At 30.6% G+C, this 68,169-nt stretch overlaps 7 protein-coding genes across 16 annotated transcripts in view; 4 read left to right on the top strand and 3 right to left on the bottom strand.

Annotated features, from left to right (window-relative positions):
• The window catches only part of LOC126846636 (ribosomal RNA processing protein 1 homolog), a 5,256-nt gene extending 2,467 nt beyond the window's left edge, over window positions 1-2,789 (bottom strand). The window contains exons 1-4 of the mRNA XM_050586326.1: window positions 2,426-2,789; window positions 2,222-2,301; window positions 1,854-2,162; window positions 160-342 (exon numbers count right to left, since the gene is read on the bottom strand). Of these exons, the coding sequence (XP_050442283.1) occupies window positions 160-342; window positions 1,854-2,162; window positions 2,222-2,301; window positions 2,426-2,582 (729 nt within the window). The 5' untranslated portion in view covers window positions 2,583-2,789. The remainder of the gene's footprint in view (window positions 1-159; window positions 343-1,853; window positions 2,163-2,221; window positions 2,302-2,425) is intronic.
• An 864-nt stretch (window positions 2,790-3,653) lies between these two features.
• On the top strand, window positions 3,654-6,930 carry LOC126846637 (zinc finger protein ZFP2-like). Of its 2 annotated transcripts, none has more exons than XR_007686912.1 (5): window positions 3,654-3,990; window positions 4,058-4,321; window positions 4,967-5,097; window positions 5,166-5,245; window positions 5,308-5,344. XR_007686912.1 is itself a non-coding variant. In XM_050586327.1 (5 exons), exons 1-5 carry the CDS (start codon window positions 3,862-3,864, stop codon window positions 6,714-6,716), a joined length of 2,025 nt encoding a protein of 674 aa, XP_050442284.1. In that variant the 5' UTR covers window positions 3,660-3,861; the 3' UTR covers window positions 6,717-6,930. The 2 variants fall into 2 exon arrangements, 1 of the variants encoding a protein (XP_050442284.1); XM_050586327.1 differs by adding an exon at window positions 5,589-6,930 and having other exon boundaries at window positions 3,660-3,990; window positions 4,967-5,245; window positions 5,308-5,532.
• A 4,475-nt stretch (window positions 6,931-11,405) lies between these two features.
• Window positions 11,406-20,891, top strand: LOC126847152 (NFX1-type zinc finger-containing protein 1-like). Its single transcript, XM_050587247.1, has 15 exons — window positions 11,406-11,808; window positions 12,933-15,715; window positions 15,782-15,865; window positions 16,124-16,395; window positions 16,459-16,602; window positions 16,685-16,952; window positions 17,053-17,254; window positions 17,339-17,486; window positions 17,552-17,704; window positions 17,767-18,027; window positions 18,194-18,431; window positions 18,917-19,082; window positions 19,164-19,275; window positions 19,342-19,559; window positions 19,696-20,891. The coding sequence occupies exons 2-15, from the start codon at window positions 12,952-12,954 to the stop codon at window positions 20,774-20,776; spliced, it is 6,111 nt and encodes a 2,036-aa protein (XP_050443204.1). The 5' UTR covers window positions 11,406-11,808; window positions 12,933-12,951; the 3' UTR covers window positions 20,777-20,891.
• A 38-nt stretch (window positions 20,892-20,929) lies between these two features.
• On the bottom strand, window positions 20,930-23,028 carry LOC126847154 (uncharacterized). The gene is made up of 3 exons (XM_050587249.1): window positions 22,512-23,028; window positions 22,322-22,436; window positions 20,930-21,606 (listed from the first exon to the last, which is right to left on the bottom strand). Exons 1-3 carry the CDS (start codon window positions 22,862-22,864, stop codon window positions 21,352-21,354), a joined length of 723 nt encoding a protein of 240 aa, XP_050443206.1. The 5' UTR covers window positions 22,865-23,028; the 3' UTR covers window positions 20,930-21,351.
• A 130-nt stretch (window positions 23,029-23,158) lies between these two features.
• LOC126847153 (RNA polymerase-associated protein Rtf1) lies at window positions 23,159-27,686 on the top strand. The gene is made up of 13 exons (XM_050587248.1): window positions 23,159-23,579; window positions 23,651-23,918; window positions 24,028-24,187; window positions 24,245-24,480; window positions 25,711-25,921; window positions 26,025-26,099; window positions 26,158-26,248; window positions 26,328-26,410; window positions 26,491-26,686; window positions 26,757-26,851; window positions 26,940-27,102; window positions 27,162-27,320; window positions 27,402-27,686. Exons 1-13 carry the CDS (start codon window positions 23,523-23,525, stop codon window positions 27,507-27,509), a joined length of 1,902 nt encoding a protein of 633 aa, XP_050443205.1. The 5' UTR covers window positions 23,159-23,522; the 3' UTR covers window positions 27,510-27,686.
• A 4,714-nt stretch (window positions 27,687-32,400) lies between these two features.
• LOC126846144 (acyl-CoA Delta-9 desaturase-like) lies at window positions 32,401-50,956 on the top strand. Of its 8 annotated transcripts, none has more exons than XM_050585346.1 (7): window positions 37,122-37,335; window positions 37,433-37,547; window positions 45,926-46,010; window positions 46,097-46,298; window positions 46,390-46,584; window positions 46,860-47,382; window positions 47,638-50,956. In XM_050585346.1, exons 4-7 carry the CDS (start codon window positions 46,103-46,105, stop codon window positions 47,996-47,998), a joined length of 1,275 nt encoding a protein of 424 aa, XP_050441303.1. In that variant the 5' UTR covers window positions 37,122-37,335; window positions 37,433-37,547; window positions 45,926-46,010; window positions 46,097-46,102; the 3' UTR covers window positions 47,999-50,956. The 8 variants fall into 8 exon arrangements, with proteins under 8 accessions (XP_050441302.1, XP_050441301.1, XP_050441307.1 ...); XM_050585349.1 differs by having other exon boundaries at window positions 46,084-46,298; XM_050585345.1 differs by lacking the exons at window positions 37,122-37,335; window positions 37,433-37,547 and adding an exon at window positions 32,401-32,798 and having other exon boundaries at window positions 46,077-46,298.
• Window positions 50,957-52,489: 1,533 nt separating this feature from the next.
• LOC126846149 (uncharacterized) lies at window positions 52,490-59,005 on the bottom strand. Of its 2 annotated transcripts, none has more exons than XM_050585356.1 (6): window positions 58,891-59,005; window positions 56,201-56,341; window positions 55,093-55,347; window positions 53,565-53,753; window positions 52,988-53,233; window positions 52,490-52,854 (listed from the first exon to the last, which is right to left on the bottom strand). In XM_050585356.1, the coding sequence occupies exons 2-6, from the start codon at window positions 56,289-56,291 to the stop codon at window positions 52,835-52,837; spliced, it is 801 nt and encodes a 266-aa protein (XP_050441313.1). In that variant the 5' UTR covers window positions 56,292-56,341; window positions 58,891-59,005; the 3' UTR covers window positions 52,490-52,834. The 2 variants fall into 2 exon arrangements, with proteins under 2 accessions (XP_050441313.1, XP_050441314.1); XM_050585357.1 differs by lacking the exon at window positions 58,891-59,005 and adding an exon at window positions 56,805-56,938.
• Between the last annotated feature and the right edge of the window lie 9,164 nt (window positions 59,006-68,169).

Raw genomic sequence — 68,169 nt, 5'->3', positions numbered from 1 at the left:
TTTTTTTAAAATTGAATTTTAACATAACATAATAATACAATTTATATGTTGGCTGTTTCACGGTGGTTAGACACAACCAAATTAAACTGAGACTATAAATAAATAGAATTCAAAAAATAATAATATTTTAGAAAATGTTTGTTAAACTAAATTACTCACTTTACGCCATGCTAGAAATTTAGCTTCTAAAATTTCTACATCCGGAGATTGGGATAGAAGATTTTTAAAAACATTTTCAGTGACTTCTCTTATTAGCCTAGAGTCATTTAGCTCAGATACATAATGTAAAAATGCATCTAAAATTATGACTAATGCTTCTGAAGGCACTACTCCTCTACTCACCTAAAACAATAATAAAATAGGTAAAATAACTTATATAAGTAATACATTTTGAATTTTGCACATCCATGCTAAATGTATATGATATTTAAAAGCTAAAAAATATTGTTATTTTACGTTAATCTAGTAATAGATCAAATTTGCATTAGGCATAGGTGTGAATTTTCAATATGAGTTTAGTAGGATTCAAGAAAACTCGATTAAGTATAAAAAAAAAGATATTAATTGAGAAACCCATTATAAGTTTAACTAAAATTAAAAAATAATTTGAAAATGTAACATTTTAAAGTTAAAAAAAACATAGCTGTATATATTATTATTAAAATTAGTTTGTCTTAACCTTAGGATTTTATTGGATTGCATGTTACTTAGGTATAAAAAATACCCAAATTTAATAGAGAATTTTTTAATTGGCTCGAGTGTCAAGAACCTGACGAAAGCATACACGTCACCAGTTAAAGTATTTGTTTGAATAAAACTTATTTATGGGATATAACTTGAGGGGCTTCAGCTCTTTTCTAATTGCACGATTAGAACATATATAGAAGTTATAACATATTAATTAAAATTCTCTTTATCTTCAATCACCCCATACCATAAAAATTGGGTGACCAACCAAATTCTTAACGCATCTCCATGTTTTTTTTTTTAAATCTACCTACCTACTTTTTTTCATTCTTGTACCATTAAAATATGCTATTGGGGGAGGAGGCTGTTTCTTACTTTATTTTCCAATAAATCAATTAATGTATGTACTTTTTTCTCGTTTTTACTCCTATTAACACAACTCTACAACTGCAGGCCTTAAATTTTTGTTGGGTTATATCATTCTCATTCAAGCTATTCCATTATTTAACACAACAAAAAAGACAATGACAATGACTCTTTGCAGTTTTTATTTTTTATTACTTCATTGGTATTACATCTATACTTTGTCCCACATAAGAAAGGCAGCATTTTGTGCATCTTGAATGAGGCGTCTAGCACTGCTGGGCTTATCAAACTCACTCTATGTGCCCGGTTATTAATGAATACTGACGGCGATATCTTCTGATTGTTGCCAACCGCTGTCCGTTGTGTTGCACATGGAAGGAGAATTAGGCAAAGTGCAATGTAGGGATGCGCAAGATAGACTAGATTTTGTCGTACCGTACTACCTTTCTTACGTAGGGCAAATTATAGAGCATAAGATACTAGAATATAAATCTATGGTAGGGCTTAAGCGATTTTTTTCAGTGTTTTTTATACTAAATAAAACAGTTTATTCAGATATTTTTTGAAAAAGAAGTATTTTACTTCTGACTTGCTGATATTTCCATTTTAAAAAGCATCTTTTGATTTTTTCGCATTTACTCAAAAATTAAAGGTGAATGGTAAAGTACTTAAACATCATCTATTTAGCAAAAACAACACACATTTTGAAGAAAAAATCTCTTAGGGCCCTTAACTTAAAATGTATCTTGTTTATAATTCTAGCTAGAAATAAAAGATGCCATCAAGCATAATAAACTTACCTTTGCAAGTTCTTCTAGAAATATTTCTTGAACATGACATCTCAAACTTAAGGTAAATGATTTAAGAGCATTATAAAAAATAACATTTAGCTTTTCCATATATTTTAAATCCCAATTGGAATTAACACAAGTCACAAACATTTGTCTTAAAAAACGTCTCACCAACATCATGAATTTATCGATTCGGTGTTGACTAATAGACATCCAATCGTCTTTGATAGTAAGAAAAAAGGCTTCTAAAAAGAGTGCTTTACCATGGGTGGATGTGCAGCTGTGAAAAAGATTACTTATCTTTTCGGTAGCAGCTTCCTAAGATGTTAAAAAAATATTTAATTTTGATAACTGATTCTATAATAGTTTTAAATTACCTGAGGTAATGGTTTATCCGACATCCACATAAAGTAGAATAAGCCTTTCCATAATCGTAAATAATCATTTAAATCAAATGCTGAAAAACAACAAAATACATTATCGGCACAATACAGAAATTAAGTACTCTCAGTGAAAAAAAAGGAAGAGGATTTCAATTGTATAATTGAGTATTTTTTAGTTAACTAACTAATAAATCATACCATCTTCGGAATCGCCCGAATGAAGTTGTATAAGCGATTTCAATTTTTTTAATCCTTCGTTTCTGGTTTTTGGATCATTGGACGCTACCAATTTAGTGAACTCGATTTCGCGTACCAATACATTCACTTTTTTATCGTCCTGTATTAATTCTGCCATGTTACACTTATACTAAAGATTTGGTACCTAAGTTGAAGAAGAAAATTAAAATAATTAAGTAAAAATCGAAAAAAGTTTTTCTAAAACAATATAAACACGTGGGTAACATAAACGAATTGATAATGAAAATGAGCCAACCACTAACGGCAGTTGGTTTACACTACAGACTACTACATAACACAATAGCCAATGGAATAACGAATAAAATAAACAACTGTTATTCAAACGGCCTTAGATATCACATACACAGACGCTATGCTATGTCCTATGCTAATGGATGCTTTGTTAGAGGAGGGGGTATAGAAAATATGTTATCAACAATCTTAATATAAACCGGGGACCGGTAACCATAGATAATAAAAGAATTCTTATCAGCTCTGCTTATGACCGGGAGAATTTATTACCGGAACCCCATCAGGGGTGATATGGGCATATCGCGACAGGCAGGCTGCTAACTGCGGTCTGCTAAAAAGTTGTTATCACCATAAACATTGATTATAAATAATAATAATATTATTAATCAATGTTGAAACTATAAATATAAGTTTAAGTTATAAGTTATAACCATAAGTCATTTATTTCAAAATAATGAAAACATCATTTTCAGCCATGGTCTTATATAAAATATTATGGTCCCGAACAATATCAAGTTCATTAAAAATGATTTTCACAACTTTATATTACGCGTTTGAAGATTTGTGTCTTAATTCAAAAACATCTTCTCTCGTTAAAAAACGTCCCATACCAATATTGTAAATTCGCTTTTTAGTAGCATCTAGGGTTAGTACAAAAACTAGAGAGTAGAAAAAATGAGTACAAATAAAATATGTGGGCATAACCTGATCAAAATAGTGATATCATATCAACTGCTATAGCCTATCAATATTCAATTATCATAAAAACAAATGAAAGATACCAAATAGCAATATAAATAATAATAATACCTGTAGCAATAATATGACAAAATAAATAATTTTAAATAATATAATTAATAGTACTTTATAAATCATATAATGTATGGCATAGGCCTTTCATTTAGTTTTGGATTTTCATATAAGATTTGTATATTTTGGTGTTTTAAACAAATAAAATAGAATTAATAGTATACGACTATGATTTATTCGGAAATTATAAAATATTTATGGTGACGCTAGTTAGCTCGTATTTAGTTTTTTGTAGTATAGCAATGTATTTTATTTCTATTATTACTGCGAATTGTGAAGTTAAAATAATCATTCATACATAAAATAAGAAAAATAGTTTATTTAGTTTTGTAGTAATGAATAAGTTTGATATAAATTTGAATGAACTATGTAGACTTTGTTTAGTTAAGACATCTGAACTCCGTCCTATTTTAAATGCTGATAATGATTTGTCAACCCGTATACAAGCTTGTGTTGGAATAGAAGTAAGAAGTCAATCAAACATTGAATTTTAGAATTGTAGTGTATATTTATACACTATTGATATTGTAGGTGCAGCATGATACAAGAATTGGTTGTATGTGCATTAATTGTTTAAATCATCTAGAAAATTGGGAAAATTTTAGAGATGTATGTATAGCTTCAAACAAACAAATTCAAGAATATTTCAACCATTCAGATGGGACGAAATTCAATTCTCTGAGTGATATATTAGTTAAATGTGGAGATGCATTACTAACAAGTTCACCAAATTATTGTGAAGATCAACATTTTGATAATGAATCGTTGAAATCAAATTCTTCTATTGAACTATTGGTATACTGATTTTTACTAAGAACGGACTAAAATTTGGATTTTTACAAAAAAAAATTAAAATAATTTAGTTATTTAAAAGTCTTATATATAAATAATTTATTTAAAAACAATTTTTAGATATGAATTCAATTTAATGATATATTCATTTTAAATTGTAATTAAATAAAACTAAACTATATCAATAAAATTTGAAAAAAATTAAACTATTTGAATTTCAAATACTTATTTTTTCAGTAGTGATTTTAAACACATTTTTTTTGTTTTATCATTCAGTTTGGACATTGTTTTATTAATATTGTACATTTATTAATTAAAAATAAAATATATCTTTGTTTGCAAATAAGGACTGATAATTATTATTCTACTACTTTTTTAAAATATCTTCAAATTAATACAAAAACCACCTTTGTCAGAGCTAGGGGTTATGCTACTGCACAACTCTAAGCCTAAAAATCTATTCTTGGCTTTTTGGATTTTGACTCGATAAAATAAAAATTTACTTCACTTTAACTTTATTCCACCTTAGTCGAATAAAAGTACATGGCTTTAAGCATGTTGTGTTAAAATCAAAATTAATATCTGAACTTTTAGAAGGGGTTTTTATATTAATGATTTTTTATTTATTTATTCATTGTTTGTTTTTAGATTCAAGAAAGTTATGCCAGGACAGATAAACATAATTTTGAAAAATTAGATGGTGTGAATACCAAAATAGCGAAAAAAAAGAAATACGAATGTGGAATATGTTTAACAATTTTCACCAATAAAGATTCACTGTACAAACATCTTATAAACGTTCATTTTAAAGATGGTAATAATACTAATATTCCACATTATTGTTTAGTATGCAGTAAAGGTTATTACAGTTACCAAAACTTTCAAGACCATTTGAAATCTAATCCAAAATGTCATACTCAGAGTCAGGTATTAAGTAATTACATTTTATAATTAGAAGTATGGTTATTAATTGTTCTAACCTGGCACAGAACGAAGTTAAAAGTCACATATTTGGTTGCGGTCTTTGTGCTTGTAAATTTAGCCAATCAAGGAGTCTCTATAGACACTTAAGAAGTCATGCGTTGAAAAATGATCTTATACCACATTTATGTTCATTTTGTCATACTGGATTTCTTGATGCGTTTGGACTTTCTTTGCATACTTCAGCTGAACATCAAGACATATCTGTTTCTATAACTAAGTTATCAAAACAAGTAAATATTTTTATTAACATCACTGTTTTTATTTTTAATATCAAATATTTTAATAGGAATGTTCAGATAGGCAGAAAAACACTCTTGTCAGCTACCGTGATGAATTATGTTTAAAAAGCATGGGCAATATTAATATTGAAAATGAATGCAAGGATAATGATAACTCCATAAATATCCAGAAAACAAGAAAAAAAATTAAGACACTCGAAGATAAAAGAGCGAAATATCGTGAACATTATCGACGTTTTCAATCAAAAACATACTCTTGCGAATTCTGTAATGTTGCATATTCACGTTTTTGTGATCTATCTAGTCATGATCGCACAACACATGATGATATGGCCAAAGAGTTTAGTTGTCCGACTTGTGGAAAGTTGTTTTTAACTGATAGTCGTTTAAAAATTCACCAGAATGCTTTCCATTCGGAAAAAATATTTAGCTGTGATATATGTAACGTTCGTTGTAAATCTAAACCCACTCTGCGTACTCATATGCGTAAGCATAGTGGAATGTTTACTTGTTCGTACTGTAATCTCACTACAGCTAGTAATGCTGCTCTAGTAACACATATCCGGGTACATACTGGTGAAAAACCATTTGTATGTGACATGTGTGGCAATTCTTATGCGTCTAAACTGGGTCTTACTTCACATAAACGAACTCATTTACATGAAAAATTATTTAAATGCAATATATGTGGTTATACTGGTTCAAGTCACAGCTCAATCTACATTCACAAGCAGACACATAATTCAAATAAGCCATATGTGTGTGATGTGTGTGGGAAAACTTTTAAAATTAAAGTTCGGTTAGTGGATCATCAAAAAATTCATTTTGGAATTAAAAATTACGTATGTGAAGTTTGTAACAAAGCGTTTCTAGCTCGATATCAACTTATACAACATTCACGTACTCATTCTGGTGAAAAACCATTCCAATGTCAACTGTGTTCCAAGGCATTTGCTAGAAAAGATGGACTATCTGAACACATGAGAACACACACTGGTGAAAAAAGATATACTTGTTCTGAATGCTTTAAGACGTTTTCGTTTTACAAAAGCATGAAAAATCATAAATGCATATCAAAGCAAAGTAATAATAAGGAACCGGTACAATTGTCACATCTAACTCTTCCAGCTGTTTCGATTGATATTTCTCCTTCTAACATTTTAAATGCAAATTAACCAACACTAAATACCAATGTCTAATAATTTACTATTAAAAACAATATGAAGTAAATTAATAAAACAAATATAGGTATATATAATCATTCTGTATTTATTAATTTTGTTATGTTAGAAAAGTATATTCGGCAGAGGCAAGTGAGTTTTTATGAGCTTATAATGAAGTTCAAAAAAAGTCATTTTAAACTATTTTTTTATATAATTGTCTCCAAATGTTTTATTTTCATAATATTAATGATTCTGTGTAGTCTAGATTTTATGCTTGATTATTAAGACTATAATTTTTCAATTTTTTCTATAGAAGTATTATATTAAATTTGTTAATTAATATATGTGCAATTAAAACTAATAAGGGTTTTAAATTATATTTGTTTTAGTTAATTTATAATTTACTTAATAATGAAATATAAATAGACCCAAGTATTTTTTATCGTGACAATGATAAAAAACTGAAGAAAGAGGACAAATGGAATAATTTTAGAAATATTTTTTATTAATTTAATTATTTTATAGAAGTTTTGTAATTGGTAATTCAATTACACTTTTTTTAAAAATTTTTATTGGTAATTGCCAAAATGTATTGTGAAAACTGAAATCAAGTTTTGTCAAATCATCAGTTAACATATTTTTATTAGGTAAAAAATATACAGAAACCGTCCAAGTCCTATAAACTTAAAATAGTTATGTCGCCTTCTCATAATAATCATAATAAAATATAAATTATAGGTATTTGTTTTTAATGTAATCAGTATTATTGTTTATATTATATTATTTTATACTTAGTTGCAACAAAGAATAAATGTGTCCTTTGATTTGTGATATCAGTTTTATCTTGAATCGTGGTCATTACACATTAAACATAGTAATTACTTACATCTACATAGTGTAATGTGTATACTGATCGTCTAAAAAATAACTTTATAATACAGTCTGCAGTGCTGCTGTGTTTATTGTTTTATTATTCTTAAGTTAAATTCAAAGTTGTAATATTTTAGTTTTATTTACTTCCTTTGGAGTCGTGGTTATATTTTTTACGATTGATATAAAAAGTGAACAATTGGATATGACAATTTAAGTAAGTTAATTTATTTGAATCAGGGTTGTCGTTATTCATAGATTACTGAAGTCAATACAATTTGAACATAATACGAAATATAATAATTTTAAGTTAAATGATAAATAGTATTATTTAAAATCTCAGATAATTTACAATGCGAGCATCTATCGTGAAGTGTGGCTACAGGGTATTAACTCTCAATTTTTACTATAATCTATATTACATATAGAATTTTCAAATAATTTTATAAAGTAATCGTATATGTAGTAGGTCATTTGCACTGGATGAAGTATAGTTCCGAAAGGATTAAGTGCACTGGGCATTGGTTTTGATTAACTTTAAAGAATCTTAGTTTAACTGATTGAAAGAGTAAGTTAGTGTAAATAGAGCGTATTGGATAATACCGTATACGACATATATAATAATAAGATAACGTTTAGGTTATCTTTGTTAAACAACTAACAAGTGACTAACCTAGTTTGACCTAAAGACTATATAGTATATTACACAAGGTGGATAAATCTACCTTAATAGTTAATTATACACAATTACCCAAGTATCTTTAAGAACTAAGTTTTGCCAAAACTCAAACATATACGTTAATAGGAGCTCGACTTAATTCTGGTGTTCAAAATGACTTCATAAAATATAAGTAGTAAACACTAAGCTGTAACACTTCGCACAAAATCAGGGTGGGCGTACAATCAATTACAGGCAGCTTATACCTATTTAGATATACTTGGTTTAAAGTCGATGACGGGCAGTAAGTTTTATTGACCTAACCAGGACCCATGGTGTTCATTGGCCTAGGCCTTAGGGGGGGCTATCAGGTGAAAGGACAATAAGAACACAGCAGTCTTTACCAAATTGACAGATGTGTTAATGTATAAGTCAATTTTTGGATACACATTTCCATAGACTTTGTACTATTAGACTAGAATCTAGACGAAACATGTATATCATTCTGTAAGGGACCGACGTAAGAGCGCTATTGCCGCACTACTTGATGTATGCACATTCGAATTAACACTTTACACAGTTTGATAAATAGTTATGTATACGTATATAATAATTAATATAGGTAAATATATAGGTCATATATTTATACTTCGATACGTGTAGTGTGTACACTGGTGTATACTAGTGATGGGAAATAAATCCGGATTTTCTTAAAATCCGGTTTTCGGTTTTCGAAGTTCAATGGAAAAAATCCGGATTTTACGAAGAATCCGGGTTTAATGACAAATCCGGATTTCAAAATTTGAACTTAAGAAACCGTAACCTGGGTTTAAATAAAAAGCCAAATTACCGATTTTAAAATGTATAAAGCCATTTTGTAATTACTAATTCAGCAGTACAAGATGACCAAATTGTTCAAATTAGTTGACTTTTAATCCTCTATGAAATGCTATTATCGGACCCCTTCAACTAAATTACCCTAAGTTATATGTTTCTAATGAACTTTAAGTTTCATATATGTAATCTAGCTTAAATACAAAGTAAGTATGCTGTATTACAGTTCACTATTTGTGATATATTGAAAACAATTACCTATTTAAAAATTGTAAGCTATAATTGAGTAGTTTTTACATGCTTTTCTTTAACTCGCTAACACGTACGTACGTCTGTACGTTTGTACAGATATTTTTCAAATCTTGCAAAATTAATTTAACCCACTTCCCGATGTCGTAGAAGGCTGAAACATGGCACAGACACTCATCTCGGATGACACTATAATATAGTGTTATCATATTGGGACTCGGGCATCCAGGTCGTCTTACACAGGGACATATGTGGGGGTCATTTCACTAAAATTTCATGTTTTTTTCAAATCTTCTAAAATTAATTTAACCCACTTCCTGATATCATATAGGCTGAAATTTAACCTAGACACTCATTTTGGATGACAATACAATGTTCCGTCAAAATATTGGGACCTAGACATCCAGGTCGCAAATGCCGGGGGGTCAAATATGGCGGCTATTTCACTAAAATTTAATTTTTTTTTCAAATCTTCTAAAATGAATTTAGTAATCTATTCACCAATTATTAAGTACCTTTAATAGGACTAAAAAGTAAAAAATAAAATAAATAAATAAATAAAACTTTGTTTTTAAAAACATGCTTTTCTAAAAAATAGTAAAAAGTGAACTAAAAAGTAAAAAATAATTTTATTACAAGAACAATTTACCAATCAACTGTAGCACATTTTATTTAAAATGTCAATTACTGTAAAAACAACCGAAAATTAACTACAATTTTATATAATGTAATTGGTTCTACTGTTTAACTATTTATATCAAAAAGTATTATTAGTATTATTATTATTTATTTAGATTTAAGACATATACAATTCCAGATTGACATTTTAATATTAAAATACTATTTATTTATAAACGGGTAACAAAACCCCTTTAGTATACGAATGAAATTCAATATAATAACGTATAACGAGAAACGACTCAATACGAATAGATAAAAAAATAAATAGGTGTATGTATAAAAAAAAAAATGAACAAATTAATAATAGTAATTGGTAGTACTAATAACAAACATTACAGTTGTAAAAATAAAATGTTAATAATTATGTTAAAAAAAATTACAGGACATAAAAAAATCAACAAAACCGATAATTTGGTTTCTTAATATTAGAGCTATAGGAATAACAAAATGTAAAAATATCACTATTATTATTATTATAAAATGGAACGTGGAACAAAATTATTTTTTATACACACCTGTGGTTAAAGGGGATACCTCGAAGCTCATACAAATTAACCAGTAAATTAACTATTGATGTGGTAAAAATTTATTAAAGCCTCTTTCATTCTTAATTATTGCCGATTCAAAACTCCTTAAACATAAACCACATCCAATTAGGTAACTAAAATTATAACATTTATATATATATATATATTGTTTTGTGTATTTTTCATATTATTACAACTTATTGCTCTAATCTATTATAAAAGTGTCATTGAGACTTGTAAATCGTGTTTATACATAATGTTCTTATAACTATAAAAACAGATACCTAATTTACCAATTCAATAATTAAATATTTTTTTGTACACTACATAAACGCGTTGTACATAATACTAAATAATTAACAAATATAATTTATTTATTATTGTAAAAAAATTGAAATCCAATCTACGAATTTATAATGAAAACTCCGAAATCCGGATTTATAACGAGAACTTCGAAATCCAGATTTATAACGAAAATTTCGAAATCCGAATTTCGAAGTTCGAATACTACAACTCCGGATTTCGAATTTCGAAGTTTAAAACTCCGGTTTTTTGAACTTCGCAAAATCCGGATTTTCCCATCACTAGTGTACACCACGCACGTATTTACAAATATACCGTTGGGCATGTCACACGAGATTCACGTGAAGAGAGTCGAGGGTAGGTACTGAGTTAAGATTTATGACTTATGAGTAGAGAGCTGCGATATGAGAAATCACAACACAGAATAACATTGCATGACCTTGGTAAATGCGTTTTTGATTTACTGCGCAAAACGTTTAAATAGAGAAATGTATAATGTACGGTATGTCATTATGTCAGCTGTTTTATAACATATAACAATACTCCGGCCGGCAGAGAAGATCACTATTTATTATGTATAATATATACTTACTTTATTTTCAACGTTGGTCAATAGAACTGTGTACTGTTTTGGTATTAAATGTTTATGGAATGTGAAGTGGTGTTCAAGTGAATTTTCCAGTTGCAGTTACAACGCATTTACAGATAATGGTTTATTCGTTGTATAATTTTGTTTATTTTGTAGTTTATTATTTATAGGCCATTAGGGCCGGATTTTATAATTGGAAAAAACTTATTATTTTTCGATTTAATTTGCTAATAGTTTTAATTAAGTTTGTGAATTGTGTATTAACGAAGTACTGTTCACAATTATATTATATAGTTTATATAGTGTTAATCATAATATTGAAACCGCACATTAGATTGGACAATTGAAAAATTATTTTATTTTTCATTTTGGTTTTATGAAAATTGAAATCAAGTAATTGTATTTAAATTTTAATATTTGTTATAATATTAGTAGTGTCATTGTAAAAGTAGTGTAAATCCAAATGTTTAAAATATTATACATATTTTGCTCAATGGAGTCACATTTAGTCATATCTTTCATTATAAAAATGAAGCAACTCCAATAAATGCAAAAATAAATAAAAGATAGAAAACACTGAATGAATACTAGATTTTTTTCCTGTACATTAATTTACAAAAAGCTTGTTATTTGAAAATTCAATTACAATGAGTTAAAAATTCACTTTTACAATGAACAACACACAATATACAGGTAGATGGTTAGAAAACATTTTTCATAGGTGTATATAATTTAACTAGAAATATTTTTTTTAAATAGTTTACAATTAATTGTTAAACTAAATAATGAATATAATTAAAGCAATTTTATGTAAAAAAAAAAAATAACTTCCTATTGGCTATAAAAAGTTTTAATAAATGTCCATAGGTATGCCTTAAAAAGTTTGCTTATGACTAATTTTCACTTAACTTAACTTTTATAACCAAGTTTTTGTTATTGTTGGTAATAATAGATGAAATCTATTTATATAATAGTTTCATCTATTCTGTGGTAATATAATAAAATTCTATGTGATCTGTATGTTGTTTCTTTTTAAAAAAAGAAATCCAAAATCTGATCATTCTATGAGGTGTAATGACTTTTCCTGTCAAGTCATTTTTACTACTAAAATGGCTATCTGTATAAAAAGTTTTAACTAATAAATAAATGTTGTGCTTAGACTAACGGCATATTAATCTGAAAGTAAGTTGATGTATTTAAAATGTTTGAAAACAAGTTTTTGTCAAATAATTCCTATATTTCGTTATTGTTAAGGGCCTTATAAGAACACTGGTTTTAATACTCTATCCATAAAATGTTTATACTCTAGCAGTCACATTAAGCCACCCATTACCACTAGTCTCCAATTATACATTATTAGCATTTTACCTCTACATAGTCAGTTTTGGCCATAAATATCTATAATATTAATGGCTAAGTTTGACTTCTTATAATTTTATATTATATTTAGTAAATTTATAATTTTATACTTTTATATAATAACAATATGTATATTAATAAATTTCTCTCTTTTTCAGAAATCACTGTTAGTTGGTCATGGAATCAAGACAATTTGTAAAATCCAGTGATGGAAAATCATATAAACGTAATGGTAACATTAAATCACAATATTACTCAAATAAAAAGCGCAGTAACCAGCCTAAACAATCGGGCACATATCATAACAGATCTTCTCAGAGCCACTCAACAGAAACGAATCCAACTAAAAACAGTACAGATAATGAAAAACCTAAAATAAAAAAAAGGTATTTTGGATTTAAACATCTCGAAGAACTCTCTGAAAAGGATCCATCTGAAATAGTAGTTGTGATGTGTAATAGTAGTAATGGATTTATGGATTTATTCCAATTAGATAAAGAACCAGATTGGCTCTTTTTGATAATGAAAGTCACTGCTAAAATTTGTTCTACCGAGTTTGAATACAACAAACAAGCTATGTTAATAAAAATAATAAGTTCAAACTTTATTGACCATTTGAAAGCATATATATTGACTACTCCTACCGATAAAAATCGTAACCGAATTAAAAATATTAATAATTTTTTTAGTAACTGTTTAACAGTATTTCAATCTATCACTAAACTATTTCCAAAAACAGCGGTTGAGCGTTTAAAAGATTTAGTTTTAAGTTCTAACATAGCTTTAAGTGGTATAAATAATTTCTGTCCAGATGTTAAAATAAATGAAATTATTTTAAGTGAAATGGCTGATCTTTTTAAGAAACTTTCAGAAATCAGGCTCACCAAAGAGGTTGAAAAAGAAGAAAAGTTAGTTTTTGAAAATATTGCTCAGTTTACGCTTCCTCCAGAAAATTTTCGTGAGTTAACTGTTTATCCTTCGCCAATTGACCTAGAAGATGAAAATCCATTTTTACGGCCTAATATCTTAAAAGGAGTGTACCAAGATGTAGAACATTATTTAGATGTTCAATTTCGTCTTTTACGTGAAGATTTTATTGGTCCTCTTCGAGAAGGTATACAATTTTATAAAGAAAATATAAGGGATAAGAAGTCCAATGAAACTAGAAAAAGAATTTATAATATACGCGTTTATCAGAATGTTGAGTTTGTAGATAATGGAAAATTTGTCCAAGATAAATCAGGATTTATACTGAACTTCAATAAAAACAAAAAATTGAGAGTTAATTGGGAAATGACTAAAAGGTTCATGTATGGATCATTATTGGTGTTTACATCTGATGACTTCAAGACATTTTTTTTAGGCACTGTTTTAGAACGTAAAAAAGAATTACTACAAGAAGGAAAATTAGTTGTTGAGTTGTTAGATGAAGGAAGACCAGAACACTTTGTAAATTTAACAATGGTGGAAAGTGAAGTGTTTTTTGAACCATATAGGGTTACTATGGAAGTTTTAAAGAAGATTACAAGTGATAATTTCCCTATGGAGCAGTATATTATTTCAGCTAATCAAATTATTGGTTATCCTCTTTACATTGATAGCCTGCCAATGAATTACTATAAAATTGGTAATTTACAGCAGTTTGATATTTTAGATAATAACCTTTGGCCTTCTATGGAACAACTAGGACTAGATGAAATGCAATATAACGCATTTAAAGCAGCATTGCAAAATGAATTTGTTGTTATACAGGGACCACCTGGCACAGGAAAGACGTTCATTGGACTGAAGATCATGAGAACGCTAATTGAAAATTTATACACTGAGTACACAACTTCTTATAAAAAATTACCGTTTAAACTCGGTAAACCAATACTAGTTGTTTGTTACACAAACCATGCGTTAGATCAGTTTATGGAAGGCATACTGGAATTCACTAAACATGTCGTACGGGTTGGTGGACAATCCAAATCGGAATTGATGCAACAGTATAGTTTAATTAATGTGACTAGAATGCATAGAAGAACACTAGATGTTTCTAAAGGGCTTCGAAGTTTAAATAATGAATTAAAAGGTGTTATGCATGATATAAATTATTATCGTAGTTGCAGTGAATGTTTATCCAGTTATGAAGGTATTTTAGACTTAACTTTGTTAAAAAATGGTATGCCGAAGATTTATCACAACTTTTTCCAGACATCTTTAGATCTTTTGTCTTGGCTTTTTAAAGACTTTACTTATTTTAATACAGATCCAATTTTATATTTAAAGGAAATTGTTCAAACTGACGCTGATTTATCAACTACTTGCAAAGTGTTACATATTAACAATTTAAGTGGTAATGTTGATGAATTAACTCAGGAGGATAATGAAGAAGATATGCAATATGAAGCTGATGATCCAGACTTAATAGTTTCAATGGTTCAAAAAAATATGGTTATTCATTCTCTCACCGTAAAACAAGTTGAAGAAGCTTGTCGATATTTTAAATCAATAGCTGAAGAACTGCAAACAGAAGTCAATAAAAATGTTTACAAAGGAACTAAGAAGGAAACTTTACAAGCCAAATTAGATGCCAAGAGAGAAATTTTAGATGCTAAATTAAAATTTGAAATTTTTGAACGTATACTAAACTATTTTACTGAAATGTTGAGTTTAGTTCATTGTAATATTCAGGTGCCAAAACTGATAAAAGATTTAAAAAAATTAAATATAGCAGATCGATGGTTATTATATTTTAGTTGGGTTGAAAATAGTAAAAGAATGTTTGGTCCAAAAATTATAGAATATGAGAAGTATTATTCATCATTACACAAACGGTATACTGAATTAAAAGAAATGGAGAACATAGAAATTTTAAATAAAATGCATGTTGTTGCAATGACAACCACGGGCGCAGCAAAACATAGAATACTGCTTGAAGGATTGCAATCACCAATTGGTAACAATTAATATAACAATATAATTTATTCCTGTTATATATTATTTGTAAATTCTTCCATTCTAGTTGTTATTGAAGAGGCAGCTGAAGTTCTAGAAGCCCATATAGTTGCATCTTTAACTCGTCACTGCGAACACTTGATTTTAATTGGTATATATTATTCTTTATAATAATTATTTTTAACATGTTAACGACTATGTGCACCACAGAGGTACACAGGCTGTTTCTCCACAGACCATGTGACCGTATGTGACTCACGAATGTATAATAAATACAAGCAGTAATACCCTGGTCCAGGGGTAAAGTTTCAAAATTGACCCCTTGTCGTTAACGTGTTAATATGATGATTAATGTTTTAGTAAAGCTGTTTTATGTTATTTGGTCAATAACTTTTTTTGTTTTATATAGGTGATCATAAACAATTACGTCCTAGTAATGCTGTCTACAAATTGGCAAAAAATTATAATTTTGATATTTCATTGTTTGAACGTATGGTTAATAACGGTGTACCATGCTATACACTTGGGGAACAACACAGAATGAGGCCTGAAATATCATCTTTGATCACACCATCAATTTATTCCAATTTAAGAAACCATATTTCAGTTTACAATAGAGATCATATTTTAGGAGTTACTAAAGATTTATTTTTCGTCAATCATAATGTTTTTGAAAAAGAAGTATGCGTAATTTTACTTTACCATTGTTAGAACTACTAATTCATAATTTAAAATTAATAATAGGTTGAAGAAATATCGAGTAAGAGTAATGAACACGAAGCTAACTTTCTAATTATGTTGGCAAGACACTTGATTTTGCAAGACTATAAAACTGATCAAGTGACTATTTTAACAACATATAGTGGTCAACTGTTTAAGCTTCGTGCAGTAAGTTTTGCTTTAATAATAATGTCGTGACATTTTATACTACATTACTACACAAAAAAATTGTTTTTCGTTTTTTTTACAGTTACAAAAGTTACATCCAATTTTAAATGGTGTAAAAATCAAAGTTGTTGATAATTATCAAGGAGAAGAGAGTGATATAATATTGCTCTCATTGGTGCGAAGTAATCAACAAGGCAATGTAGGATTTTTAAAAACTGAAAACAGGATATGCGTTGCTTTATCAAGAGCAAAGTATGGGTTGTATATAATTGGTAACATGCAGAATTTGCGCGATTCAGGCGAACTCTGGAAAAAAATTGAAAAAACTTTGGTCGATCAGGGTTCATATGGTATTTTTACATTTTTTATATTTTTTCTTAGCTGTTGTAATAACTTGTAAACAATAAACCAAAATAACTTGTAATAAATACATTTTTTTTTGCATATTAGGTAATGAGTTGACTTTGGAATGCTCTGTACACAGATATATGTATACAAAGGTGTCAAAAAGTGATGATTTTATGCCGATTATTGAAGGAGGTTGTACCAGGCTATGTATGACACTTTTGAAATGTGGTCATGAATGTTCGAGTATATGTCACCCATATGACAGAAAACATGAAATCATGAAATGTAAAGAACCATGTTCCAGGTGAAATAATTTATTAAGTGATGAACATGACGCTTGTTTTAAGTCCGTTTTAAAGGCAATTAATTGTAAACAATTTTTTCCTAGGAGCTGTGATTTAAACCACCCATGTAAGAAAAAATGTTATGAAGACTGTGGAGAATGTCTTGAATTGACTTTAAAAGAATTGCCATGTAGGCATAGAACATTACTTCCATGTTCCACTGATGTTGAAACACACAAGTGTCAAGAAAAAGTCAGTAAATTGGTTTATGGTTCTGTATTAAATTATTTATTGTATAAATGATTTTTAAATCACAGGTTTCAATCAAATTTGATGTTTGTGGTCACGAAATAAAAAAAAAATGTCATATAAAAGATCCAAAATGCACATTTCCATGTTACGACCGTTTGGAATGTGGACATTCATGTACACGTAAATGTCATAAAAATGACGATCCTAATCATGAACTAGTATGTTAATTCTTCCATTTTTATATAACACAAAAATAATGGTGATTATGTTTTATTTGCAGTATGACTGCCAGAAAAACTGTGAAAAAATGAATAAGAACTGTGAACAAAATCATAAATGTAAAATGTTATGTTATCAAGAGTGTTCCACCTGTACAATAAAGGTAAAAAAGATTTTACCATGTGGCCATGTTCAAAATGATATACCCTGCAGAGACGATGTCAATAAGGTACAGTGTTGTCAACCGTGTAAACGCAAGTTGAAATGTGATCATAAATGTAAATCAAAATGTTTTGAAGAATGCAGCCTATGCGAAGAAATTGTTAGTATCAAAAAGTTGTACTGTTATTACAAATAATTATAACCTGCCCAGTTCATTTTGGGTTTGTTTGCTCATAACGTTTTCATGTAAATGTAATAGGCGAACAGGGTCAAGATTAACTGGACGGTTCTTAATATATCATTAAAAATTTATGTTTGTTTGTTAGGTATCAAAAGTAATACCCGATTGTGGACATCAAGTAAGATTGAAATGTAAAACTGTTGCTGAGCGTTCACACTGCACTGAAAAATGTACTCGAAAACTACCATGTGGACATAATTGTCAAAGTCTGTGTAAAGAATATTGTAATCCTGATAATTGCAAATATATAGTACTTAATGGGTTCAAAAATCTTGCTTGCCATCACAACAAAGCTTGGGTTTTTTGCTGTGACAGAAATAAAGGTAATAATCATTTTAAATAGCTGCCTGTTAATGAAGAAATTATATCTTTATTTAAATAAAACTAGTACGTGAGGGAAAAATTTTAATTAATTTAAGTTTTTTTGTCAAGATTTTTCATTTTTAGTAATAATTTTGTCACTTTTACCTCGTGAATACAACTTTTGACAAAACCTATGATTTTTTTTTAAATTCGATTTATATTTATTATTACAAAATAAAATTATAAATACATTTTACTACATTCATTTCTTTCTCATATAGGGATATGAGGAAACGTTTTCGGATTAACATAATATGACTAATTTTATTTGTTCTTATTTGGCTTTTAAAATTTATCTTAGAGCGCAGGTTTTTTAAATTGTTAAAAAGTGATATTTCATTGATTTTGAAGATAGTGTCATTACTGTTAGTGATTATTAAGTGCACTCTTTTCATGTAAATAATTTTTAAAAAATCATATTGAAAAATGTGTTGTGTGTTTATAGAATTTAGTCCAGATAGCGAGTATCTTCTTGAAAAATGTCTAGAACCCTGTACAGAAATACTAAATTGCGATGATATTTGTACTGGCAATTGTGGCCAATGTAAACAAGGTCGTTTGCATATACCATGTAAAGCAAAATGTAACAAAGTAAACGTTTGTAATCATACGTATGTGCTCTTAATACATATTTCAACTTAATAATTATTTAATATATAAAAATTAAAAGAAACAATATTTCTACTTTTAAGATGTGACTATCCATGCAAAGTCATATGTCCACCGTGTAATAGGAGTTGTTCCTTTTCTTGCGTTCACTCAATATGCAAACGTTCCTGTGGTTTACCATGTGTTATTTGTGAGGTAAAATTCTATACAAATTTAATTTCATTTGGTTGTTTTATTTTGTAATAAATTAATTTTAATTAGGAACCTTGTAAATGGAAATGTGAACATTTACAATGTACAAAAAAATGTGGCGAAATATGCAATCGCCTACCTTGTTATTTTCCTTGTCAAGTCAAATTGAAGTGCGGACATGCATGTATTGGATTTTGTGGTGAACCTTGTCCTCCACTTTGCCGTATATGTGATGAAGAAAAAGTCACTGAAATAATATTTGGAAATGAAGATGATCCAGATGCAAGGTAATATTTTACATGCCACAATAAAACTTTATTTAAAGCAAAAATTAATAATTTATTAAATATTTATTTAACAAAATATTAAATATAATGAATAAGTCAAAGAAATTTGTAAGTATATGTAAATATTATGTTTCAGATTTATTTATTTAGAAGATTGTGAACATTCTATTGAATCAGATGCTTTGGAACAATGGATAAATCAAAGTGATGAAGAAATATCAATGAAACAGTGTCCACTATGTAAAACACCTATTTTGAAAACACAAAGATTTATGAATCAAATTAAGCAGATTTATCAAGATATTGCGAAAATTAAAAATAAACGTTTTGGTGATGATAAGGATAAAGAAATTGAAGAAAAAAAGAATGATCTCATTGAGTGTTTAAAATCAATAGATAATAAATTTGATTCTATGATAATTGGTGATAGTAACGGAAAAGTTAAAAAACTTTGGAACCAAGTGGTTAAACCTGTAGTTGGAAAAAAAGGAAAATTCAAATTTTTTCTATCTTTAAATGACATTGAATCTCTTAATTTTACTCTAAAATTATTTGATTCTTTATCTAAATATAAAGAACGTATAGAAAACTTAAATAACCAAGATTTAAAAACAAAAATCACTGATCATTTTATTTGGTTGCTAACTGTTTGTTTTAAAGATGCTCGACGTTTATCTACCCAACAAAAGTTAGATCTTAATTTGGAAATGGTTCGCACTGCAAGACTGATGAGCTTGAATGAGGTACTTGATAATCCCAAGTATAGGTCCTGTATCAACTTGCCAACGTCATTATCGAAAAAAATTCAAGCATTAGTCAATGATATAAAAATAAAAGTGACTTCTTGTAATAGATACAGTTATACAATTGACAAATCGGTGCAAGTATTATTTGATTACTTAGAGGAAAATATGAAAGGTTTAGCAGTTGTTTCAGATGAAGAAAGAAAAATGATACATGAAGCTATGGCACAAAGTTTTTATGGAGGAGCAAGAGCACAAGGGCATTGGATGAAATGCAGAAATGGGCATATTTATTGTATTACAGAGTGTGGAGGTGCTATGGAAAAATCCAAATGCCCTGTATGTGGTGTTGTAATTGGTGGCCAGAACCATCAGTATGTTGAAGGAACTACTGTAGCCTCCGAAATGGATGGTGCAAGACATTTAGCTTGGAGTCAAGGAAACAATATGGCAAATTATGAACATTTTTTCTAACTGATAAAATTCATTGTTCTTAATTAAAGTAAAGTTTTATATTTTTTTAAATTATTCTTGTTAATTAAATTGTTTATGAAACATTAAAAAAGTGACGTAAAAGTTTTTTTTTAAATCTATTAGTTATTTAATTTTGACAAACAGTTTTAGTGTACCTAACATGAATTTTAATATGCCTTGATGGCTGTCAGTTAATATTCAAGAGTATTAGGTTAGAAATCATAATAGGTTCATAAATAAAAACATATTAAACATTGAAAACATATTTTTAGGATCTAAAATTTAATGACCGAAATTATGGGCTTATTAAAAAAAAAAATTGAAGACATTTCTTAAAGCCGTGCACCATAAGTTATAACCTAATCATAGTACAAAAATAGAATTTTCTATATAATCATTGCTATTATCTGATTGACTTATTATCTATTTTAATTATACTTTAATTAAATACTTAAACATAAATATATTTCTTAAAACATATAAACCAACACAAAAAAAAGGATTAATTTTTTAACAAGTGACATATACAACATTTAACAGTAATTTATTTATTTCTTTAATAAAATATTAGAATTTTATACGGTTTTATTTTGTTCATATCGTAACTTAGTCCATATACCACAGCACATTTTTACAAGTCGCTCATCAACAACCAAGTGAGATTTAACAAACAAATATTGTTTTTTAATAATTCTCCTGGCAGTTTTAAATTGACCACGCTGCATAAGACTAATTGCAACATAAAGTTGACATCGAGCTGCAATTAATGGATCACCAATCTTTATTGCAATTTGTAACTGCTGCAAAGATATTTTCCCAGCCACAATTGCCTATAATAAAAATTATGAACATTGTTATAATAATGTTGGTAAATATTGTTATAAATATAAATTTTAAAATAATTATTTCATAAAAAATTTTTTTTTTTTTTTTTAAATATATGTTGGTAAATAATGATCACATATAAAGATACTAGAAAAAAAACCAAGATTATACAATAGAGAATAAAATAATAACATCTCAGTTTAAAAACCTATAGAAATGTTTAATTAAAATTAGGTTGTGTTACTATATAAGAGTTTACATTTAAGTGGTATAGCAGAACAAAATAAAAAAACAATTGCTATTATTTTGATTATTTAGATAATTCAGAGAGAAAATAAATTTAGCCACATACGTTGCTACTGTAAAAGTTAGGGTAGGCAGTATTGTCAAATATGTATCTAGGTATGGAACAAAGAAAAGTTCTTAAATGATTAACATGGGAGAATGCCTAAAAGACTGTAATGACTGAAGAATTAAGTCATAAAAGTGGAGAATTTTTTTAAGCAGATAGGGTACCTTATTATTTTTATAAAATTTATTTTTAAAATCCTTAAGCTGATTTGAACAAAAAAAGTATTAAATTGAATGGTCAATTACTATTGATTTAAGGAACCAACCACTATATTCATTTAAACCTTTAGGGAATGTTAATGATCATCAGTATTAAATGGCTCACTAATGAAAAAGCTAAACTGCCAACAAAATAAAAATGTTTCTTACGCATTGTTCTGTCTTATCACCTAATGATGAAAACGCTCCACCAAGAGTTGAAAGCCATGCCATTATATCTTCTAGTTCTCTGTATTCTAAATTGGTTTTTTCATACATTTCACACCTAGAACCAAAATAAATTATGTATCATTTTTTAATAATTGTATGTACATAGTTTTTAATTATTTTAAATAATTACCATGTATATTGTAATCGATATTTTTGGGGTTCTATTAGATTGATGTCTTGTACGCTGACTGTTATGTTGTTGTTATCCATTGATGTAATTATACTCATTTTTCTCATCAATGATCGTCTTAGGTCAATAGAACTTTCCAGAGACTTGATAACACATTCTAGACAGTTGCTGTCCATATCCATTGGCTGACTATCGTTGGGCACCATTAGTTGTAATGCACGTAGTTCAACCGATTCTCTAAGAGGCAACTGGTCGACACTAGTATACAGTACATAGTCCTGGCTACGTTTTACAATAAACAGACAGTCCCAAAGTTCTTCGCAAGCGAATACCCGAAAGCAACAAATTTTCATTAGGACGGTAATATATGTTGAACATGGACTACAGAGCAAGTCTTAAGAGTTGGAAAGTAGAAATTCCAAATCTTTGGAATTCTATTGTATTGAATGCAGCTACCTTAGTATCTTTATTGTTATTATTTGAAAATAACCAATTTACTTTAACTTGGGATAGTGATAAAACGAGCACGTTATCAGCAAACGAACAGTGTAACCAACATTAAAAATAGTCAAATTACGTGTACACCACTATGGTATCACTGTACATTTTTGTCAAGTAGAAGTCTGTCCACTGTTGTCTACAGTTAGCGCTCCACAGTATTCGCACAAGCTTTACAAGACTGTTTACTATATTTTACTGTGTAGTGTGTACAATACACATTATTATATTATTAATGTAAAATGTTTATCATAATACAATCCAACTACTCTCTGCTTGTTTAATTTTGTTTTCACAGTTTCATTCATTTAGTTGTTATTTATTAAAATAATTACATTGACAGTTAAAAAGTACTTAATTATCCTTTTACAACTTTTTTTATTTTTGTATTACTCCATCTACCTATACCACTTATTATTATTGTATTGACTGTTAACGATTTCTTCATCAGTTAGGTAGGTAGTTAATTTTGATACAAGTCGAAACTGTGAATATCTTGTATATATAGCCATAATGGGGAAGCATAAGAACGCTATTAGTTCTGACGAGTCTTCAGAACTCAGCGATGATGTAAGTTTTATTTGTTTTTGTTGCTAAATTTACCTAATATAACTATGCTAACTATGTGTGCACCTATGTAGGATATAAGTATAGCAAAGAAGAAGAAACGTTCCAAGGTTTCACCCTCATCAAGTCGGAGTCATAAAAAGAAATCTAAAAAATCTAAAAAACCAATTTATGATTCTGATTCATCGTCATTGTCAGAAGGAGAAATAGCCGATGAAAAGCCTAAAAAGAAGCAAACATTTAAAAAACGCTCTAGTAAAATATATGAATCGGATGATTCTAATAATAGTAGCAATGAATCTGATACCAAAACTAAATCACACGACGTAGTAAATAATAAATGTAAGATCGTATTTTAGTCAAATAATAGTATATTATTATATACCTAATTATTTCCAATTTTTCATTTATTACCTACATTGTCATAATAATGTAGAACATTTTTTTTTAGTTAGTGATTCTTCAGACTCTGAAGAAGAATTTAATGATGGTTATGATGATGAATTAATGGGCGATGATGAGGATAGAGAACGTCTAGCTCAAATGACAGAAAAAGAACGAGAAACTGAAATTTTCAAACGCATTGAAGCCAGAGAAATAATGAAAACCAGGTATAAATTAAAATATTTTCCAAATTATTTGAAAATTTAATTTTGAGCTTTTTACAGATTTGAAATTGAAAAAAAACTTAAACGAGCAAAGAAAAAAGAGCAAAAATCATTAGAAAATAAAAGTTCTCTATCCAGTCGATCTGAAACTTCACATACATCAAGTTCTATGCCTCTTGACCTTAAAGATAGAGTGAAAGAACGGAAAAAAAATGTTGAAGAAAATCGAGGAAGAGGCGATAAAAAAGTAGCAATGAGTTTATTAAAAGCCCGGAGAGAAGAAAAAAGAGGGAGAGGTAAGTGTTTTTCCATAGATTGCAATTAAGACTAACTATAGTTATATTAGGTGTATACCTACCTCCATGGACCAGTACAAAGTTATTGTAAGATTATTATGAGTTTACGGTCAGTGGTGATTTGTACCATTTATACTATTTATATTATACATGTAAGCCATCTGTTCAAAACATCTTCAACAAATATGCATTCAGCTTATGGCAATTGTTTGAGTTGTCTGTATTTGAGCATGTCCAACATATTACTATAATTTAGAAATGGCAGATTGCGGTAGGCAACATCCAGCTACTGGCGGCATGTATTTATTGTTTGGTAAATAAAAGTAGGGGGAAGTTTTTACTTTAAAAAAAAGAGCGTACCCGGCATTTTTTTACTTCTAAAAAAACCACCTCTTATAAAAATGATTAAGGCTACGCTACCGATTTCTGATACTCAACCCCCCCCCTCAATTTAAGCACTGGAAATATGGAAATCGTGCAAAATAAGGTAAGGTCATTAGTAACACACAGCAACCTTCTTCTGCTTGCTCAATCAGTACTCTTCACTAACTGTTATTGTACATTAGGACACAATGCAGCTGACTTACTGTGTATAAGGGGGTCAGAAACATGCAATAACCTTTATGAATAATAATAATTAAATTCAGTAATTTTGCTCAAACTGTTTACACCTAAAACTATGGTAATGATTTGGGAATGCGGTGTTTTCCATTTTTTTCACACACTAGATCTGTGGTTAAAACATCTGTTTCTTTTTGGCTCAAATGTGTATTAACCGTTTTAAGTCACCTCTTTTTACAGGGGAGGTATTCAGTACCCTAATTAAAATACCAATTAACTTTTAAATTAACGGCATTACTTAAATTACATATTAATGATAAAGCTTTTAAAATTTGCTAAACAATTATAAAAAATGTTTCAAAACAAATTTAATAGACATGGTAGCCCAGACCTATTTAAGTGATAAACATTTCTGAAAGTTTTATATCCTTTGAATTGTATTTTTAACCTCAAACTGTTTTACTTAATAAGTAATAAAAAGATGATTAAAACAATAAGACCTATGTATCTAAAACTTGAAGTACCTATAGTTTCTGGTCAGTATTGTTTTGCAGACTTGAAAAAGTTAATTTTACAGTGTTTTAAAAAAAATAACAGTTTATCTAAGCTCTATCTATTTAAGCTATCTAAAATAAATTCATATTTAATATTGTTTTAAATTTTTTGTAGAAGAAGAAAAAGAAAAAGAAAAAAAAAAAGAAAAAGACAAAAAAGGTGACGATGATGATGAAGAGACTAGTGATAAGCAAGCTGATCAAAATCGAACAAAATTAAAAGCTTCAGATATTTATTCTGACGACAGTGCTTCATCTAGTGATTCAGATTCAAGTTCATCTGTCAAAAAAGATAGGCCATTTAGGGATAGCGATTCAGATACTAAGTAATATATATAATATTATATTATATTTACTTACATATATACATGGATTTTGATATTGTTGTGATTTTTTACTAATTAATACAATTATTTGTTAAAATTTTAGTGAAAAAAATGTTCAATATATTAGCAAACAAGAAGAACTCAATAAAATCAGATTGTCAAGGTTTAAAATGGAAAAGTAATTATTACAATTATTTTATTATTACCGATTTTTCAATTTTTTTTTTCAACTATAGGTTTGTACATCTACCTACTTTTAAAAAAACTGTTACTGGATGTTTTGTCCGTATTGGTATTGGTAATTACAACGGAGTGCCTGTTTATCGAGTAAGACTACTTATAATATATTTATAACTGCATGTCTTAAGCCTAGCATAAAAAAGTAACCATTTTTTTCTCTCTAAAGGTTGCTGAAATTTGTGATGTCTGTGAAACAGCTAAAGTTTACCAGCTTGGGAGTACTCGTACTAATAAAGGTTTAAAATTAAGGTATTGTCATGATTCATAATAAATTATTAAAGTATATATTATGGCTACAATAATAAGAAAATACATTTTGTTGTGTATAGGCACGGTACAAATGAAAAAGTATTTCGATTAGAATTCATTAGTAACCAAGAGTTCACAGAAAGTGAATTTACCAAGTGGAAAGAACTGTGTCATTTAAATGGAATAACATTACCTACCGTTGAAGACATCGAACGAAAAGTGAAAGACATCAAAGCAGCATTAGCGTACCAATTCAAAGAAGAAGATGTTGAAAAAGTAAAGTTGTACCACCACAAATTCACAGTAATTTATTTAACTATTAAATATTTTCAAATAAATCGGTCAGATTGTACGAGAGAAAGAACGTTTTAAAACTAATCCTCACAATTATGCAATGAAGAAGACCACATTGATGAAAGAGAGAGATGATGCTCAAGCTTTGTAAGCTATAATTTTTTATCTTATCTACTTTAAGATATATTTAAGTTTTAACATAATATGTTACGTATGTAATTGCTTTATTTTTCAGAGGTAAAGTGGAAGATGTTTCAAGAATAGAGCAACAGTTATCTGAACTAGAAGAACGAGCCAATCATTTAGACAAAATGAGGACAAGTACCATTTCTAGTATCAGTTATATAAACGACAGAAATCGTAAAAAAAATGTTGAAGAAGCAGAAAAAGCAATTTTGGTAAACTTAAGTTCGTCTGTATGTTATATGCAATAATGAGAAAATAATTGCATTTATAGGAAGAGCTAAAAGCTAATAAAGGAAAGAAAATCGATGATCCTTTTACGAGGCGAAGTACAAAACCTTGTATGAAATTCAGAGCTAAAGCTAATTCGCCAGATGGTTCTGAAGTTACAGAAGTGGATGGGCTGAAAAATAATAAATCTAGTGAAAACAAGGTTTGTATTAAAAATAAAAATCTGTTTTAGTTACAACTGATCATATTTTATAATTATAATTTTCAATGTTGATGTATACAGAATATTGATGGTAGCTCAAAAGGAGTGCTCGGTAATACAATGAAATGTGACGATCTCTACGCAGTTCATGATTTTGATATTGATCTAAATATACAATTGCCAATTTAGACAATTTATTATTATTTAAATTAATAACAGTGGTAAAATAAAAACCTTAATAATAAATTTGGATAATGAAATTGTATTCCTAGTTTTTTTTGTGCAACAGGCACAAATGTCATATGGTAAAAATTCATAAAAATTTTTAAAATGTTTTTTATGTAAAAATATTTAAGCAGTAAAATTATTTTGTTTCAATATTTTAACATATTAGACAATTATGACTTGTTTCCCATGTGTGAAACATCGTTGTGTATTATAAATTTTCTTGTGTATTAAAGTATAATATAGTAATAAAATTAAATAGTGTGTTTTTTAACGTCTATACCACCGTTTACCATCACTACTATTGCTAAGTATGATATTATTAACTTTTCAATCGTAACTCTGTATCCTATTTTAAAACAAAAATGATTGGTCTTTACTGTATATTGTACGCCTCGCATGATTGTTATATTTGCTGCAGCAATGTAACAGGAATTTAATATTAAAAACATAGGTATTACACCCTGCATCTGTAATATACACTCTCTTTTAACGTAATTTTATGTCTGACTAATAGCAGTTATTAAGTTATTACTTGTGTAAAAGTAAAAACACCAATTTTTGTCTTAACTTATGTTGACAAGTTCTTAGTAAATAAAAGTATTATGTATTATAACGTTTTAAACTATTTTAATTTTGTTGAATTTGGATATTTGTTGACAATATTATTTTGTGAAGTTACTGTATAGATTAATATTATGCTAGCTATAGATAGGCAACACTAAAATATCAATAATCATTATTATCATAATTTGGATTTTCTTTCCTTCTATTATATTTATTTATTCATGAAATGTGTACTCATTTGGTTTTTATATTAGTTAATTACACAAGGGGGATGTATTTACTAAATTCATTTTAGGTAATTATATTGTTCGTTATGCGTTTTAGGAAATTATATATTTTCTTAGACTTTAAGTGCTAGCCCTTGTATTACTTATGAAGTACTAAATGTACAGATTTATTACAGTTAAAATAATATCCCACGTGTGTTTCAAAAGTAATGCAAGCCATAAATTAATGTTTTGAGAAAAACTGTTGGGTGAGCCCTTCATAAATCATTTACATAATTGATAATATTTTCAAACTTTATAGAAAAGGTTCTTGGAAAAAATGACTCAATATAATTATCGCATACTTTAAGGAATGTTAACCCAAGTCTTACCATCGTGATAACTAAAAAATTAGGTATGGTCATGTGTCACTTTTGAAACTGTCTGTAACCTAAAAAAGTATAATTATTAACATAAATACTTGTATGGCGGTCATAGTTATTATTACCATTAACTATGTTTTTTGAAAATATATTCTATAATGTAATATGGCGTCAAATTATAACGTTGTGTTACTAAAAAGTTGTTAAAACTGTTATGATAAATAGATATTATGTATAAAAGAGTCAAAAGCTGTTATAATTGTGCAATAGCAAATATGACCTCATTTATAGCGAAGATTTTGTAACAGGCACCTATAAAGAAATCCTGCGTAGAAATAACGGTACTTTAGATATGTAGGTGTATTTTTTTCATAGATAAAATGGATTTTAAATAGCCATTTGGTCCTAAATTTTAAATCGATAACAAATAGGTTTTTATTGTAAATTTTTTTCAAAGTACTTTTTTCATTGTTAACAGTTGTAATTTATCCTGCGTGCCTAAAGGTAGAAGTGATATAATTTATAAGGCTTTTCTTGTTAAACATACCATTCATGTGCTTTACGCTTATTTGGTGATCTGCATTCATCGCTGTACAACATTGTTTTTTTTTAATCTACAGATTATAATACCTATATTTTTAAGGGATATGAAAAATTAACTCCCGGGTTCCCTATAATTTCTTACAAAAACATTTTTTTTAACATTAGTGCATATTTCAAATAAGTAGGGATGTGTGATGAAGAGAGAGAGATGAGAGTGGATATGTGCTTTGAAGACGTCATTAATTATAAATTATTATCTTAAAATATATTCATATATTTAACACACACACGCATTTATTTGAATGATTTTTACACTCGCAAGGCTTAGCAAACATCCTTACAAGAAGTAAACAGTTGAAGTGGTTAAAATATGTAGAGCGATCGAGCTAATACACCGATAAATATGAACTTTTGTTATAAGTATAAAGATAATTGAGGCGTTCATCACAAGAAAGGACTAACCCGCAAAAAACAAAAAGAGAGTACTATATAAACTTTAAAGTTTTTCATTTACACTGTACTAGGTGCAATATATTTTTTTTAAAGTGCTGCCTTCCAATGGAAATAAAAATAAAAAAAGCTAGTGTTGCATCAAACTATTTTTAATTCTAAAGAAAATGGTACTATTTTCTCTATTTTTCAATTTTTGTGGGTTAGCCCTAGTTACACTCACCGCCTTAACTAAACTAATTATATGAGTTGTGACTTTGTTAACGTTCGAACCTAATGAACGTGTGATAATTATCGTTAATTAGGTAACAAAAATTATCCATTTGGCATTTACTATTACGATTTACGACTATTAGTACAAATATGGTGTGTGTATGTGAAAAAAAGTTTAATTGGGCGACACGCTATTGGGAGTTATAAAAACATTTATTAAATTATTTATTTATTTTAAAATACCAGAATAACCGCACGAGAGTCACCTTCAACAATGAATTGGTCGGGGGTGTAAGATAAGAAAACTCACACTAATGTTCATTTACTACGCACACAACGACAACGCGTAAAAGAGAAAAACCAGAAATTGCCTACCTACAACTTCTTAATTAAGGCCAGTACCGACCCAATCGCCTTAGCAAAGAAGTTAGATTATGATGATATCATTGATGCCATTGCCAATGACAAAGCTCGGCGTAAACATTTTTAACTTTAACATATTTATAATTTAATATTCTTATACATATGGGGCATTTTATACAATAAGGGAATTTTTTTTTAATATGTTGTCACTTAACCTATTACATTTGGGTTTTTTGTATAACTAACAATAAATATACCTACTATAATTATGTAATATGTATGAGCTTTAATAAATGTATTTTTTTATGTATACCTAATATACCTTTCAGATTATGAGTGTAGCGAGGAATGCATTGGTTTCACTATCATGTGTTTTTTTTACAAATACACCTACTGCTAAAGAAATTTTACGATGGGAAGGGGGCATTTTTCTTTCTTATCTGGGGCGCAAAATATGTCCCAGTTAATATAAAGTATTTGAGTTCTTAACATATTTCTTGAAAGATCATTTTCAGAATTAAAGCTAATTAAACTTAGATTAAGGAGCACTATAGGTAAATTAAGAGATGCTGGTGCTTGTGTTTTGTGAAAACAGTTTAGAAATAAACACAGAAGTCGTTATACGTATATTGACATCATAGCTGCTCAGTTATCAGTTGGTACTTAAAAAAGTATTGTGTTATAAGTTAGATTCATATTATTTTGACGTGAAAATAACATAAATAAATAGGTGTTGTTTTAGTAAAGGCTTTAACAAAAAAAGGATTAAACCTTAATTTAATGTTCATGTAAGTTTATTTAATGTTACTTTTATATTTGGTTCAATATTGAGTTTGAATATAATATATATTGTCAATTTGTTTTAGTTATGTGTGTATGACATTGCATATCCAAGTACAAATTTGAATGTGTAGTATGACATTGAGTGTTAAATAATAAAAGACTATTTTTTTGGGTTTTGAGTTTTTTAAATTATTTGCATATCTGAATCTTTTCGAGGGCACTAAACCAAATTAAACTACTTAACTCGATACGAGTAGGTAGTACATAATATGAGAGAACTGGATTTCAAAATAAAAAGCAGAAAAAAATAACTGTAGGCATAATACCAAGCATAGCATAATATAATATTGAGGCGTTCAAATTTAAATTGTGTAAATGTCGATAGGCATATTACATTCGTTATTCTCTAGAGTCTAGTCCCCACAATCAGTTAATACACACCAGTGTAAATAGTTTATTATTTTTTAATTTAAACATAATCACACTACAATGATACTTTCAATCATTACATTGTATAGGGAAACACAATTTTTATAATTTCTTTATGTGGGCTCTAATTTTTTAACTGTAATTTATTTCTCTTTCGCGGGTGATGTAATAATAAGGGCGGAGAATGTGGAAGGCCTGAAAAGAACTAATACTAGCAAATTAGTAGAAGAAGGCGAAAAAATTAGATTAATGGTAAATGAGGAAAAAAATAATTACATTATAGTTACGAGACATAACCGTGAAACAAGACAGTTGGATGCTCATAATAGGTTTAACACTACAAAGATGCTATTTTAGACTAATACCTCTAGTTACAAAGTTTCGATAGCTGTTTATTATACATATGACGTATGAGCAACAACAAAGACATATGAAAATAAATTAGCTAAATTTGAACGAAAGATTCTTAGGAGGATATTTGAATCAACAAAGAAACGCACAAGGCGGAATACGAGACGAGAACAAACCGAGTAATAGAATAACTGTTAAATGTTATAGAAAGAAAATGTAGGCAAGATGAACAAGCTTATAAAAATAATATAATATGGGAATTGGGTAAATAGTAAATACCCATCACTAGGCTAGTGCATATTGGGATAACGACGCTTATGGTCGAGCGCGCCGGGCTTGATTGAGGTAGGTCCGCGTCGTCTCGAACTACCTCGAGCTCGCGAAATCGGATCTTTTCCTCGCGAGTTACTCTGTCCTCCGGTACCGCTGGACTCGCGTCGGCATAATATTATGCGCTTGGTCGATATCGATTGCCTTTGCGGTGCGCGCGCGGACGTTACTCGCCCGTCAGCGGCAAACGGAAGAGCGCGCGCGCGGGCGCGCGACCGCACACCTCCGCGCTCACGTTAAGCGAAACCGCCGTCGCTATTGTGTCCGACAGACTTACAGCCGACCGTTGCAGTACGTGCGAGCGTGTGTGTGTGTGTGTGTGCGAGAGAGAGAGAGAGCGAGAGAGTCGAGAGAGAAGAGCGCGAGGAAAAGAGTGAGGGAGATATATTGAAAAAAAAAGCACATATGATTTGCGCGTGTGAGATCCGAGGGTGACGCGTTCACACAGAGTCGATCGTCTGGTCCGAACCGTCGCGTCGCGCGTACATCCAGCAGCGGAAACAGTACAGTAGCACGACAAGCAGTAGAACGGCGAGGAGCAACAGAGCACCGCAGAGCCGTTTACGCGTTGTCGCCGATCCGGAATACGCACACTCCACGTGGGCCACGTGCTATTTTCCAACATACATGCATAGGTACGTAGACGATCGGTGAGCGCAATACACATACACGTACTTACGTATATTAATAGTCATAGCCGGTATAGTAAGCCTATGTTAATGATACAGTCTTGAAGGCGGACCCCGGCCTGCATATATTTCCTAAAAACCCTCGCCGTGTAAACTAGTAGGTAGCTACTAGTTTTCAGAACCATATTTATTATTACCTATCTGATTACTATTTAGATTCGAGAACCTATTACTATTTAGCATTAAAGTTTTTGTTTTCCACAAATTAAGTTTAGTTAGGTTAGGTATGAAGTAGTAGTAATATAGAACAAGTATTAAAAATCAATTTGTATTAAATTACAAAGCATAACAAAACATTTTTCTATTTAATTTAAAATGTCTTATTTCAACTCGTATTGATCACAATCCGAACGTTTTTTTTATGATACCAGATGAATGAAGATATCGCTGTGTATAGTTGAATAAAGTCAGTGACCGACGCCGATAGTTTTAGACATTCATTGTTAAAAAGCGATACTACTATACTAGTATAAGTATTAAACCGAAACCACTTTTGTTTTTTCGGCTATTGGTTTACCCTTAGGGATTATATGTACAAGGATTGTCCCAAAATATTGTTACACAACCCGCAACCGAACAAGCGACACCTAGGGATGGTTTTTCTCTTGCGGCACGTCAATAGCTTTTCTATTGTTTTTTTCTTAAGCCTCACGGCATCCGTTTGTATACATTGTCTAGTGGTTGTCTGTGGTTCATAAGGTGATAACATTTAGAAAACGAATCAAGAGAAAAATGTCATGTGTACTATGATACCTATAGTAAATACGGCATACGTCGTTTGACAGGTGACCTAACCGAAATGTCATTAGGTTTATTAGGTGATATACCGGATTTTCTTTGGTTCAACATGGGGTCCATGTGGTTTTTTGTTCAATTTTGATTATCAAATATAGATTAAAAAAAAAATTGATAAAAATTTTGAAAAGAGAGTCGCTTCATGGTATGAATTATTGTATTCTTATCGGCCTGTAAACGACGAGTAAACCGGTATAGATAACTGGTATGCAACGCTGTCATAATAATATCATGGCAGTTTGCAAAAATCTGAGAGGTCAGCCGTATTACCGTTATAATGTTATATATTTTATAATACAAATGTTGGCCGTTGAATTTTACAGTAGTCAGTCATTAAAAAGTGTGTTTGAGTTTCTACAAAATAATAGTCTTTTTCCAAACAATGACTCAACGTGTGTAATGTGTATGCACAAAATATGGTGGAAAAACGAAACTTTTTTAGCAAATATAGGTGTTTGTTAACAACGTTTTATTTACCAAATAAGAGCAGCCAGGTTTCAATGAATTTAATACAATTGATGTGTGTTATTGTTTTCAGTGATTATAATAATACTTCAGTCATTTTTATGGTAGAATAAAATATATTTTTTATTAAAAACAAATAATAATATTGTGTTATGAACAAACTGTTGAGTTCTTAATAATATAATAATTAGCGTTTAGTTAAAACGTCTGGACCAAGCTGTATGGTTAACCTAGCCTTTTTATTCCAATGTTTTTATTGGACAATTTTTTTTTTTATATTTATACTTGACAAAATAACCTTAACTATGTTTTTATACCAACATATATATTTTACAAACTAAATAATTATTTAAATTTATTTCATGCGGTAAATAAAACGGTTAAACAATAACCGTAAATAGGTAAATATAAATGATTATACCAATTACACCGGTAGGGGTGGCACTTGGCGCGTTGAATGATGATGGCAATTGAAATGTTGAAAATGATTAATGAACTACAGTAATGTATAAAGTCAACTTAAACGACATATAAAGTTCGGCCGAATCGCTTTTGTTACTGGTAAGGTTACATCTATATAAGGAAAAAAAACTCTTGACACAATTCTTTCGAGGATAACCCCTTGGTTTCGCCGAGTACTATTACGCCGAGAACGTATTAAGTGTTAAAACAATCTGTTTCCCTCATCTCGTATACGTCATTAGCTACAACCTCATTTGACATTTTAAGACACTAACAACTTGCTAGAGACTAAAAACGAGTAAAACAGTTAAACTTGCAGAATGTAAAAAAAAAATAAACTGGCGTCTCATCTATTGATTGCAGTGTTATAATATTAGAACAAGGACCCAATTTCAAATTTTGGTTTTTTTATGAGACACAAAAAACCTATTATTCTAGGTACATTTTTTTCACGGAAATTTTATAATTTTACCTAACATTTAATGGGTTGATTTAATTTATAAAATATTTATTTTTATTTTTAATTTGACCTAAGGAATTTTTTAAAAGTCCCTTGAAAAAAATTGAAATTTGAAATTGGGCCCTTGTCTAATAAGCGTCTCAATTGTCTCTTTTACGATTTTGTTTTTTAAATAAGCCAATGGAGCTTTAGACTGCTGAAATATTATTAAAACAATTAAATATTTTTGTCAACATTTTTCATTATTTTTATTTCGTTTACTTTTACTTATTTATCTCACTTTTCAAACATAATGCTTTCCTCTTAGTCGAATTAAATGTGAAATTATTAAATTTTTAATAGAAACGCAATAGTTACCAATATTGTACTTGTGATACACTTATGTTTATATACTGACGTGTATTGTTTTCTTTGACGAGCGAGTTAACAATATCAATATCGGTATTACCTTCTAAAGTTCTTCTTGTAGACTTATGGTTCATACTAATTAAAGTTAAGTCAGTTTAAATGACTGGCGTGGCGTTTGTAAAGTTCAAGTCACGCGTTAAACTAAATAATTGTGTAACAAGAACAAACGTCAATATTAAAAGCATTAGTTAGATTAGGTTGAAATTGGCGGCTTTATCAGCTTATAGTCTGTGGGGTGTATCGACAGAAATGGCCATAATTATAATATTTTATTATAGTTGATCTCGTTTGATGGATCAATGACTGTGCTAGAACCCAGCCGAGCGTGGAAAATTGTACTAAAAAAAAAAACATACACACATAATTTGTTGCATTTGAGTGTTGTTCTAAAAACAGCGCTTTTGCCGATGACACCGGATGACGATTTCAAAGGACTTTGTCCCACGGAAACATCAACCCCATCGGCAACCGGCCACAGGATGTGTTCAATTAACATAAAACATGTACGATTAAACTGCATGCAGAGGTCTGCTTGTGAACCGTTGTCGACCGTCATCGAGTGCATTGTGACGGGACAGCTATTAAAAAAAAAAAAAAAACAATCCGATCTCCAAAGCTGTTGAAAATTAAATCACACCAAAGGTCAAGTCGAAAAACCTATACATATATAAATACAGTATACACACGCTGTATTACGATTACTGAAGTCCGAGTTGACTATTGACTGTTTTCTTTTTGGACTCCGTCAGACTTGGTGTAAGTACAGCGTTTAAAAGTTTGTCGACCGCAACGTCGTTAGACGGCGATCGTTATTATAGATATTAACTATACGGGCACCGAGTTTGTTTTGGGACCAAGAACACCCCCCCCCCCCCGACATAATAAATATTAATACACATTTATATACATATTGATTACTATGAGGTCCGGACGAGCACCGTGTGTGTAGTTTGGGGTCGGAAATTAGTTGCACCACTTGGCCGGAAAAAGTATATCATGTGCCGTCGGCGACGTGGACTCACACCACCGCTGAGCAAATCGATTTTAACCCTGTGCTCGACGATAAGCCGAATAAGCGAGGGGGATTTTCTATATATTATAATATAGTTAAGTATATGATATTGTACCGTTCCAATTCGACCCATATCTATCTAGTGTAAACGATACTACGCGGAAAACTGACTGCTAAATATCGGCCGGGTTTAGATCCAAAAGATTTTCTATGTCATTTTTCTCGATGAACATCTGCGGGATCCAAGCGTGGCAATATTAATGTCGGACGAATATTCTTCATTGCCGTGTTCGCACATATTATGATATTGGCAACACAGTTGTTGCGGGTTATTGTTCTCAAATTGGCATTCTTCAGTACACAGGATCCGGTGCAGAATTTTGACAATTACTGTTGCCGTGGCCTTTCTACATGCACGCCGAACCGACCGGGTGATCCGCGAATCGACCGTATCGAATACACCTAGTCGTTTCGCAGGTCGTCGACCCATCACAGGCAGCCGCGCCGTGCTCCGAATATGATATTATTATCATTATTAACGATCGGCTACTGTGCACGGTGATGTTTTACCGTGAAACAATATTACATGTACGCGTACTATGTACTCAGACGCCGCCCCACGGACGAGCGCACGATAAACTTTTTTAACCGCCTAAATCTACGTAGTCAAGTGGCCGAACTCGACATCGCGCCATCTCTGCTGCGGGATTTACTTTTTTGTACGCCTTATACTTGAGACGATTACTGTTTCGATTCCGCCATCGTTGTCGTTTCGGTCGCGCGCCACTATCGGTAAATCACTACTTAAGACGTGCCGGTAACGATACGAAATGATAGTGACATGGAATGATGTTGTTGTCCATATGGCCGGACCAAAAAAGGTGAACCAGGATTTTTTTTCTTTAACCGCATCGAATAACAGTTTGTTGATGAGACGGTCGCACGGTTAACGTCAACGTTTGAATTTGAATTCTACAGGAATCCCGAATCGGTGGTGTTGGATGTCCTGTAGAGGAAGCTGAATCGGTATTGAACGCACGTATTTCGATGAATATACATTGACGAATAATGATCGGGCTGCAAAGCAACGCAGGTACGACGTACACTCACACGGCCACGTGCTTCTGCTGCGATATAGGTTAGCTTAGTTAGTGCATTAAGTACGATTGGTCATGATGTTGGGTTTGTTCTATTCAAGATGGTTTTGTGTATTTGATTTTAATTTCAAGCGTAAAATACTTACATGTTAAAAATTACTTTATTTTGATAACTAATTGAGAATTCAGTTGCTCGCCTTTAATATAAATTTGTAAACGTAATCGCGGGCCGAACGGTTGGATTAAGTTCCATGTTTTATGCAGGCTAAGTACTTGCGTTTAATAATTAAAATTCTAAACGAACGAATTCAGCAATGCGAAACAAGCAAAAATGACCGCCGTTGTACTTGTACCGTATTCTTATCGAAGGTTAACTTATGTTAAGCATACATATAAATGACGATACAGACGTTTCTTTTTCCAATCGTTCCTCGAACACGAGGAAATATACTTATCACGATCTTGTTTGATTTGGAGCGTTGCAAGACTTTATTCTTATTATCCGGCAACCGTTCACACACAATGAGCCATTTTAAAAACCGTAAAACGAACAAACTATTCTTATTGTATTCGTATATGTTGTACGTTTTATTCGACCCGTGAAAAATCGACAACGCTATCCGGAAAAACGGTCCAGAAAATCGGTTAGGACAAAGTATAGAAAAACTATTTCGCTCGAGGTTGTTTGCAAGTAAAATGATTTTCCTGGTTGACCGTGAAAGACATCTTTATAATATATTGTCGATTCGATCCGTTGGCTAATATACATACAAAAACTCGTGTTGTACGAAACCCAGTATAGAAATGTTTAGCTCTGGAGTGGAGCTAAGAAGATATTGATTTTGAAATGATGTCACAAGTCTACCCCCAGGATATGTCTACAACCCTTCGGTATTATATAACATTCGGCTAAAAAATTGTACACGAATACAAAGTGTTTAGTACAAATTGTCCTTTTTGTAAGTTGGTCAAGAATATTTTTGATTCATTCCCAAGATATTATATCCAAATAAGTTTTGTTTCTTCAAGCGGTTTTCCAGCGAACTCCGTTTTCGACCTTTCAAAATCTACTTTGACAAAAATTTACCTACTTGTTTTTTACTCTGATGTCTTGACAACGGTGGCCGCAGGTGGTCATGTCGATGCAATCTTTTGAGATTTGAGAAAGGGCGTTTGATACAATTTATCACTCTATTTTGATTAAAACTGTTCCGTGTAAAACTTTATATGGATATAAACACGCCTTCTGATCTTTTTTTACTGTAGAGTAACTTAGATAAGTTCAACGACTGGTGTGCTTGTGTATAGGCCCAATGAATAGTTCTCAGATTAATTTTACTTGTAAGTTTATTATCATTTTAATTATAACATTGCGGGTGTGAATCTAGCCATTACTCAGTTGTATAAAACACTTTGGTATTATTATGCAAGTGTTTCCCAAAAAATTAATTTGTTTCACATAAATTTAGTCGGTTTGAAAAATAGCTAAGATTTATAATAAGTTTTGTACTTTTTCGAGTTTCTTTTATTGTGTTGCTTTTGTACATATTTTTTTGAAAAACATTTGTACTCAATGTTCAGTTTGAGCGTTATTTTTAAAAATAAAAAACAGCTCATCGTAAAGTCTAAAAGCCTACAGAATACGAACAGAACTCCATTTTGGCAAGCTGTGTATTTATTTAATTTTTTTACCAGCTCCATATTTTTCGATTCATCTATTCTATTTTTCAGAGAAAAGTTTTACTTACAATGACGCATTATGACGTAAGAGCGCTTAAAGGCGTTTTGAAAAACGTAAAGTATTCGTTACAATTTTTCAATTAAGGTATATTTGTCATTGATACTATCATATAGCTAAGCCCTAGGGTAGTATAAAGTTACAACAGAATACCTTTCACTCTGAGTGGAAAGCTCAGTATTAAAATATCAAATGAAATTTCAAAGTTTGTTATTAATATTAGCTTTGCGGTCCGTCCGTTTAATTAAAAGGTACACTACCTTGTCGTATGCCGCTCTTTGTATTAATTATTAACTTGATAAAAGCAGGTTAGTGTTCAATAAAAAGTTCATTACTTTTATTGTATATTATTATTATTATATTTTCAATGTAGATAAACTTGCATGATTTCCTTTGACAGTAATATCGATTTGACACACTTTTATAATTGGTTTAGTTGATATTTTATGAACAAAATATCAGATATTATGTTTTTGAGCTGTATATCAATTCTAAAGAAGTCTAAATTATGCACAGCAAGGTATGGAAACCCCATTATTATATCCTTTTGCTATTGGTCTATATAATTGCTTACTTAGGTAAAATGAAATATCCTTCGTGACATATATTTACGTCTCTCCGAGGAAATTAAATTTAATATTTATCAACTTATACAAGTTTGATAACTCTTATGAGAAAAAAGACCAAAACCAGCGGTTAAAAATAAATTATGAAACCTTGAGTAGTCTACCTACAAAAAAAAAAAACATTTTTGTCGGTGGAAATATTTTGTGGGCGATGGACACAGCAGTTTTTTCGACGCTAAGACCCAGCTAAGGTAAATAATTGTAACTTAAAAAGTACATTACATAGATTAAAAAAAACGTTTTTTATACGTACGGGCTATTCTAGTCCATTTTACTAAGTAAGCTATTTCTAGACGTTCTATTTAAATATTTTATTTAACACGTTGTGCGATATTAAACATCTACGTAGGTATACAGCAAATTGACGGATGACATTATTATTTATTATTAATTAAAAAAAAAAAAAAATATGATGTTTTTATGATTGTACATTTACGGGAATGCATAAGGTAAATGATAGTTTAAATTTAGTACTATTTTTTAGCGCTAATGTAAAACTTATGTTACTTCTAGAAATTGTTTTGATTGTTTGGATTCCAAATGTTATTTACAAAATATGCTTTGAGCCAAAAAAGTTTGTTAAACTTATTTTCGCCGTTTAATTTAATAACACAAAATCGCTAAAAACAAGCATTGATATTAACCATATAAAATAGTTAATACATTTTAACGGCCACTGCGGCCTTACCGTTTACTTAAAAACTTGTTAACGTAAATTTATAATTACATTTTTTACAACAATTTGTTTTTTTTTCCGTGGAGTTTACTTTTTTGGCATTGATAAATAAACAAAAATCTTCACTTACAACGATCACATATTGTTTCTACACTTATGGTACCGCTATATGGTGTGGGTAATAATTTAAAACCAATAAAACTAGTAACAAAATGAATTATCAAATTAGCTAATAACCATTTTTAATAGCAATACATCTCATACGGCAACGGTGTTCGTATGATATCCCAGGAGATTATCACTTCATCACGTATAGCGAAAATACTAAAAACTATCACCTGATAGTAGTTTTTTGTGAATCGCGTTGAATAAAAAGAGGATAAATCGCATTTCAAAGACACTTTTTTTATAATACATACGCCCATAAGGTTTGAAAATATTGTTTGAACTGTAGAAATTGTGTAGTTTTCCAAAAGTTTGTAAGGACAGACAGTCGCAAAGTTCTTCTAAACTCTGAAAATATTATATTATATTTTTATTGATTTTTTCTCGCTGGTGCGCTACCTTCTATTTTCGTTTACAATCATTGTTTTATCTGTAATATGGCAATAAATAATGGCGAGACCCATTTAGCACCGCTATGCGCCGTTTTGGCGGTCAAGTTATGAGGATTCAATTTAACCTCAATACAATATTTTAATGCAATTAAAAGCGATTAGGTAATACGAAAGCAATGGACGGACTGCAACAGCTATGTTATCGATGGCGTGATTTCGTTATTAAAGGTACCATTTTTGTTCGGGCAGTTGAACATCATTAAAATTTTACAGTGTGAGTGAGACAGGTCGTTATTAAAATTTTATACTTACACGTGTCGCTCTTGATTTTATAATCGTAAAATAAATAAATTATAATGATTATATTTAATCGCTAATGACGGGCACTTGATACAGTACAGTTAAAATTTCATTGATTATGATTTATGAAACATCATACAAGTCAAAAGTCAAATATCTTATAACTTATTTGGTATCAGGTTACAAAATAAAAAAATTAAAATTTTCAAAGGGTAAATATTTTCTATTTGATTTTAAAAATTTGTATTTATTGCTTAATAAGTACAAATAAAAAAAAACAAGTCTATGACAACCTATATATTATCGATTATAGCCTATAATTATTTAAAATTAGTTCTGTTCTATAATATAAAATTAAAAAAATTAAAATTAATGTTAATATAATTTGCTTGTTTATCTCACGTTTTAACTTAACTGGAAAACACAAAATTTGTATTTGTACAGGTATAAGAGTTTGTATTTTTATTTTTAAGGTTTTTCTCGTGAGGGCAATTTTTATTAAATTTAAACACTTTATTTGTAAACGAACATCTGCTTTATAATATTAATGTTTTTTTTATGATTGCATATTTTGATGAAAATCGCTTATTTCAGTCAACTTTTAACAGTGGCTTAAATGGCTGTAAAATAAATAATATTTATTTTGTAGGCCTCCCAATATAATTATTATTAAACAAAATTGACCGTGCACTAAAATTAATTTGATCAAAGATTACACATAACCTTTTTAGTTTATTTGATTTTTTAGTCTAGATTTCAAATTCCTCAGTTTAAATTTACAAATACTTTAAGGAATAGCGCGTGTGCCGTCTGTTCAAGACTTTGTTCTTCTCTAATTTTTTTTCCATGACCTACACGGCTAGCTTTGACCTACACGATTTATCGTAAACCCCTTATTGACGGTTATTTTTAAAGGGTGTGACGTCCTCTTAACGTTTGGTTGACGGTAACCAGTCCGTAAAACTGATTAACCAAACAAAATAATCTCTTATATTCGCCTGATCAGGAAACAACACAAATGCGAGAAATAAAAAAAAAATCCATTACTAATACTTTACACGCACGTTTGTGTTGTTTTTCCTAATATATAAGTTTGAATAATCAGAAATCACTGCCATTGACGTAGATTGTGCTTGGCGACTAAGTCGTGTGCTGAATCTTAAACACATATAATTATACATATATACAAGACACTAGACAGAAACACCGTACGGTGTTTGACAACGGTTGATACGCACGACCGGCCGGATTTATTAGTTGTTCTTCAAACGTATTATAAACGAAAAAAAAAGTATCCAAGATTTTTAAGCCGTCTGGAAATTTTCGATGGAGTATGATAATTGATAATAAAACATCAAAGAGGTGTTTGATTTTTGTGAAATTTCAAATAAACGCTGGTATATAAAATGTATAAAAGGTCATTACTATTACGTTCGGCTTACATATTTTCTTTTGAACGCTTGACAAAATATTAATGAGAGTTATTTCGAACAAAATATGGTATGTTGTTCATAAAATTGAGTATTCTATTTGTCAAACTTTGAATATTATTTTTCACAGTATTTGAATAAAATATGTAAGGTGTTTGTGTTTGAACACCACAAAGGTGTTCAAACATAATGTTATTTCTAACTTGATATTTTTTTTTTTGTATTTCATTTTTTACACTTTTTTTTTTTCAAGCAAAATTACATAATCTAACCGTCTTTTAAAATTCTTATACATTGGCGGAAATCAGGGGAGGCTTGGGATACTATAATCCTTAAAACTTAAAATTAGTACTCTTTAAAATACCGACATTTATTTTTTAGTGAGAGATTTGTTGAAATAAAAATAAGTGTAGTACTAATTTCAAGTGTTAAGGTTTTTAGAATACCAAGGCCCCCTCCCTAATCTCCACAAATTTTCAAGACCTTTGTAGTTGGCGCAATTCAATATAGTATGATTATATTCTGAGTTTTCATTTTTTTATTTGAAGTTGTCTTTTATTTGAATCTTTTATGCGACCAATTAACGAATCTCATTTATACTAGTTTTCCGAATGTCACAAGATCATAAAATCTTAATAAAAAAAATACTAAAATGTATGTCCTTATCGGTTACTTTACTTTAGTTAGAGAGCAGTAAATAGGTACTTTATGTTCAGTCGTTTCAAAGTAATAGTAATTACTTCGATGGCTTACAGCTTCGCTTCGGCAGAACAATATAAAAAAGTTAAAATTAGTTTATAACATGAAAATTGTTAGATAATGTTAAAAATGTTAGATAATTATTTTGTTTTAAGCAATTCTGATTCTTTATTACATAATAAAATTCTTAAATTATGCAATTTTTATCTAGAAATTCGATGAAAAACAAAGTGGTATCTTTTAGTATTTTCAAATGTTTTCCATGATTTATTAGAGTAAAAACCTTGTTATCTAGCTTTTTTGATATTTTTATTGTGAGTTACATTAATGCTTTAGTTGAATGGAAAAAAATTGTATTTTCTCACTTATCAGTAGACCAACATGCATCATAATTGAATATAGTCGACCGGTTTATTATAGTATTGTCGACTTTGTGTTTTAAAATTATCATTGAGGATTTTTTTTATAATTTTCCAAAAAAAACTTGTACAAGTACCTTTAATACAATTTGCACGTGCTCAGGAGAACTATCGTATTGTCGGTATAATAGAGTTTGCCGTTTTGCGGGCGTGCCAAATTCGGATCTAATTTTAAAACGGCCCAGAGAGATACCGACAGGCAGACCGCTATGTTGACGGCAATTTTGTCAGGTGAGAACGCATTAAGTAAAAAATTAAGAACAGTAAGAATGATTAAAAACAATCACAATTATTTCACATGGCTTTTCTGCGTTCGACATTGAATGGTAATGTGTAAATCATTATAAGACAAGTGTCATGTTTTCCGTCTTTCACTAACATAGGTAATTGAACACTTATTGCTTACCCAATAGGTAACTATTGTAATTTATTGCGGTTTTTATGTAAAAAAATTAAACCATCAAAATCGTTGCTGTTTATTAGTTAATGCTCGTCACAGTTACAGTGACAGAAAATAATTACATAAATTACTATTAACCTTCTATCATCTAACACTCTACGACCCTGTTAAAATGTGCTCGCCGAATAAACATTTAAAAAAATTGGGATAATATTTTTGGTTTACTTAACTTATAGCTCAATACAATATGATTTCACAATTTTATAGTGCTAAAAGAATATTTTTTGTATTCGGCCTTTTTTTACACGGAATGAAGTGGAGGGTTTTTGTTGTGATGGTAATACATAAAAATAATATAAGTACTAGTTATTATTGTAAGATACGTTTTTTATTTGTATAAATGTATGTAATTATGGCTTATTTGTTATTTGAGCTTTGTCATTTGGACATTAAGTGGGCGGCGGGTTAGTTAAATGGTCCGAACAGTGGAATATCGCAATGAAAATGTATACATTATGTATAAATTACACGATTAGTCTTAAGGACTTCTTAAGTCTATTTGTGTTGACGACATAAGAAATTCACTACAATGGCGTCGGGAAGGTTATAGACCTGAGCGCTAAAATTATCTTTAACAAAAACGAAATAAATAAAAAGTTCCAACTAATTCTGAATAAAGTGGTTTTTTTGGGTCAGTCTAAACTATAATTATATATATATATATAAAATAATTGCTATATAATTGTATATTGCAAAATAAAAGTGTAATAACTGGTGTCAAAAAACATATGTCACAGTACAATCTATAGACATTCAAGTGTTCAACTACACTATTACCTGATTAATGTTATTCTAAAACTATAATTATACAATTTAATTAAGTGCTTGCTTAGTGGACGGCTACTATCATAATACCATGAGGTATATCAAATACATTAGTGTATATGTTTTGGGTGACACATGACAAAAAGTTCAGTTTAGGTTTTGCCTGTCACGCGATGACGAAACTGTGTACAAAGTAAAATAGACAGTAACAATAAACCCTTTATTCGCCCTGATAGCGTTTAATTTTCTAGTTAACTTTCCCTATATGACATTATATGTTTAGGGTGAGTAACTAAACTTTTACTTATGAACTGTCGCTATTGTGTATTCGGTAAATTACTAGCGTTAAATCGCTTACAAACGATTTTATATAAGTATTATATAAATGAAACGAAGGGGTTATCCTCGAACGAATCATTTTGATATTTTCTTTATGACTATATAGATACTCTTATATGTTATAAAAGCAATACGGCTGAGATTTATAGTTCATGTAAGTTGAGTTTAGGAAATGCATAATTGTGACAAATCGTGTTTAAATTTAGTGATTTTATATGGTATTGTTTTGTAGTTTATTCTTATTAGAGCTATACATGTTATGACATCCCCTCCTCCCCAAAAAAAAATTTAAAGGAGGAATACATTTATTGAACAAAATCAATAATTGTTGTGGACGTTTAACTAAATTGTGTTTTCTTTTTCAGATCAAAATTTGTTTACTGTATTCACGTTATGGATAAGTTGAATTAATCGATACCTACGAAGTTGAACAAACACTTTTAAAACTTGGTAATGTCAATAATATTATGTGTTGTTGTTGCTGTTAAAAGCTGCGTTCTTTATATATTATATTAGTCAGCAGTTTTTTTTTTCAGTTTGAAATGAGTCCAAACGCAACAGATTCAAGTGCGATTCTTAGAGAAAACGTGAACATTAAGAATGGTTGCTCGAACGGATGGTCCGGAAGTTTGGATTCCGACGAAAACCTGGGATGGAAGCACAACGCGTTATTCAAAGTCGACAAAATCGTGAACTTGGTCAAGCATTATGCTTTACGAGCATACATCATATTTTGGCGTGAGTGTAGAATTGCATGTAGACTTGCATTACTCGTCTATATGCGTATCATACATATTAAAAAAACAGCTATTACTTGTTTACTAATCAGATGAATTATCAATGGACCATCGAGTTAGAAGCAGTCCTTACAGTCCACCGCCGGCAGACGAAGTGATTCTGTCCAAAGACGACGTTTTCACTACCAGACGTCGCCGGTTGTTTTTCTTAACCATACACCTGGCGGCTTTAACCGGCATTTACTTTTGCGTGACTGGTCAAGTCAAGATGTACACAGTGTTATTTAGTGAGTGATTTCAACGGTTATAAGCGTGTAATCCTTTGACAATTCGGTTTACCGATAGTACACTGGTTACTGGTATACCTACTGGTTTACTTTTTTTAGTTGTAAATGACCGTCAATTTGCATCCTTTTAAAAACCAAAACAAACTATACGTCACAGCTTTTTGTTTAGTCAGTATTACACTAATGTACAATTGTGCATAATATTGTATACAAATTACAAGTATAAGATTACAATAAGTCCCTTTGTCTTATTGTTGTTGTGTGTTTTTTATTAGCGTTGGCGTTGGGCACCATGTCGTCGATTGGAGTGACCGCTGGGGCTCACAGGTTATGGTCTCATCATTCCTACAAGGCCAAGTGGCCTCTCCGCGTCATCTTAGCCCTTTTCCAGACCGTGGGTGTCCAGTACAGCATATACAATTGGGTCCGAGACCATCGGACACACCACAAGTACACGGATACAGACGCGGACCCACACAATTCCAACCGGGGATTTTTCTTTTCGCACGTCGGCTGGGCTGTGATGATGCCGCATCCGGCCTACGAGTCCAAGGTGTCCACTATCGACATGAGTGACATGGAGGCAGACTGGGTGGTCGCGTGGCAGTACAAGCTCTACGCTCCGCTGGCAGCTCTGCTCAGCTATGTGCTGCCCACTTTGTTGCCGTGGTGGTTGTGGGGAGAGAACTTGTTGGTAGCCCATTTTGTGGCCGCTCAATTCCGTCAAGTGCTGACATTGCACGGCACTTTTCTTATCAACAGCGCGGCCCATATGTGGGGCATAAAACCGTACGACAAGTGAGTTCAAAATCAAATAGTTTTCGGCGAGAGATACCGTTTGAACGACGATGATTGTGTGTAACAATGTGCTGCGAGATGGTGACGGATAGGAAAGCGGTTTTGTAGTATGAGGCGCACGAGGAGAAGATTGATCAGATAAACCTTTAAATGTCAGCTAGGGCATATTTTCATTATTAAAACAAAACAGGATTTCTTCGACTTTGTCTTTATATGTTATATATATATATATATATATATATTTTTTTTTTGCAGGAACATCAATCCCACCGAAAACATGCTAGTGTCCGTGGCCACGTTCGGAGACGGTTGGCATAATTACCACCATACATTCCCTTGGGACTATAAAAACGCCGAGCTGCTCGACTACAAGTTGAACCTGTCCACTGCGTTCATCGATCTGTTCGCTTTAATCGGCTGGGCGTACGACCTGAAGACCGTACCGACCGATTTGGTAGCTAAACGGGCTTTGAGGACTGGCGACGGTTCCAGGCCCCACGCCGACCAACATGGACCCCCCGAGCACGACCCTAAGACTCACGTTTTTGGATGGACTGATAACGACATGCCGGAAGACGACCGGAAAATGGCACAGATATACAAAAAATCGGATTAGTGCGATAGTTTTTTTTTTTTTTATAAATCCGATACCTTTCTAACGGACGTTATTTCATTTCCTTTCTTCTTGTACAGGCCAAACAAAAGCTTCCTGAGTCGGACGCTTTCAAATGGCAACAGCGGTGACGAAACCTCTGTTTTATTTGGAACTAGCCGACTCTGGAGGGCGATGGGAGACTAGGGGTCATCTGTGTCGATCGACCACTAATCCGTGTGATAAATACAATTTAGAAAATTGTTCTTAAAGACTGGCTTAATATTACAAAAAAAAAAAAAAATATGAAAGAGTGCGGTTCTAACGTATGCCGGAAACTGTATTATAGTAATAACATTCTATAGTATAACAACCTCTTAGTACCTCTACCTATTCAATTATATTCGACTGTTTGACGAATATTGTTTGTCTTGAACTTTTGAAAAATTCTTGAACTCAAGGATTCACATACCTAGAAAATATATTGGATTAGTTACTAATGTTAACCAGTAAAGACATAGTATAATATAATATGTATTATTATTGAATATTAATAGTAAGCTAAGTCATAAAATCCTTGATTTTCATTAACATGCGGCGACTTCAACGCCTTCGTTCGGCTGACCGGCTAGTTTCCTAGATCCGTTTAAACAACTATATCCTTGTTGAAAACAAAGAATAAGGACTTTTTTTCAAGAGTTGGATGGACCAAAAATATTTTAGTTTAAGTTTTTCGCCCTGGGCTGTTTACTTTAGACGACTTTAGCCCCAGTGCGTTGACACACGTATAATATAAGTAAACCATTGTAAATATAAACTCACAAAATTATCAAAATAATCTCTCTGGAATATTCTGTTGAATTTAGAAAAACGTCTCGTTTTTCCTTTTTGCCGTGTTACTGTACTATATGAATATTCATTAGTATGCAAGCGGTGTTGTATATAGACCTATAAATATATATATATATATATATATATATATATATATATATATTATTATTATTATATTATAATCTGAATAAAATAGTATTTTAAACGGAAATCCTATCCCGAGCACTTACAACTAAATAATAATTTTGCTAAATGTCTCTGTTATACACTTTGACGGGTCGTGATATCGCCGTATTAAGTACTCGAAACACAGTTCATACAGGGTGGTTATTTTGACGGATATGTGTTTTATAATATGGCGTACAGGGTCATATCAGAATCAGCTATGCACTGTGATACTCGGAAAAGACCACACGGCGTTTACGAAATTACGAACCCTCGAGACATCAAGACATGCAAATTATGTAAAATTATAAAAGTCTTGTTAAATAAATATATAGGTACGTTTGAATACTTCTATCGGGAATGTTCTGTGTCCTCTTGAAAATTTTGTACGATTATTTTAGGCAACATATCTTAATTATTACAAGTGACTTGAAATGGTTTATTATAAGGTTCTAAACGGTCGTTTAATTTTGAGACGGTTGTAGTTAGAAGTGTTATTAAAAAGTAACGTTGCTAGGATGTGTTAGTTATTAGCTCAAGATCAGTTCAAGATTCTTGATTAGAAAACAACGACATAAATCTGTTGTTTCCGGTAGTAGATAATTTTGATAAATCTCTAGAAGTAATTTCCCCTCAAATCTGCAGTAAAAAAAAAGCGCAACTACAAATTATAGATACTACTACTACTATTATTAAAGCATACCTGACGACCTAGCTTTCAATAACTATAGAATTTTACATTTGTATTATTTAAAAGTATATATATTAAAATGTCTATACAGTTTTACTATTAAGATCTACGTCATTGATTTATTTTAATCATATCAACAAATCATATTGTGTTATTGGGGACATCTACGCTTACGATAATATTATGTAATATTTATTTACTTATTTGGGAAAGATAACATTATAGTTTGTTATTTATAAGTTAGAGATTTCTAATTTAGCACTATTATCTTTGACCCATATTGACCACTGCCAGCCCAATAGATTAATTCGTGCACATTTTATTAATTCTGTATACAGTAGTATTTAAGTAAGTATTTTACAAAAAATGTAATCGCCATTGAAATCATTATAGTTGTATACATTTTTTTTTGTTTAGATAAATTGTAAAACCATTTTATAAATTATGATAAAAATAAATTATACTAGTATGTATTCATGGTTACAGTTTTAAAATAAAAATTAGGTACATTTTTTTACTAGGTCTAAGCTGTATAACATCCAGTTAATAAAACATTAAACTATATGTAAGCATGTAGTAGGTAATTTTTAGTTTATTATAGATTGTTTTAAATATAATTAATCACAATTGTAATAGAATTTACTTTCATTTTCTTACCTTATAAGAGGACTGGATACCGACTATTTGGATATCAATCTACGTTGATGTCATAAAGAAATCTGAAAACAGATTTGGATTCGTCTTAAAGTTACATTAGATCAATACAATTTTTTTAATTTTAACGCTTTCCAAATTGTATTTTTAAATTCAATTTTTTTTTTAAATTTTGAAATCCAATTTAAAGTGTTAAAATTTGAAATTAAAAAAAGTACACAAACCGATGTTAAGCATACTTTATAATGAATTAAAATTTGTTTTCTAATATGATGAGCAAAAAACGTCTAAATTCTTATGTTGAGCGTGAGATACCTACACAGAGACCGGAATAATCGGTATCCAATTCCTTTAACAACAAGCGTTTATTTTTTTTTCTTACAACTATTTTTTTTCTGGGAATATCCATTTAACTTTAGTGTAATATTAGGTATAACCTAGTCGTTGACGTATTGGCTAAAACTTATACTGGCTGTGCATATTAGTACCTACCAATTAATATTAATGTACAATTATACTAAGCATCGGAAATCGGTTGTAATATTGCCTTCTCTTACTAGACCTATGTTAAAATAATTATTCCTGAGTATTACGGGTATCAAGTTTTATTGTACACTCAATAAATAATACACTATATAATAGTTATTGTGTTTTTTAATTTTGATTACGATAATTAAGTAGATACTGTAATGGTTTCTTACCTTAAACACAAATTCACGTGGATGCGTTTGTCAGCCCAATAGTCCGTGAAAAACATATTTTGGTAGTTTCTATACCTATACACATATTATAATGGTATAGGATGTCTAGGATGTTTGTACATTGGCAGATCACATCTAAAAAAACTTACCAAAACTATTCAACTCATTTTCTGATTACTGTTGATCCATTTTTATTTTTTATAATCTGTTCTAAGGGTAATAAAGATTCTTCTCAATATTTTTTTAAAATAATTTATTTTGTGAGTACAGCTGACTTCTTGTATAACGACAAAAACAATTGATCTTAACCTAATTCTTAAATTATTTTTAAATGATTCAAGCTGTTGTACTTAACAACTTTTTTTTTTTTTTATAAATACTATAATGAATTTTAGGCTAACTTAAAATTTATAAAAATAAAAAAATAAGGTTAAAGTAGCTATAAAACCAACTAGTCTTAAACAGCACAGTATAAACGTAAACGAATTATAATGTAAACCAGCGCATCATAAATTAAGCGCATTGCAAAGTGCAAATTTCTAATAATCACATCTAAGAAAACGCTTTGGTACTAATCCTTGGATCTAGACCCTACATAATAATCGTCCAAGAACAAAACTTTGATCATAATTTAATAATTTGAATGAATTTGGACAAAGATATGTTATTTTGGTATCGGCAAAGGTTACCAGACAAATCGTTCATGGCAAAATGCTAAAACATTTTTCAAATCAAAACCTAAATTTAAAAAAAATGTACTTGGCTTTCCTGTCTCTCAAGTACAGATTTATAATTAAAATTCGTATCCGCATAGAATTTTAAATTCTTGATCGGTATCGAATATAACAAAAAAAGTCATCGGTTTTAGCAATTAAAATTAGATTATAACGAAATAGTAATTTTTTTAAGTGTTTCTAGATGTTTAAGGGTGGTTAAGTAAACTTTTTTAATTTTTACATCTCATATATTTAACAAAAAAACAAACCTAGAAACCATAATATTAACATTGTACATGGTACTTAAATTTACCACCAGATCGCAGTATCGGTCTCGATTTCGATATTTTGTAATAAATATAATATAATGTAAATAATTAGCTTTTTTTATGATAGTTACATTCTAATTTTAAGTATTTGATTATTTGGCATATACTTGAATAAATTAATGCGAATGATCATAATCGCAAATACATAAGCTTTCTCTGGGTAGGTATTTTTTTTATTTTAAGAGAGTTATTATAATAGAGGAAAAGGATATAATATGGATAGAAATAATTTATTAATTATTGCCAACCCTTACGAAAAGTATCATGATTTATTTTGCAATGAAAATCAATACATCAGCTTGGTTAAACAAATGGCTAATGTGTGATTTTTTTTTCGGCAAATAAAACTTGATATTTTTGTAAGAAACGTTGGTATATAATTAAATATGAGTATTCTGTATTACTTAATCAAATTCAAAATACTAATCTTTTGAGACTACTATTGTAACATTTATTTCTAATTGTTGGATGATTGGTACAATGTATATCTCCATAACTGTCCAAATTTTACAAAAATTAAATAAATATGTGTTTTTGTGACAATTGAAACATGGTGTAGTAGGATGTACTATGTAGAAAGAGTTTTACAAATTGTTTGGCTTGGAAGCTATAAATATATTGTTCGATACAATAAATAAATAAATAAATAAATAAATTAGTAAAGAATCGATGTATGATGTTCATCTTTGTAATCATATTTATTGCTGGTCTGATTTTCGGAACAGATGTTGTACGTAGGTATGCATCGATTTGTCGTCTTTTGAACTTTGTTTTTAATAATAGTGGCTTTGAGCTGAAAAAAATTATAATTTTAATTACCATTAGAACACTTTAAAACCATTTATATGACACACGGATGAACGGGTATTTATTTGTGTAACTCTAGAGCAGTATAATTCGAGCAGCAAGGTAAAATTGACACTTACTGAATGGCCTAATGGGATGATGACCCCACAAGTAGGTCCTCTTGATCGGAGACAGATAACTATCTCTCAAGTACGATTTTGGTCGTGAAGCGTGAGTCGTAACGCGTGGCACGAATGGTCTCAGACTTGGATATTCCCACCACCACGGATCCCTGACGTACCTGGACCTAGGTGTGTATACACTGGGTTCAAACATTTCAGACAGAGGTCGTCTCTTGATACCGCCGGTGGAAAATATAGGTAATCCTGATAACAGTAAAAATATGCACGTGAATCGATTGGACAAATTTCCTAACCTGACTATAGACTTAGAAAATTAATGTTTAACATAGACTATTAAAAATATAAACGTTTATGGTGTCAACTGTAATATATGCGTAGTATAATATTTCTTAAATAATGCCATCGTTAAAAGTGTAACGTACCTAACGGCTAAATGTAAATAACTTTCTTAATTCAATTTTTACAAAATATGGCAGAACTAACGTTGATGCCAACAGCCTCGTTTATATTTTTTCAAGTGTATAATATAAGAGTTAATGATATCGTGTTTGTAGCTAAAATCGACAGTTATTACCTGAGTAACTATACCCTTGGATAGGATGTGGCGGCAGAGACTTGGCACGTCTTTCTGGGAGAGAAAGTGGTTTCTTGGGTTCGTAGTACGCCGGGTGTTCTCCGGGGAATATATTGTTCAATTCTCTCATCCGGTCTAAATGATCCGTCCAGTCTTTCAGTGCTTTGAACGGTTCGTTGTGGTTGGGATCTGAATATGGAAAATTCGGACGTATTAAGAGTTTCGGTTTTGTTACTTTTACAAAAATATAAAGAAAAAGGAAACATTTTCTGGGTATACGTGCGCAAATAGGTTATTTGGAATAGAAGTTAGAACAAAAATGATAATTGTCAACGTACCTCGTTACTGTACAATATTTATATCTAGGACTCTTGATGATCATTAGGCTGTTATTTGAATTATTCGCGATCAAACAACAAATGCTTCATAAACGTTAATCACTCATATTTGTTTTAAAAAAAAGCTTCCGTAGGTTTAGAATGCGTGATTAAAATAACAAAACACTTTCGTATAAATTTTTATAAATAAGTCAATTGTTTAGTCAGATCACATCAGACCAGACCTAAGCAGTAGCGCCTATAGGAAGCTTTAGGTTTAACGACCTGATTATAATATGCTTGTACGCTCGTGTGTGTGGTACTTGGTTAACGTATAGAAAATACAGGTCCAACGATATTCCATTTGCCGATTGGTCGTGGAACGCTAGAACGGCTGAGGGTTGTATTTTTTGTTATATAAATGGAGAGTGTATAACGAAACAAAACATTGTATTTATAATAATTAATAATATATAGTATTGTATTTCAAAAAAAAAAAAAACTTCAATCATATAAACAAAAAAATATAATAAAGGCAACAAAAGTTGTGTACATAATAATACAAAACAGAAATCGGTATCGTTTATTATACTTTGATAGAGTATAAAATAGTATATATCAATCCAAACGCTACAATATGTTGTTTCCGTTTACACCTATTATATAATACAATTATTTATTACTATACGAGTGTCTAAACGAAATATAATAAGTAAAATAAATTAATTCATTTATATCCGCCGATATTTTCGCGAAACGATTGCCTTTTAAATAAAAATAAATAACAAGTGTGTTGCAAAATGCCGGAAATTGCGATGGACGACCGGCTGCGTTTTTTGTTGTTGATTTTTTAACGCTTAAGTAACGGATCTACAATAATATTTCGAACGCCGTGATTTAACAATATTGGGAAAACAAATTACAGGACAATTAAAGATACAAATATAATATTTTACAAGGGTCCAATCGTCGGTGTTGCGTTCGGACTGGACACCAGTTTTTTTTTATAATGAACTATATATTTTAATAGAAAGATAATATTTATTATTATAATGTTATTATTATTATTAATCGATTAGCTGTGGCGTCTGCTTAGCTGATTAAACATCGACATAGCAGCTGCAGCGGTGGCGGTAATATATATTTTTTTAAAAATTTTTTTACAGTTTTTGCTTTCCCGGTGTGTGACTTGAGCCGTCATCAGTACGTACCGTATCTCGGGACGTAGCGGTCCGAATGGTAGTTGTGAGGGTAAATGTTCCTGGGGGAGATTCCGTAAGTGTCCCGGGAGATTGGCAGATAACGGTATCCGGGAGTGTTGATTCTTTCGCCGGGGTTCACTGGGTCGTCGTAGATGGACTTGTAGCTCGGCCATGTCGGGTAGTCGGCGCTCAGGATCGGTCGAAAGATGCCCCTGCCCGGTGTGTGGTAGTGTGTCAGTTCCGGAGCCCTCATGTCGTCAGATCCTAAAAACCAAGGGAATAAAGCATAACTCGGTGTTGGATACCAAAGGACTTGAAATTTGTTACAATTAAGTTTTAAATAACGTTGAGCGAAAATTATTGTTCCTCTATTGCAACCATACTCTGTTCTTACAACCATACTTTTGGACTGTTGAAAAATCATACTCGTCTCGTGTTAATTGCATTAATTTATGCTCGCGCATTTATCGAAAACAATTGAATTCTATCTTAAGAGGATTGCACGCGGTCTGTTATTTTAAGGAGTTTTGTATAGGCAATATTTAAGAAAAAAGTGGTTTTAATAAATGTCGACCATGTTAATTCATTTTCCGGTTAGTTTGTATAAGCTTCAAGGTATTATTTTTAATTTAACAAATTTTGTTCTATGAGTAAATGCCATTTTGGCTTATTTAAGACCAAACGCAACGTCAAAAAGCAGACCACATGCAATCCTCTTAAATCAAAATTTAGAAAAAACAAAAATTAATTTAGTGAACGTCGTTTATTAATTACGCTTACACAATACTTTTATGTCACCATTAAGCTAGTTTACACCGGCCAAATAATGGCTTTATAAAGTCGCCGTCATAACGTGGTAATGTGTGCACTAAGTGTCTAGTTTTCCTGCCATAACCATAAACTAAACCGGCAGCTTAGTCGCTATTTTATAGATCGGTGAGTAATATTTCTATACATAGCTTTCGCCTTTTTTTGTGTACTTAAAATCAAAATTTGGCACGTTCCGCCTGATTTCATTATTTCGTACACACAGTAATGTACAATAAAATGAATTACACGCTACTCGATCGAAGACATTGCAATTATTATTACTATGATTATTCAATACTATCTGTACCTTTCAGTGCTCTGACATAGGATTGCCAGAATTTAGCTTTCCTCTGGATGGGCTCGTTCCTGCCAATCATATCGAGATGTTGCTTCAACATTTTCGTTTTTTTTTGTACTACTGCCGTCAAATAAATAAACAAATTAATTCCTGTAAACAAATAAAAATAAAAATCCAATAAAAAAAAATCCATGACCCTCTTCAACGGGACGACGGTTAAAGATATAGTGTTGCTGACACGCAATTACAATACTGTAGGGAACGAAGAAAACAATCAAAATGTAGTTTAGACTGACCGGTGTCTGCAAACTATTTCCTATAATCGAAATTCCATCAAAAAAATACTCGAAACACAAAGCTGTTGTCGGTCTCTTCAGAACTATTTTAGGTATGTGTTTATAATCAATCATTACTTTTATATAATGTTGTTAGTTATTACAAATTATTCTATAGTAAATCGCTGTAAGAGAATATAGCAGTAAGACCAGTAAAAATGTTTTATTTTGAAAACGACGTGTGAAAGAAAAATAATCTTAGGTAATCGTTGGTTAGAGTTGTCCGTGAATGTAACGCTGTTTAAGAAATTCACAAGGAGTACACGCGATTAAGTTACCTTTCAACAAGAAGTCAAACAATACAGTTCATCAGTCAGAGCACAAGTTCCAAGTGCAACGAAAACCACTACACTTTTGTGTGTTTTGTTTGTGTTGAATGAAGTACAGTATTTATAAATTAACATTCACACAATTTTAACAAATCAAACACAAAATGGGGGGGGGGAGTAGGGGGCAAGCACACGCACTAACAGACCGAGTGTATGGAATTGGCATCTGGAAACTGCTGGGGACGCTCGTGATTTCATGTGAGCTTTTTTTGGCATACACCGCTAGTGTCTTAATCTATTATTATACTATGATTTGCACGCATCTTTAAAAAACGGCGCGTGTTATTATTGAATAATAACCTTGGCGTATCTTCCCTCGCAATTCATTTTTAAGGTTTAAACCGAAATAAAAAACTACATACACTCTTTCGAAATAACTACAACAGTTTTATCCAGAATTAAAATTGAGTTGATGCTGCGTCTGAAATTTTGATTTTAATACTTCACTAACGTTTTAAGTACCTACCAACGGATATTGAAGTGATTGAAGTCACTAAAAATTGTGAGCAATAGAAAAAAAACATTTTAAAATCATTGTTACAAATTGAAGGTTGCGAGTTATCGCATACAATATATGAATCACTTACTCAAAAAAAGAAGGTTTATGCTTCAGTATGAAATATTGAAATTGAAAAATGATTTAATGGACGATTGACTATTCATAATGTGTAATTTGCAGCCGAACAATATGGATTTTATTGGGCTTGTGTACAAATAGATAACGAGGCTTGGCGCCAGTTCAAGTATTTTCCTTGAGAAAGGTTAGACCATCATCCGCCTGACGTTCAGCCGAGACCCATTTTTACACGCTATAATTTCAAAGATGATTTTTGAAATTTCAAGTACGTTTTCACAACGAAAAAAATAAAATAAATAGAAGATATTTTTACGAATTAAGTGACTGAACACGTATGTCTAATGCATTTCAGTTTGAAAACATCACTACAGTGCAGTAATAAGTGAAACTGAACATATTTTCACAATAATTTATGTAGAGAATAGGATTTCAGAAAACGGTAAGTTAACTGAGGACTGCAAAGTGCAAACCAAATTGTCAAAGGTCACACATTTCGCTCAAAGTGAAATACGACCAATTACATGATTGAGTTTCCTCTATAGCAAAGGGTCGACTTAGTTTGCACAGACAGATTCGTCCTCCCGTCTATTAATACCCGGCTTTGGCGATATTATTATTATTATTATTTATTTTAATACACAAATATATCAGACAGTATAGATATGTCGCACCGGTCAGAAAGCTACTACAGACGACTAATGGACCGTCGCCAAGACTTATAATAAACCAGAGGAATCCGGGCCAAACATCGTCCGTTTGCAGTTTGCTTATTTCGGACATACAATCGGACGGAAAGCCCACTGATCGAAAAATGGGAAAAGCCAAAGAACGACTTCATTTCAAACTAGGTCACAAGCACACAAAAAATAACTAGTAATTCAATAAAAAAAAAAAAAAAAATTGATAAAATATTTTCAAAAACGCAAACATAAATTGTTTGCAATAAAATAATTACAATTTTTAACTTGGTTTTCAGATAATTAATTAATTGTGATATGAAGGAAAGAAAAACTTATATAGTGACTTAGGTAATTCGTTTTCTAGAAAATTATTATTAATTAATTACTTCCAAAAACATAAACAATATTTTTTTCATATGTAATCTTATGCACTTGTACTCCTAAGTACTACGTAAAAAACCAGAGGGATGAAAATGCTGAAAAAGTGTTATTATCGAATAATATTAATCGAGTAATGAATATTTTAATAACTATGAAGATCATGGTAATATAATATTAATACAGACTACCTATAACTGTTTATTTTGTGTGCGTATATAATTTATGAATTATGTTAAGTTTGGGAAAATAAAATTATGAAAAAACTAAAAAGCAGTGTTAAATATTTTTGAAATTCATCTTTTTTTTAAAAACTTCTATAACGTATAAAACCAAAAAAAAATTTTAAAAACAATATCATATAAACACAACTGTTGTAAATTATATATTTGAATATTACCTGATCTGTGTCTTGTTGTCTCAGCCGGTCCCTTCGCGCCACTGAATTATAACGGTCGGCGGGCTGTATTTTCGGTCTCCTTCGCGATGGGCACCGCTAGAAATAGAAAAAGCTCAGCTCTGACGAAACACCTCCCACCCGGCCCCAAACCACACACGAGTGTGTTAATTTTGTTATATTATATATATATTTTAGTCTAAATTATTTTTTACCATTAACACATTCGTCTATGACGTCGGGTTGACCCTGTACCGGTGTTAAAAATTGCGCAGAAACACGCCGAACGCAAGTATCGACCCGGGAAAGTTGTAAAAAAGAAAAAGAAATGATAATAATAAAAAAAAAAATTATGTCCTAACTTCGACCTACTAACTATTGCGAAACATAAAATGCAGTCGACCCGAAACAATTTTCATTTACTACATACCTCCTACTAGAGCTTTTTTCCTAATACCATTGAGTATATACTCAATGCTAATACATACAATATAACGTGTTAAAGTTCATAAATTAAACTGTTTTTTTATGCTTAACCCTAGATTTTAAGACTTTTATTTGTCTTTCAATATCAAAGCTTAACATAATATAGATGAATCCCATACATCTCATGTTAGAGAACGCAAACGGTTATGTGGGTGTTACCATTTCAAAACTAGGGGTACTAACCTCAAAATTGTGTTATAAGCCAATACTTAACTTCATTAGTATTTAGTGTAGGATAAATTTGAGTTGTTTATTCTCAATGTCACAGTTCCAAAGAAAATTGATAACTAATTTGGTGTAAAGTATAAATATGACCCATAAGTGGTAGGTATAATGTACATTTGTTTGTGCGGTTTAAATTGTTTTTTATTTGTATTTGCTAGGTTTTATGATAACAATTAGATGCGCAAGTGTCATTTGTCATCTTTATAATAAGATATTTTATTAGTTTTTAATTATTATGGTGTAGGTACGTACAACGTGGATGAGTTGGGCAGTGTATTGCTATGTAGTCTATGGAGTATACCTATACCTGTTTAGTGTTTTGAGCACCAGTTTTCAGTATTAATTTGATACTTATATTCTCGATAAATGCACACTGTTCGTATAATTTTGGCCAGTGTTTTCTATTTAATCGGTTGTTTTACAGTTCAAATAAAAATTTGAAACAGTAACGTAATCGGCTACAAATTTTTAGGGTAGGGAAGGGCTTTAGCACTAGTAATAGGTTTGTTTGTAATTTGACCGAATACGCAATTTTCAACGTACTTTCATACATTCGATCGGTAACTTCTTTTGGCTATTTTTAACTTTGCACCTTAAACCTCTAACAGAAAAATAATTCTATATTCAATTTGCACGCCATGTTACAACATTATTAATGTATGTTAAATTTAAACGTGCTATAAGACCCAGCCAAGAGGGTGGGGGGATTCGACTTCCTACTTTAGTTGAGCAACTTGTGGCCCGAAATGTATTGCTAAATAGTGCAAATAGGAGGCCATTAACCATTTAACCAATTTTGTTCAAATAATAACTAAAGTGATCCCTAAGATCTTATGGATAGTGTGATCGAGTTTGTTTCGTATGGAACACTTTAATTTCTCCAAAATAATATCACAGATTAGATAAGATCTTATGGATAGTGTGATCGAGTTTGTTTCGTATGGAACACTTTAATTTCTCCAAAATAATATCACAGATTATATAAGATAAAAATTCTCTAACATATTATAATAATGCTACGTCGATACAGAATCATACATGTTGATAAAAGATTTTGATCAAGATTTGACTGATAAAGATTTTGTTCAATCAACTGCGATTTTTTAATTGGATTTACCTAATGCGTTATTTGCGGCGGTTAAGTATGTAAGTTGGACGTGTTGGTATATTTCGGTAGAGTAACCGCCTTCAAGTAAATAGTTCGTTAAAAAATAATGTATATAAATGAACCGATTAGGCGGTGTACCGAAATATTGGTATGACAATGGCGTATCGTAAATAGCTTCTTTGGAGCAAGGCGAAATATTGTGGCCTAGTCAGAAAGTGAAATACACATAATATTGGTTGTAATGCCAAAATTCTCATTTTCGTTTGTAAAAAAAATCACCGTGGGCGTATAAACAGATCGAACAAAGTTCATAGGATGAGTGGACACATTATTATTGTTATTTATATTATTTTCTATCGTTAAGTACAAAAATAGCTACTCTTATTGGCGTCGCCAATGTGTTTGGGGGTTTGTGCTGTCAGCGGTGTCTGATTCGCACTATGCACAACACAATATGCACGTGTTATAGTTAAAAAAAAACAATTTTCATAATGAACTTTAACAGTACTAAGTACCTATAAAGATATATACTTTTATATATATATATATATATATATACCTCTATGTTGTCAGTTAGCACTTCGCACTAAAAACTTTATCAATTAACTAATTTCCTGTGCACATATTTTCTAGCCACAAACACTGTAGTTTATAAAATATACTTATTGATTTTTGGAATTTGTTTTTAGCATCAGGGCGGGTTAATACAAAATAAACGAAAAGTATTTTGTGAAAAACCAGCGCATAATATAAACACTGTGCATTTTCAAAACGGATGCCAATCAAAATATTTTCTCCGCTGGCACACTAATGATTATTATTAATTGAAATCTAGCGCGTTTATTGTATTTATTATTGTATCTATTAATAGAATTTGTTTTTAATTGTACACCAAATTCGAAAATATTTAGATGAGTCATGTGATATTTAAAAAAAACTTTAAATAACATCAATATTGGTTTGAAGTCGGTAAAGTAAAAATAAAATCATAGTTCAATAATTGGAAGTAGACTATACTTCTGAAGAAAGTATCGCGAAGAAAACGAATTTTCGGAATGCACACAACACAAAAATAATAAAACTTTAGCCTTCAATTATTGCAAATTTTCTGTCACGGATATGTCAACAGAAATGTTTTGGTCTTTCGATGAATCGTCACAGTTCTTTTAATAGTCTGGTGGTGGTGCGAAAACCATTAGAATAATATTGTTCCGAGGTTTGTTTTATTTCGTGTACCACCTATGTGTATAGGATCAATGTTAGGTGTTTTATTTTTATCCCGGGTCGCGTGTAATGCAATATAATCGTCTGCGGGACGTGGGCGTCAGAAATGTTTTGCAAAGGATGGGTTCAGGCCAAATCGCATTCGTAACCTCTTTCTTGGGAGAATAAAGAGTTTTTTTTGTTATTTGTTTTTCGGAACGACCGGTGGCGATAATTGACCTAGACCTATAGGATATTTTCTTTGGCCATTCTCGGCATCATGAATGATTGCGCTAGCCACCCTAACACAGCGTACAAGGCCTGACAGTTGATTAGTCAATCCGTCTGGAAAATCGCCGTCTGCGAAAGCCGTTACTAATCGCCGCCGTGTTGAATTTTAAGAAATTTAACGGGGTTGGTGACAAAAAAAAAACATTCAGCAGGATCGGTGTGATTATAAATAGGTATTAAAATATATGTAAAAAAAAAAGAAAAGAAACGCAGTATGAAAAGTGATTTGCGTCGGTGTACACTAGAGTTCCCACGCGTTTAAGAGTAAACGTCTTGAGATTTTTTTAATGGTATACAAACACGCTGTATAGTAATAATATGAACGGGACAAATTGTCATTTGCACCCCCGTGTACGGGGCCGTATCATCGTTATTCCACCTATACCTACCGTGTAATGTACATTACATTTTTTTTTTAGCTGTTCCACACATACTATACTATTATACTATAAGATATGGCCGTCGGCTGTTCGTCCCATTCAAGTGCTGGGTAATCGTAATTTGGTAGCCGCGACGTCGCCGTTCGGGTATTTTATTCGATTTTTTTTTTATGAATGAAAAACCGGCGAGTCAAACAGGTGGATGATGGTCCATGCCGTGTGATGTTTTTTTTGGGCGGACAAAAGGCCCGTTTAATAACGTGTGTATGAAGAAGAAGAAGAAAAAATACAGTGGATGTACCGCCGCCGCCGTTGTTAGGGTAAAGTGCGTTGGTGGATGTTCGGCCCGGTGAACACGGTCAATGGGATACTCGTTTCCGGACGTTTGCATAGTCCACCACGGGTGTGTGTATAGTATCAATGATGTAATAAATTATGGTTACCGTTTGCCGCGGTGGTAGTGGTGGTAGAAATTGGGTAATGGACAACCACCGCGTTTTTTTTTTTTATAGTAAATGACTTCGGAGACACATAATAAGGGATGGTGATACGTCATCGTCTGAACAAATCTTTCCCACGAGGTTTTTTTTAAAAAAAAAGTGTGCGGTTTTCATATCATATTATTGAACTTAATTGCGCAAAAATAATTTATTTCAGAAGACATTGCAACGATGGCATTGCTCGCTATAAACAAAAAATATACTTCAGTTTTTGAAAAACATAAAATATATCAAAGCCCGTGTTGATACCTTAAGGTATTTGTTTCTTTCATAAAATATATAATGTCTACTTTTTTTTTTAGTTCCAACATTACAGTAGTAGCGCGAAGCTAAGTAAAAACAAAACCGAAGCATTCACTGCCAGTACAAAACACACGAAGCTACTGCCCAAGTCTTACCATGGTGATAAATAAAAATTGCGTTTTTTTGTCAATTTTGAAACACGTTTGCGTTGTGTTTATTCCGTCCCACCATATTTGTAATATTTAATAATGTAATGTATGAATTATTAGTTGATAACTTATAAAAACTATTCATATGATTTTTGAATTCTAGCTGTTTTTTTTTAATGAAGACATTAAAACACCATTCACCAATTCTTTACAAGTGATTAGTGAATTAATTAAAATAACATATAATAAGAATAACACAGTCACAACATATTTTAGGTGTACTCTCTGACTGTGACTTACTTCTAAGTACCACTAAAACATCAGATCATTTTTTGATAATGATGATAAACACTATATTACTTTACCGATTATGATCAGTAAACATCTGTCATTATTAAACAAAAGTATTAACTTCCCTTCGTAATTGATCACGAGGTAACTTACCTCGATAAAGTAATATTAAATATGAATGTCATATGTTATTATGTTAATGCAGACTATATTAAATTATATTTATCATATACATTTTCATAATATAATCTGTGATGTGACTTATAGACTGTAAAACTTCTTTCTTGGGATATTTATTTTTAACTCACGTGATCATTTTGTATGTAAATTTCAGAATCCGGGTATTTTTTTTTGTTTAGTTAAATTTTTATCCATATTTTATATTTTATTTGTGTAGCTCCATTTTTCCTTATATTTTTTTAATAAAGCATTATGGTTAAATGTTAATACAGGATCAATAAAAATGTATAATTAGAATAACTAAATAAAAAGTTGCTTTAACACTTAGTTGGACCAACTATATAGTTTTTTCTGTGCGAATGTAAAAAACAATAAATTTATTATAAAATACATGTATAATATTACTTACCAGTAAGTAATAGCATTGAGCATATACTCAATGGTAATAGCCAATTGTAGTTTCAATAAATTGAATTTTGTAATATAATTTATATGGTCACGGATAGGTTATTTTATTATATACGATTAATGTAAGAGTTGCATTATTATTGCTTAGTCCATTTGGCACAGTTTAACCATCTATTATTTTTTTTAAATAAAAACCTTATAATATTATTATATTGATAAGATATTGATAGCTGGACAGTAGTTTCATTCGAAGTTTCATTTATGTATTTGAATTCACAATCCCAAAATAACGTAAAGGATTTATTGTTCTAGAATGTGTAGTCTATTTTATTTAACAGACTGGAAACAAATCACTACCAAAGTAAAAATGTGAACTGTTACGTTTTTGGCTCGCCTACAAGTTTTTCCTCGGTAGGTTATCATGTCCATACACCCATACGACAGATCATTTAATTATTTCTTATACCTAACGCTATAATATTAAGGTATAAATCTTAATAAATTTGTAGTACGCAATAAGTTCAGATCAGATGTGATTATTATGTAAAATATTTTTCACAAAAATGCAGATTATCGAGCGGATAGTATTTACTAGGTTGTTCAAGTTACTGCTAAAAAAATTGTTGCAACCTTGTGCTATGTTTGTGTTCAATATAAATATTAAAACTGTAATAAAATATAAAGTTCCAAATAGCAACTTTAATTATATATGAATTTTAAACGTTAGTTGCTTAGGTTATATTAAAATACATTGAACTTTCAATGCCATATAAATATGTTTTTAAATATTGGTTTAATTTAATTATGATGTTGTCTTTTATCTTGATAGTCCTTTGACGAACATATTAAATACAAATAAAAAATCTGGGTTATACATTTGACTCTTTTTAGATTCTGGGTAATCATTTTAGGATAATTGGGCCGTTACAACTAATATCTCAATTTAGTATGGATAGTAATCGTTTTTGAAGGGCAAACGTCATTGATAGAAAATACATAATATCTATGATATTTAATTGATTTAAATAATAAAAAAACGATAATAACCAAGTGAACATTTTTTTTACATTTCCTATAACGTAAGTATGTTTTATTGAAGCGTACTTGCAGAATAATTGTAACATTAGCACTAACGTATTGCATAAGCATGTAGCATATTATGGGAAATGTTATTTGTTTTTATAGCAACCAGTGAGAATCATCACAACATATGTATATTATTTGAAAGAAAAAAAATTAAAACAATTCTATGCGTCATGCATATACAATTGGTCAATTGTTCTTAGCCGTTTGCTAAAAATGTTTTTTTTTTCGTTGTGCTCTTTGAAGAAAAAAACGTAAACTACATATATCATCAGCTGACCCTGTGATAATTATATTTTCATCGTGTTTGCTCTAATATTGCTTAACCTCAACCCAAAAAATGTTATTGCCAAAATTTTCATCCGGCTGTCAGAATTAATTTATTATCTCCTGCACGCGTTCACCAGCACTATAGTTCTCAGACTGCGTCAGCGCGGGTGTTGTGATTAACACATTTTGTGCAAAAGACGTTTATTGATAGAATTCAAGAATGTTATAAGCGTGTATGAGTTGTGTCGAACCATCAAGTTAAGTAATTTAACCGCCTACCAGTCAAGCTATCTTTATCCCACATGTGCTACAACTTAATAGCTTCTGATGGGTTAAATGGATCAGTTGAATGAATAGCTTAATCCCCACAAAATAAGACGAATGATTTTCATTTTCTTATTCTATTTATAGTAGGTAGTCATTAAAAAATTGGAAACAAATAATGATTAGTAAACATCAATAGCGTATACATCTTAAATTAGTTATAACGTCAACACTCATTATTATAATAACACCCCCTCTATACTTAGTTTTTTTTTAGCAACTTTTAAAACTTAGGTAAATAGTAACGCATACATTTCATTAACTTTTTAAATTGAGAATAATGTACTAAACATTTTAACTGGTCGATAACCAGATTTGGTTAACTATTTTTTAAGTTATACGAGTTTAAAAGTTAGGGTAAGAGGGAAAGTGCGGTTGAGAAATGCGCACAGATAAAAATAATACTACACTTCACCTTTCCTCCTGCCCTGAACTTGAAACTTCAATAACTTCAAAATAGTTATCCAAAACTGGTAATACATTATTCTCAATTTAAAAAGTTAATGAAATGTATGCGTTACCATTAAAGACTCAAAAGTTGCTATAAAAAAAATCGGATTTAATCTTTTTGTATAAACTGATAAATAATTGTATAGATTGTTCTGAATTATTAGCGATGATAAATTTTAAGATACATAAACGCAACTTACGCAATACCGATTTATTCTATCCTAACTCAGGTACCACATTTTTAGTGTCAACTTCACCAATGAATCGTATGTTACAATTAGCTAATACATATAAGATAGATACGTTTAAAAATAGTTTATGTACATTTAAAAGTAGTTTTAAGTTAAATTTTTAGTATTAGTTATGTTAAGGGAAGTTATTTATTGTATCGAAAAAAATTTGTTTATTGTATATTAGCATATATAATTGTAATTGGACCTAGGTCCGTATGTAATATAAAATCTATCAAAAAAACTAAGTTGTGGGGGGGGGAGGGGGGTAAAAACAAAAAAAATGGTGAAAAATTGAGATCACATTGTATAAAAAACTATGTAAAGAAAAAAACCCCGAAAAACAAAAAAACTTGTACCCCCCTAGGGGGGTGGAAAATGGGTATAGTTTAAATTTGACACAACTGACGTGCGCGGGCATACCTAATAAATATTTCTTATACATTTCAACTCGATTCGACTCTTTTTCTCGATACTATAGCCAGTAAAAGTTCTAACTTAAAAACTCGTACGGTTTTTTTTTTGTTTTTTCAACTTTCGTCTGTGAAGAATTAAACTTTTTCGACTTTTACCCCCCCCCCCCCCCCCCCTCAAAGTACAAACTAGACAAAATTTGTGATTTATAGAGTTGCTATTCGAAGGAATTGGTCTAGTATTAAAAAAGTTACAGTTTATACAGCGAAAAAAAAGCCCACATCAGAGTAAAACCAATACCTTCTCGCTTTGCATCGAAGCTTAAATACAATTTCTTATTAAACCCAGTGAAAGGATGAGTGGTTCACGATAAGTTGATCACCCTGTATACGCTTTTTTTTAAACAACATTTCATATTATTTCTTTACTCAATTGCGCAAATCCAAAATATATTTAGTTCTTACTCAAACACATTACCTACACAAACTTACCAAAAGAATGTACTTTTTCATTTTTTTTGTTGGCATATAGACATAATAGTGAAAGGTGGATTTTTTATTGTAACCGACTACAAGAAATATTTTTCAAAGCGTTTTAGTATTTGACGTCAGTAAGGATAAATCTTCATATTCTGTGAGTTTTTTATTTTCATTTGATTCAGTTATATACAAGTACTGTACGTGCAAAACATTTTGTGCGATTGAACATTGTGGTTTGTTGAAATGGATTGCTTTTCGACAATTAGTTTATTGATTTTTCAAATATTATGTATAAATATTACGGCTATTGTATCTGATAAAAAACAACAATTAGCTATCACAGTCGACCGTCTTCTTAAATTTCCGGGATGGAAGGATATTACCGCCAGAGCTAAATATCAGAACGCAGCTCATGAAATTGAATCGTTTACCGGAAAGGATTTATACCTATTTGATTTTGATTTAAACGAAGAATACGAGGTAATCATAGGAAAAAAATATGACATGATCATACATTTGTTAGGATGTGTGTATACGAATGCGATGTTAACATTCTTAAATTTATTAG

This window comes from Adelges cooleyi, unplaced genomic scaffold (genome assembly GCF_023614345.1).
Source record: "Adelges cooleyi isolate 19-005CV unplaced genomic scaffold, UGA_ACOO_1.1 ACOO_flye_CR_arks_rails_tigmint_CR_PRNA_9, whole genome shotgun sequence".
NCBI lineage: Eukaryota > Metazoa > Arthropoda > Insecta > Hemiptera > Adelgidae > Adelges > Adelges cooleyi.
This window is presented reverse-complemented; position numbering and strand designations above follow the sequence as displayed.

What these genes read in the sequence shown, in the direction of transcription:
- LOC126846637 (XM_050586327.1), top strand. Translation starts at nt 3,862, where the DNA reads ATGAATAAGTTTGATATAAATTTGAATGAACTATGTAGACTTTGTTTA. An exon ending in AATGTCATACTCAGAGTCAG is followed by an intron (nt 5,246 to 5,307) that starts GTATTAAGTAAT and finishes AACCTGGCACAG; the next exon opens with AACGAAGTTAAAAGTCACAT. An exon ending in TAACTAAGTTATCAAAACAA is followed by an intron (nt 5,533 to 5,588) that starts GTAAATATTTTT and finishes ATATTTTAATAG; the next exon opens with GAATGTTCAGATAGGCAGAA.
- LOC126847152 (XM_050587247.1), top strand. Translation starts at nt 12,952, where the DNA reads ATGGAATCAAGACAATTTGTAAAATCCAGTGATGGAAAATCATATAAA. An exon ending in TGTAAAGAACCATGTTCCAG is followed by an intron (nt 17,255 to 17,338) that starts GTGAAATAATTT and finishes ATTTTTTCCTAG; the next exon opens with GAGCTGTGATTTAAACCACC. An exon ending in GTAAACGTTTGTAATCATAC is followed by an intron (nt 19,083 to 19,163) that starts GTATGTGCTCTT and finishes TCTACTTTTAAG; the next exon opens with ATGTGACTATCCATGCAAAG.
- LOC126847154 (XM_050587249.1), bottom strand. Translation starts at nt 22,864, where the DNA reads ATGAAAATTTGTTGCTTTCGGGTATTCGCTTGCGAAGAACTTTGGGAC. An exon ending in TATCGATTACAATATACATG is followed by an intron (nt 22,437 to 22,511) that starts GTAATTATTTAA and finishes TTTTGGTTCTAG; the next exon opens with GTGTGAAATGTATGAAAAAA. An exon ending in GTGATAAGACAGAACAATGC is followed by an intron (nt 21,607 to 22,321) that starts GTAAGAAACATT and finishes TTTTTATTATAG; the next exon opens with GCAATTGTGGCTGGGAAAAT.
- LOC126847153 (XM_050587248.1), top strand. Translation starts at nt 23,523, where the DNA reads ATGGGGAAGCATAAGAACGCTATTAGTTCTGACGAGTCTTCAGAACTC. An exon ending in AGAAGAAAAAAGAGGGAGAG is followed by an intron (nt 24,481 to 25,710) that starts GTAAGTGTTTTT and finishes AATTTTTTGTAG; the next exon opens with AAGAAGAAAAAGAAAAAGAA. An exon ending in ACGGAGTGCCTGTTTATCGA is followed by an intron (nt 26,249 to 26,327) that starts GTAAGACTACTT and finishes TTCTCTCTAAAG; the next exon opens with GTTGCTGAAATTTGTGATGT.
- LOC126846144 (XM_050585345.1), top strand. Translation starts at nt 46,103, where the DNA reads ATGAGTCCAAACGCAACAGATTCAAGTGCGATTCTTAGAGAAAACGTG. An exon ending in GATGTACACAGTGTTATTTA is followed by an intron (nt 46,585 to 46,859) that starts GTGAGTGATTTC and finishes GTTTTTTATTAG; the next exon opens with CGTTGGCGTTGGGCACCATG. An exon ending in GGCATAAAACCGTACGACAA is followed by an intron (nt 47,383 to 47,637) that starts GTGAGTTCAAAA and finishes TTTTTTTTGCAG; the next exon opens with GAACATCAATCCCACCGAAA.
- LOC126846149 (XM_050585356.1), bottom strand. Translation starts at nt 56,291, where the DNA reads ATGTTGAAGCAACATCTCGATATGATTGGCAGGAACGAGCCCATCCAG. An exon ending in CCAAGGGTATAGTTACTCAG is followed by an intron (nt 53,234 to 53,564) that starts GTAATAACTGTC and finishes TACTGTTATCAG; the next exon opens with GATTACCTATATTTTCCACC. An exon ending in TCATCCCATTAGGCCATTCA is followed by an intron (nt 52,855 to 52,987) that starts GTAAGTGTCAAT and finishes AATTTTTTTCAG; the next exon opens with CTCAAAGCCACTATTATTAA.